Source organism: Camellia sinensis, chromosome 1 (assembly GCF_055761805.1).
Source record: "Camellia sinensis isolate YWXY chromosome 1, ASM5576180v1, whole genome shotgun sequence".
NCBI lineage: Eukaryota > Viridiplantae > Streptophyta > Magnoliopsida > Ericales > Theaceae > Camellia > Camellia sinensis.
The window spans coordinates 216,476,951-216,548,278 of record NC_138961.1 but is presented as its reverse complement, the minus strand read 5'-3'; the positions used below and the strand labels follow the sequence as shown (position 1 = coordinate 216,548,278).

General features: G+C 35.1%; 5 protein-coding genes across 12 annotated transcripts; 4 read left to right on the top strand and 1 right to left on the bottom strand.

Moving 5' to 3' along the window:
• The first annotated feature begins 19,295 nt into the window (after window positions 1-19,295).
• LOC114256725 (metal transporter Nramp3.2) lies at window positions 19,296-23,443 on the top strand. The gene is made up of 4 exons (XM_028196395.2): window positions 19,296-20,129; window positions 20,720-20,856; window positions 20,968-21,620; window positions 22,777-23,443. Exons 1-4 carry the CDS (start codon window positions 19,597-19,599, stop codon window positions 22,996-22,998), a joined length of 1,545 nt encoding a protein of 514 aa, XP_028052196.2. The 5' UTR covers window positions 19,296-19,596; the 3' UTR covers window positions 22,999-23,443.
• Window positions 23,444-26,095: 2,652 nt separating this feature from the next.
• On the top strand, window positions 26,096-31,486 carry LOC114256726 (FRIGIDA-like protein 3). Of its 3 annotated transcripts, none has more exons than XM_028196399.2 (4): window positions 26,096-26,339; window positions 29,145-30,245; window positions 30,485-30,660; window positions 30,740-31,486. In XM_028196399.2, exons 2-4 carry the CDS (start codon window positions 29,183-29,185, stop codon window positions 31,262-31,264), a joined length of 1,764 nt encoding a protein of 587 aa, XP_028052200.2. In that variant the 5' UTR covers window positions 26,096-26,339; window positions 29,145-29,182; the 3' UTR covers window positions 31,265-31,486. The 3 variants fall into 3 exon arrangements, with proteins under 3 accessions (XP_028052200.2, XP_028052198.2, XP_028052199.2); XM_028196397.2 differs by having other exon boundaries at window positions 26,111-26,339; window positions 29,130-30,245; XM_028196398.2 differs by having other exon boundaries at window positions 26,134-26,339; window positions 29,159-30,245.
• A 136-nt stretch (window positions 31,487-31,622) lies between these two features.
• LOC114256757 (aspartic proteinase 36) lies at window positions 31,623-42,794 on the top strand. Of its 3 annotated transcripts, none has more exons than XM_082895094.1 (13): window positions 31,623-31,816; window positions 32,093-32,693; window positions 32,779-32,899; window positions 35,116-35,543; window positions 35,649-35,805; window positions 36,581-36,663; window positions 36,740-36,836; window positions 37,001-37,073; window positions 38,498-38,698; window positions 40,396-40,520; window positions 41,052-41,153; window positions 41,233-41,330; window positions 42,350-42,794. In XM_082895094.1, the coding sequence occupies exons 2-13, from the start codon at window positions 32,404-32,406 to the stop codon at window positions 42,519-42,521; spliced, it is 1,947 nt and encodes a 648-aa protein (XP_082751220.1). In that variant the 5' UTR covers window positions 31,623-31,816; window positions 32,093-32,403; the 3' UTR covers window positions 42,522-42,794. The 3 variants fall into 3 exon arrangements, with proteins under 3 accessions (XP_082751220.1, XP_028052240.2, XP_082751223.1); XM_082895097.1 differs by lacking the exon at window positions 31,623-31,816 and having other exon boundaries at window positions 31,836-32,186; window positions 32,291-32,693; XM_028196439.2 differs by having other exon boundaries at window positions 31,623-32,693.
• Window positions 42,795-49,454: 6,660 nt separating this feature from the next.
• Window positions 49,455-63,211, top strand: LOC114256727 (U-box domain-containing protein 4). Of its 4 annotated transcripts, none has more exons than XM_082895083.1 (8): window positions 49,455-49,731; window positions 53,319-53,505; window positions 56,451-56,590; window positions 57,720-58,000; window positions 58,825-58,941; window positions 59,190-61,223; window positions 61,716-61,812; window positions 62,705-63,211. In XM_082895083.1, exons 4-7 carry the CDS (start codon window positions 57,725-57,727, stop codon window positions 61,773-61,775), a joined length of 2,487 nt encoding a protein of 828 aa, XP_082751209.1. In that variant the 5' UTR covers window positions 49,455-49,731; window positions 53,319-53,505; window positions 56,451-56,590; window positions 57,720-57,724; the 3' UTR covers window positions 61,776-61,812; window positions 62,705-63,211. The 4 variants fall into 4 exon arrangements, with proteins under 4 accessions (XP_082751209.1, XP_028052201.2, XP_028052202.2 ...); XM_028196401.2 differs by lacking the exon at window positions 62,705-63,211 and adding an exon at window positions 52,997-53,238 and having other exon boundaries at window positions 49,634-49,731; window positions 61,716-62,163; XM_028196400.2 differs by lacking the exon at window positions 62,705-63,211 and having other exon boundaries at window positions 61,716-62,163.
• A 478-nt stretch (window positions 63,212-63,689) lies between these two features.
• LOC114256729 (peamaclein) lies at window positions 63,690-64,719 on the bottom strand. The gene is made up of 2 exons (XM_028196402.2): window positions 64,404-64,719; window positions 63,690-64,262 (listed from the first exon to the last, which is right to left on the bottom strand). The coding sequence occupies exons 1-2, from the start codon at window positions 64,492-64,494 to the stop codon at window positions 64,072-64,074; spliced, it is 282 nt and encodes a 93-aa protein (XP_028052203.2). The 5' UTR covers window positions 64,495-64,719; the 3' UTR covers window positions 63,690-64,071.
• Window positions 64,720-71,328: the final 6,609 nt, after the last annotated feature.

Genomic DNA, 71,328 nt, shown 5'->3' with positions numbered 1-71,328 from the left:
ATTTGTACAAGTTAATAATAGAATTAAGTAATAATATAAATTGTTAAGAGTTCGTTTTTAGTTGATTGATTATTAAATAAATCAACAGCTAATAAGTTTAAGAGTAATGTTTTTAGGAGTGTCAAGCATTTTTTAAAATAAAAATATGTAGTCAAAATTTATTTTGAATGTGATCAAAAAAACATTAAATTTAAATTGGATTGGAGCGTGTTATTGGGCCTATGGGAGCTGACCTCGGGTCCTATTTTGACAATTTAAACATTCAATGTGTAAAACTCGTCGAGTATTTTATTCTTGCAAAAAATCACTTTAATCAGATATCGATACTACTTGATCGAATTAAATTTCTGTTAATAATTTATTTTGAAAATCATATTTACCGTTGACATAAACATGTTGGATAAAGTAGCTATCAATATCTGGTTAACATGATTTTTTATAAGAATAAAATACTCAATAAATTTTACATATTAAATGATTTGGATTATCAAAATAATCCTATGAGAGGCTCTCACAAGCCTAATAACACGTTCTAATTTGATAAAAGAGGTCTGGCCCATTTAAATTATAATATACCCTTTAGTCCTCGTTTGATAAATATTTTGAGTTAAAAAAACACAAAAAGAAAAAAAAAAGTTATATAAGCCAAAAAGATAAAATGTCACATCTAAACCATAATTATTACATTTTTTTTTTCACAAAAGTCAAAAAAACCCAAAAACAAAAACAAAACAAGATTAAAAAAGTCTTAACACAAAAAAATTGATTACCGTAACCAATATCAAACGAAACTTAGTTAACTTGTACGCAAATATCAAAGCCATACATCCCACAAAATAAAATAAAAAAAAAGAACTATAAATAGCACTAGTTTGAGTAGTTGGATTGGCGCTAAAAATAGTCTAAATAAATAAATAAATAAAATAGATTTTTTAATCTCAGACTAAAAAATGTTACATTTAAATTATAATTATTTATTTTTTTCTCATAAAAGTCAAAAAAATTAAAAAATATATATTTCCAATAAATTTTTTTAACCCAAATTAAAATAGTCAAAAAAATAAAAAATAAAAAAGTCAATTCATATCCCAACGAAGCCATAAAACGGTTTGAGGGGGAGACAATTGAAATAGGAAAAATGCTTGGGATCCTCACAAAAGAGGATCCCATGACTCCCATTAATGTATTGGCCATTAATGTGTTTGAATTTTTTTTTAGAGTTGTGTCTGACAATGACATGAATGACTCAGATCATTGTTGCGAGGTTGTGTTTTGTGAGAGTCTCTATCATTACTGTTGAAATAATTACCCTTTCATTTATAGTTTCTTTCACTGTGTGTATCCAATTTTTATTAGAGTCTTATTTTTTAAAATTATTATTATATTATGAGAGTATTGTTAAAAAGTGTATCAAAAGTATTCAGTGTGTTTTGTTTTAGTTTTCTAAATTTAATTTTTTTTAAATTAAGTTTTTTTTGTTTTTCGTGTTTTTTTTTGTCAATATTTAAAAATTTCAATTAATTTTTTTTATTTTGTTAGATACACTTTACTTAGATATATCTAAATAGTAAAATATTTGTGAAAAAATATTTTTAAAAATTAATAAATATATAAAAATACAAAAAATGTATCAAATTTTTGTACCAAATGTACCAATTTTTTGTACCAAATTTACCAACAAAAAAAAATGTACCAAATTTTTGTATTTTTAGTATTTAGTAGATTTTTAAAATATTTTTTCACAAATATTATACTTTTTAAGCTTATTTATATTAAGTATGTTTAAAAATTAAAAAAAATACTTAAAATATTAAAAAAAATCATTACAAATAAAAAAATACGGAAAAAGAAAAAGTAAATTTTTTTGAAAAAATAAATTTTGAAAACTGAAACTAAACAGAGTGGTTAGTTTTTTAAATTTATATATATATATATATATATATATATTACTTTTGATGTACTTTATAAAGAATATATAATTATTTTTTATTAATTTCCCTAAGCCACTTGTACAACATCCTTTTTATTAGGGCAAATTACCTTACACCCTTAAAGTTTGGTTAAATTACAAATTCTCTATGAGATTTCAAAAATTACATCTCGCAGTTTGCAATTAAAGCTGTTGACGGAGATAATAAATTGACTAAAATGCCCCTAACTGTGTTATGTAGAGAAATGATGGTATTTCGCTGCTACATCATGTCATGTCAGTAAATAGTTACTCAAGACTTGTTTTAGAATTTTTTAAAAAAATTAAAAATTAAGTTGGTTAAGAAATAAAAAAATAACAAATAATTATCATTTTTATATAATTTTATTTTTGAGAGGTTAGAAATAATTTTTACAAATTAAATATATTTTTATTAAAATTAGTTTTCATTCTTTCAAAAAAATATTATGAAATTTTTTTCTAAATAACAAATCAAATATGTATCGTTTGTTTTTGAACTAAAATCATGATTTGAATCAAAAAAATTTAAAACTCATAGCTAAATTCTTTTCAAAATTCTTTACATAATTCTATTTTTAAAATATAAAAAAATTCAAAAAAAATATTTTTTATTTGTTCTTTAAATTATTTTTTATTTATTATTTTTTCAGAAAATATTTTTTTTTATTTTTACAAAAAATATTTTTATATTTTTATTTTTTCAAATTTTATTATTATTATTTTTTAAGTATTGGCCAAATAATTTGTTATGATTTAGGTATATATGATTTTAAAAAATATTCAAAAAAAATTTAAAAATAAAATAAAATATTTAAAATATTAAAAAAAATACATTGCACAAATGTAGTAATTATAGCACACATTAAAAAAATATATATAGATATTTACAATAAACAAATATTTAGACTAAAAAATTAAAATTAAGAAATTTTTTAAATATTAGAAAATATAAACCAAAAAAAAAATTTAAATACAACTCAAAACCAAACAATTTTTCTCTTTTCAAAACTCAAATCATGATTTGAAAACTAAACAAAATGGAGCCTTAATTTCTTTTTCCATATAACATAGTTCTTTCGTAAATTTTGTTAGTTTATCGAAGGGATTTCAGGTTAAATCAAGTTGTTTAATGCTTTGGAAAGGTTCTAGCAGCAATATCGTCCATCAAGAATAATTCCGAATGTTTACTTAAAGGGCATGAGGTAAATTATTATGCCAATATAAATCTTAGAGGACGGGATGTAATTTATGAAATCTTAAAGAAAATTTATAATTTAATTAAACCTCAAGGGTGTGTAAGTAATTTATCCTTTTTATTAGGACAATTTTTTCTATTTCATTCACAATATTATGACAATTTTTAAAAGGTTCAACATCCACTAGGTCTAGTTCCGGCCTATGGTTCATCTCGTGCCCTATTTTCACAATTCACTTTTGTTGATCTTGTAGAGTGTATAAATCATAATAAAAAATTTAAATTAATTCAATAATTGTAAACATATGAATACATTATATTTATATTTAAAAAATAGATAATAAATATAATTCTAAAATCAAACTATTGCTTTTTTAAAATATATGTAATTAAATTATATAATTATAATTATGAGATTAATTCACTTTATTTTATAAATTGTTTACATAAAAATTTAAAAAATTAACTGATCAAATCAAATTATTAAAAAGGAGCTCAACTGGACCATCATGTCCTTTTAGAAAAGCTGCATTTTTTTTACAAGAGAAGTGGGAATGTTTCATTTTCGCTTCGACGTCAAGCTTGCCTAATATTGATGGGACCATTCAAGATCAAGACTTTCGGATTCATTGGAACTTTTGGAGTTTTTCATATAATAATGTACAAGGTTACAAAGGTTACAAAGGTTACATGATGTTGAGTGTGTGGAGTAAAACGTTCTTATCTAAAACTTTCGACTGTAGTTATTGTGCAGGTTACTTGATGTTGAGTGTGTGGAGTAAATGTTCTCATCTAAAACTTTCAACTGCAGTTATTGTTATGTTGTTGTTGTTGTTGTTTTTTTGGGGTGATAATTCAAGTGGCCGTGCGAGTTTTTGAAGCTGAGATTTAAAGATGAGTAAATTCCTAAGTCTCAAACTTATATCATTAGAGCAACCCTTGAGGTGTATGTTGTTGTTTGGCAAAAAAAAAATTAATTAACTTTTTTTAGTTTAATTTTTTTTTATCTTGGGTCATTTGGTTTGGCTTTTTTGATTTTTTTAATTTTTTATGAGAGAAAAAATAATAATTATAATTTAGATGTAATATTATATCTGTGTGTGTCAATTTTCGACCACACTTTCGACCACACTGCCAATCAAGCACTCAGCTGGAGAACATTGGCAGAATAGATTAAGCCCGAACGACCTGTCACAAAAAGAAGAGATTCCGGCGGTGGCTCGTCCACCTACGGGCACTCCGACGATCAAGTCAGTTATCTCTCAAAGATAGTAAAAGTGCTTAACTCACTATTCAAAACATAAAAAACATACCTTAGACCCATGAAGGTGCCTCTCTTTTATAGCCAATACAAACCTAGTCCCAATAGAAACATAGTTTCAATGGACTTAGAATTACTGCTAATCTTGGACTCTCAGTATGATTGGAATAAACTCTCTAAGATTCTTATTTTTACCCAAATTAAAGTCTTCTCCCATTCTAGGACTCTTGTCCCTTATCCGCTTATCCCGGATTCCGGTATCTTCGCAGATAACCTCAGCCTAGCCGAGATCATCTCGGCGTCATGACCAGGACACGTAGCACCTCGGCTGACACTTCAGTAACACCTCGGCCACGTGTTGTCATTCAAAAATTATGTCCCCACAATATCTTATTAATTAATTTAGTCTATTTTATTTTTCATATTTTTTAAATCCCAAATAGATAGCCAGACGAAACTATATAACATTCGTTTCAGATGTGGATTGATTTTTTAGTTTTTTAATTTTTTTACTATTTTAGCATAGGACTAAAAATCCTCATTTAAAATGAGCTTTTTGAATTTTTTGAGTTTTATAAGAAAAAAAAATGTAATAATTATAAATTAAATGTGATATTTTGTCTTATTAAATTAAAAAACCTATTTTACTTTTTTTTATGACTATTTAACCAAAAAGTCTGAGACTTTTTCTTTCCAAACAGGTTCAGAAGTAACAAAATCAAATTAGATATTTTAGTGAAAGTGGAGTAATTGAACAATGTGTTTGTTTGGGCGGATTAGATAAGGGGGATTGTAATCCATCGGACTATTAGTCCTGAGATACATTGTCCCCGGACTATTTGGTTGGACTAGATTTGTATCTTATGTTTGTTTAATCATAAGATTAGGTGTCCGGATTGGATTATTTTTAATTATCCAATGTTTGTTTGGGATATTATGGAGAAAGATAAATGCTCAAATGACTATTTTATCCTTTTCAATTATTTACTAAGTAATAGCAATATTAAATATAGCTTTAATATTTTAATTATTTTTAGCTAGATTAAATAAAAATTTATTTTATTTTATTTTTTGCACAATTAAATAAATTTATTTTTAAAAAATTAAATATCAATAAAAATATATGTTATTTTTTTAATTAAAATTTTAAATAAATTTATTTTAAATAATAATAATAATTAAATAATTAAATAGAATAAAACATCTATTAAAATTTAAATAATGTAATTAAATAAAATATAAAAAAAAATATTAAAATAAAACATCAATAAAATATCTATAAAAAAATATTTTAAAAAATTAAATAAATAAAACAAAAATAAAAATTAAATAAAATTATTTTATTTTTAAATTGAAACATTTAAATTTTATTAAATATAATACATAATTAAATACCAGTGGGCAAAAATATAATTTTAGTAGCTAATCTCATGGGATGAGTTATCTCATGGTTTCTATTCCACCCCCCATGGGATAGCAATGTCTCACAAATATGGGACTAATAGTCCGGGGGATTATTTATTTGGGCAAAAAAATTCATACCCAACAACGGACTATTATTAGTCCATCTGGACTAATAGTCCAATCCCATGGTGTTATCCTTCAAAACAAACAGGCTCTAAATGACACCCCCAACCACAACATAAACATATATATATATATATATATATATATATAATCATATCTATCTATATATTGTGAGTATTGGGAAAGCGGTTATTTTTTAAATTTTTTGACTATTTTAATAGTCTATTTTAATTTTTGTGTTTGAGAAGATATGATTGATTTTTATTTGAGTTATTGTATTAAAACATATATTTGAAATGATGTTTGAAACTGAAATAATAATTTTGTCCCTAACCTTATTTTTTTCAAGATTGGTCTGAAGGAACAAAATCGCCATTTACCAACAATGAGACAACTTGTCAATGTGACAACCTGTAACAACCCTCATACTGTTTACTGATTAATGACTGATTGATTACCGATAACCATCGATTATCGTTAAACTGAATTGATTATGACTGATAATTGAACTGATTAAAGTACTGAACTGACTGACTGAAATTGGAAACCGAATTGATTGAGTATATGTTAGTTAAATTGCATTCTATCTGTTTGACTGTATAATTATCTGTTCATGCTTATATGTTTAAACTGTTAATTGAAGGCCTTATCGGCGGCCGAATTAGAAACCGATTGATGTTCCATGACCCTCGAAATTAATGTGATTTTATGGTATAATTACCTGAAAACTGATTAGGTATGATTAAATTAGATTAAAATAAGCTAATTAAAGGGTTGGACTTAATTACCGTTTTGCCCTTGAGTGGGCCACTACCTCTATACCTTGAGCTCATTATACTTGAGCCAAAAACATTTTTCCTCAGCCCATTCCTTGTGCTCTAGCCGACCTTAGAGAGAGAGAGGAGCTAGAAGAGTTGAGTTCAACTTGCTTCATTGTGAATTGGCTAGAATTACTTGAAGAATTGAAGGTTGATTACTAATTTGAGCTCCCTCACTTCTAATTCTACACCTAAGGTAGATCCTTCATCATCTTAATGATGTCATTGAGCTAGTTCTTGCATGATTCATGCTTCATTGTAGAACTAAGTCATGAATTGGTTCATTGTTGTTGAATTGAAGCTTAATTGTTGCATGCATGTACATATATTGAGGTTTTGAGGTTGTAAGTCCATGTTTCCTCACATGCATGTCCATCTTTTGGTCATACTCCATGAATTCATCATGTTCTTGAAGAAATGAGTCCATTTGAACAAGCTTTGAAGGTTGAATTTGGTTTGAATCCATGCATGTTTGCATGTTCTTCATATTCTTGAAAATGGGTTTGAATATGGTTTTAATTGACTCACCTTTGGGGCTTGAATTCATAAATTGAGCTTTGAAACTTGTTATACATTGAATTTAGTTATGTTTTCCAGAATTTGGGCCCAAGAGGTCGAGTTTGGAGTGGTAGAATGCTTGGTTTGAGCTTGGGAGGCAGATCTGGAAATTCCAGATTTGGCTTCCTCGCTCGAGCGAAGGATTCCCCGCTCGAGCGAGAACCTTTGTCCAGGGCTCCGCTCGAGCGACCATCGAGCGACCATCGCGCGCAAAATCTCAGCATCCAGTATTTTCACTGTTTTGCAGACCGCTCGAGCGAAGGATTCCTCGCTCGAGCGAAGCCTTTGATTTTGGACTTACGCTCGAGCGGAGAAAGTCCCGCTCGAGCGAGGCTCCTAGTTTCAGCAAACTTTGCGAAATGCTTTTAAGTGTACATCTTTGCATCCTCATCCCATCCTAGGCATTCTTAGGCCTAGTTTAAGACATTTAGATGAGGATATCGTTGTAGAACACACCAAGGCAAATTAGGGATTAAGTTATGATATTTCCCAACTGTGTAGCTTAGTGTGTGTTCAACCTGTGAACTGTGTAGGGTTGGCAACTGGGGAGACACGCTCTAGCATACCGTAGCCCAAACTCTGTGAGTAACAATTGTGTAAAGATATGTTCAACTGATATCTTTTGAATACTGAACTGAACTGTTTACTGAACTGGTATTACTGAATGAATGTATGTCCTTTATTTCTGAACTGTACTGTGGCATCCTTAGTACTTACTGTTTACTGTTACTGTTACTGCGACAGAAATCTCTGTCGGTTCCCACGTGGAACCACTACTGTTTACTGACTGATGGCCATCATTACTGTTCGGTCTCTTAAGACCTACTGTTACTGTTATGCTAATGGATGTACCACATATGACTGTTTACTGTACTGAACAACTGAAATACTGATTGAATTGAACTGTTTTCATTACTGTAAGGACATTCATTCTAAACCTCTTTACGCATTATGTTATTCACTGGGCTTTAGCTCACTGTTTATATATATATGTAGGTGCTCAGCCACCAGATCGGAGCTAGGAGCGTGGGTTAGACTCCAGTTTTGTCAAGCCAGCCTATGCCTCACTGCGAGGTTCCAAGTTGCCATGCTATGGCTTTGGGGTGTTTTGTTTGTTTCCCCCGTCTGTCTCCATACTGTTTGGATTACTGTATAGACTGTCAGTTGCTAACTGTACTGTTATCAAGGGATTAGGTCCCTGTACTGTGTGACTGTAAATTTTGTATAGACTGTACTGTTTGTATATGTATGAATGCATGAAAAATCTTTTTGGCATACAGACTGTCACAACTCATTGGACATTGTTTAATTACTGTATTGGCTTCCGCCATGCCCTGCACTCTGTTTTACTGTATTACTGTTAAGCAGGCCTTCGGTAATCTCGGATTACTGGCCGGTTACGGTGCTAAACCCATAGGGCCGGGTTTGGGTCGTGACAGAGTGGTATCAGAGCGATACTTAACCACGAGTTATACCGCACACACGTGTCCAAATGAGCTATAGGGTGTCCTAGAAAAGTTATTAGGGCATCTCATGAGCATGATAAGTGTGTGGCTATGTTATGACTGAATACATGTTAATGTGATAACTGTTTAAATATGCAACTGTTTATGTTACAATTGTTATAACTGTTATAACTGCTTATAGTGAAATGGACAATGCAAATGAACCTGAATCCTAGTCTACCGAGGCAAGAATGGAAAGAATGGAAAGAATGATAGAACTGATAACTGCTAGACTGGAACAACAACAGAACCAACAGCCCCCACCTCCTCCTCCTCCGGTACAACCGGAACCTAATGTGAATGTGAATGATGGGGATATTATTGCTCTCACCCATAAATTCAGCAAGATGAAACCGCCATCCTTTCAGGGAGGCCTCGAACCGTTAAAGGCTGAAGCTTGGGTGCTTGAAACAGAAAAACTATTTGAAGTGTTTCCGTGCTCAGAAGCGAATAAAGTATTGTTAGCTACCTTCACCCTTCAAGAAGAAGCTAGAAGGTGGTGGATGTTGATCCGCGACACAAATACTGTTATGACTTGGGCTCAGTTCAAGGAGTCCTTTTTTGAAAAGTACTTCCCTCAGTGTGTCAGGGATAGAAAAGTGACTGAATTTGAACAGCTGAAGCAGGGCACAATGTCCGTTGCAGAGTATGAAACCAAATTTACTGAGCTTGCCCGTTATGCACCGCACATGGTGGATACTGAATATAAGAAGGCCAGAAAATTTGAAGGTGGCCTTAATGTGGCAATACTTGACCGGATAAATGTTTTGAAACTACCGACTTTTGTGGGTGTTCTCGACCGGGCATTGATGGCCGAGTCGAACATTGCAGCAGTGAAACAATCTGAAACACCAACAACTGAATGGCATGGAAAAAGGCAGGGTTTCAAATTCAAGAAAGGCAAGCACAACCCAGCCAATAAGAAACAGAACACGGGATCAATGACTAGCCCCAGCCAAGGGAGTGGGTTCATTCCACCCTGCTCTGTATGTGGTAACAAGCATAAAGGGATTTGTCACAAATTATCAGGAGCCTGTTACAAGTGTGGCAAGGTGGGCCACATGGTTAAAGATTGTCCTTCTGCTCCTCAGGGCAATAACAAAGCTGCAGCCAGCGGCGCAGCATCAAACGCTCCACCAAAACCGAACCCTAAAGCTACCGGGAAAGAGCCTGTGAGGCAAGGCCGAGTGTTCGCACTAGTACCGGGAGATGTGCAGAATACCGAGACCGTTGTGTCAGGTATTCTCTCTGTCTGTACTCAAAATGCATATGTACTGATTGATTCGAGGTCTACGCATTCATATGTGTCGCATGCCTTTTCACGAAAATTGAATAGACCCTTGGAACCCATGAACTATCTGTTAGCTGTATCATCACCCGAAGGAGGATCTATGACCTGTGCATATATGTATCCCGCATGTGAAATTATTGTTGAAGATGCACATCTGTTTATCGATTTACTGCCATTGAACATTGACCATTTTGATGTTATATTGGGGATGGACTGGTTAACGAAATATCATGCCACCATAGACTGTGTAACGAAACAAGTAGTTTTCCGTCCACCTGGTTTACCTGAATTCGTGTTTAATGGGGTTGGAGTAGTACCTCCCCCGTATCTGATTTCATCTGTGAAAGCTGGTAAACTGATTAGAAAGGGATGTAAAGGGTATCTGTGTTCTGTATTGACTGTGCCTATTGATGATAATATTAATGTGGACTGTATTCCTATAGTCAGAGAATTCCCAGATGTATTTCCAGATAATCTGCCAGGGGGTTTGATTGACAGGGAGATTGAATTTACTGTTGACGTGATTCCCGGAACACAACCAGTTTCTAAAGCTCCTTACAGAATGGCTCCAACTGAACTGAGGGAGTTGAAAGTGCAATTGCAAGAACTGTTAGACAAAAAGTTCATCAGACCTAGCACTTCGCCATGGGGTGCTCCTGTTTTGTTTGTCAAGAAGAAAGATGGCTCACTGAGACTGTGCATTGACTACCGTGAACTGAATAAGGTAACTGTAAAGAATAAATACCCATTACCGCGTATTGATGATTTATTTGATCAGTTACAGGGTGCACAAGTGTTTTCCAAAATCGATCTCAGATCGGGGTATCATCAACTGAAGGTTAAACCAGAAGACATTGATAAAACTGCTTTTAGAACGAGGTATGGCCATTACGAATTTTTAGTTATGCCATTCGGAGTCACGAATGCCCCTGTTGCTTTTATGGACCTCATGAACAGAATTTTTAAACCATACCTTGATGACTTTATTGTTGTATTTATCGATGACATATTGATTTACTCCAAAAGTATAGAACAGCATGAACATCATCTGAGACTTGCCCTACAAACCTTAAGAGAACAGAAACTGTATGCTAAACTGTCTAAATGTGAATTTTGGCTTGACCATGTTATGTTTCTGGGGCATGTTGTTAGCAAAAATGGAATTTCTGTTGATCCGCAGAAAATTGAAGCTGTAGTGAACTGGCCTAGACCGACAAATGTGACTGAAGTCCGAAGCTTTTTGGGACTGGCTGGATATTACAGAAGATTTGTCAAAAATTTCTCCAAAATTGCCCTACCATTGATTCAGTTAACTCAAAAGGGGACATCATTTGACTGGACTGACCAAAGAGAATCTGCTTTCCAGGAGTTGAAAACTCGACTTGTGACTGCACCAGTTTTGACCTTACCTACAGGTACGGATGGTTATACTGTATTTAGTGATGCTTCTCATAAGGGTTTGGGGTGTGTTTTAATGCAGAATGGGAGAGTTATTGCTTATGCTTCCCGACAACTGAGACCACATGAAAAGAACTACCCGACCCATGATCTGGAACTTGCTGCAGTAGTATTTGCACTGAAAATCTGGCGTCACTATCTGTACGGGGTGACATGTGAAGTATACACCGACCACAAGAGTTTAAAGTATTTCTTCACATAGAAAGAACTAAACATGAGACAACGGAGATGGCTGGAACTGATTAAAGACTATGACCTACAGATATTGTACCATCCGGGAAAAGCCAATACCGTTGCCGATGCATTGAGCCGGAAATCGATTGGAAACTTAGCCTGTTTGCTTACAGGACAGAAAGAGTTGCTTTGTGACCTTGAAAAATCTGAAATCGAAATTGTTTTACGGGAACAAGGTGGAATCTTAGCTGCTATTTCTGCTCAACCGGCACTGATTGAAGAGGTTAAAGAAAAACACCAACTGGATGATTTCTTGAAGAAGATCATCGAGGAAATAGGATCCAAAACGAGACCGGGATTCAAATTTGAGAACAATGTACTGAAATTTCATGAAAGACTGTGTGTACCGAATAACACTGAACTGAAAAGAAGAGTTCTGCAAGAGGGCCACAATTCAAAATTGTCTATCCACCCGGGGAGTACGAAAATGTACCAAGATCTAAAACAGAATTTCTGGTGGCCGGGAATGAAGAAAGAAATTGCCGACTTTGTGTCCAAATGTCTTCATTGCCAACAGGTCAAAGCGGAACATCAACGACCCACTGGGTTATTGCAACCCCTACCCATACCAGAATGGAAATGGGAGCATATCACGATGGATTTTATCGTTGGGTTACCTCGCTCCAGGAAAGGTATGGATTCAACTTGGGTTATTGTTGATAGACTAACTAAATCTGCTCACTTCTTACCTGTCAAGACAATTTATAATGCGGATAAATTGGCCGTGATTTATATTGATGAGATTGTGAGACTGCATGGAGTGCTTGTGTCTATTGTTTCTGACAGGGATTCGAAGTTTACATCGAGGTTTTGGCAAAGCCTACAGACTGCATTGGGTACTGAACTGAGACTGAGTAATGCCTATCATCCTCAGACAGATGGCCAGTCAGAAAGGACCATCCAAACTCTGGAGGATTTACTGAGAATGTGTGTCCTTGATTTTCAGGGAAACTGGGAAAGTCATTTACCATTGGCTGAATTCGCCTACAACAACAGCTACCATTCGAGTATTGGTATGGCGCCTTTCGAGGCATTGTATGGCAGAAAATGTAGATCTCCGATTTGCTGGGCAGAAGTCGGAGATGGGCCTTTGCTTGGGCCCGAGATTGTGTATGAAACAACTAAAAAAGTGAAACTGATACAACAGAGACTGAAAACTGCACAGAGTAGACAGAAAAACTATGCAGATGTTAGAAGACGAGACAGAGAGTATGAAGTGGGTGATCACGTGTTTGTGAAAGTGACACCGATGAAGGGCCAGACTCGTTTTGGAGTCAAAGGCAAGTTAGCGCCAAGATACGTCGGACCATATGAGATTATTGAGAAAATTAATCCGGTGGCGTATCAAGTCGCGCTCCCTCCTGAAATGGAACACATGCATAATGTTTTCCACATTTCTATGTTAAGAGATTATCTCCGGGACCCCTTCCATGTGATAGAGCCTACCCACGTAGTGTTGAGTGATGACTACACTTACGAGGAACGGCCTATACAGATTGTAAACAGACGAATCAAGAAACTGAGGAACAAAGAGATCCCGTTAGTGAAAGTTGACTGGCAGAACCACGGTGGCGTGTATGCCACTTGGGAAAGAGAAGATGACATGGCCAAAAGATATCCTGAACTGTTCCCACTGAACCCTGTTTTCTTCCAGAATGAAGGTAACTCGAGTTTAGAGGACTAAACTCTTTATAAGGAGGGGAGACTGTAACAACCCTCATACTGTTTACTGATTGATTACCGATAACCATCGATTATCGTTAAACTGAATTGATTATGACTGATAATTGAACTGATTAAAGTACTGAACTGACTGACTGAAATTGGAAACCGAATTGATTGAGTATATGTTAGTTAAATTGCATTCTATCTGTTTGACTGTATGATTATCTGTTCATGCTTATATGTTTAAACTGTTAATTGAAGGCCTTATCGGCGGCCGAATTAGAAACCGATTGATGTTCCATGACCCTCGAAATTAATGTGATTTTATGGTATAATTACCTGAAAACTGATTAGGTATGATTAAATTAGATTAAAATAAGCTAATTAAAGGGTTAGACTTAATTACCGTTTTGCCCTTGAGTGGGCCACTACCTCTATACCTTGAGCTCATTATACTTGAGCCAAAAACATTTTTCCTCAGCCCATTCCTTGTGCTCTAGCCGACCTTAGAGAGAGAGAAAGGAGCTAGAAGAGTTGAGTTCAACTTGCTTCATTGTGAATTGGCTAGAATTACTTGAAGAATTGAAGGTTGATTACTAATTTGAGCTCCCTCACTTCTAATTCTACACCTAAGGTAGATCCTTCATCATCTTAATGATGTCATTGAGCTAGTTCTTGCATGATTCATGCTTCATTGTAGAACTAAGTCATGAATTGGTTTATTGTTGTTGAATTGAAGCTTAATTGTTGCATGCATGTACATATATTGAGGTTTTGAGGTTGTAAGTCCATGTTTCCTCACATGCATGTCCATCTTTTGGTCATACTCCATGAATTCATCATGTTCTTGAAGAAATGAGTCCATTTGAACAAGCTTTGAAGGTTGAATTTGGTTTGAATCCATGCATGTTTGCATGTTCTTCATATTCTTGAAAATGGGTTTGAATATGGTTTTAATTGACTCACCTTTGGGGCTTGAATTCATAAATTGAGCTTTGAAACTTGTTATACATTGAATTTAGTTATGTTTTCCAGAATTTGGGCCCAAGAGGTCGAGTTTGGAGTGGTAGAATGCTTGGTTTGAGCTTGGGAGGCAGATCTGGAAATTCCAGATTTGGCTTCCTCGCTCGAGCGAAGGATTCCCCGCTCGAGCGAGAACCTTTGTCCAGGGCTCCGCTCGAGCGACCATCGAGCGACCATCGCGCGCAAAATCTCAGCATCCAGTATTTTCACTGTTTTGCAGACCGCTCGAGCGAAGGATTCCTCGCTCGAGCGAAGCCTTTGATTTTGGACTTACGCTCGAGCGGAGAAAGTCCCGCTCGAGCGAGGCTCCTAGTTTCAGCAAACTTTGCGAAATGCTTTTAAGTGTACATCTTTGCATCCTCATCCCATCCTAGGCATTCTTAGGCCTAGTTTAAGACATTTAGATGAGGATATCGTTGTAGAACACACCAAGGCAAATTAGGGATTAAGTTATGATATTTCCCAACTGTGTAGCTTAGTGTGTGTTCAACCTGTGAACTGTGTAGGGTTGGCAACTGGGGAGACACGCTCTAGCATACCGTAGCCCAAACTCTGTGAGTAACAATTGTGTAAAGATATGTTCAACTGATATCTTTTGAATACTGAACTGAACTGTTTACTGAACTGGTATTACTGAATGAATGTATGTCCTTTATTTCTGAACTGTACTGTGGCATCCTTAGTACTTACTGTTTACTGTTACTGTTACTGCGACAGAAATCTCTGTCGGTTCCCACGTGGAACCACTACTGTTTACTGACTGATGGCCATCATTACTGTTCGGTCTCTTAAGACCTACTGTTACTGTTATGCTAATGGATGTACCACATATGACTGTTTACTGTACTGAACAACTGAAATACTGATTGAATTGAACTGTTTTCATTACTGTAAGGACATTCATTCTAAACCTCTTTACGCATTATGTTATTCACTGGGCTTTAGCTCACTGTTTATATATATATGTAGGTGCTCAGCCACCAGATCGGAGCTAGGAGCGTGGGTTAGACTCCAGTTTTGTCAAGCCAGCCTATGCCTCACTGCGAGGTTCCAAGTTGCCATGCTATGGCTTTGGGGTGTTTTGTTTGTTTCCCCCGTCTGTCTCCATACTGTTTGGATTACTGTATAGACTGTCAGTTGCTAACTGTACTGTTATCAAGGGATTAGGTCCCTGTACTGTGTGACTGTAAATTTTGTATAGACTGTACTGTTTGTATATGTATGAATGCATGAAAAATCTTTTTGGCATACAGACTGTCACAGCTCATTGGACATTGTTTAATTACTGTATTGGCTTCCGCCAGGCCCTGCACTCTGTTTTACTGTATTACTGTTAAGCAGGCCTTCGGTAATCTCGGATTACTGGCCGGTTACGGTGCTAAACCCATAGGGTCGGGTTTGGGTCGTGACACAACCCCATTATCAAGTTATTATTTATTATTTTTTTTAAATCATTGGTTTAGGGGCTATTTAGTTAAGTTTTTTTTTAAAAAAAAAGGCTATTTTAGCCTCAAACTTAGCTTCCCCAAAATCCTCATTATATAAGAAAAATAATCAACTTGTTTGTTTTTATTTTTCAAAAAATACTTTTCAAAAAATTTTACTTTCTTATTTTTTGTATTTTTTTGTTTTTATTGAATTTTTTTAATATTTTAAGTAATTTTTTTTACTTTTTAGACACACCTAACATAAATACACTTAAAAAGTAAAAAAATTGTAAAAAAAATCTTTTAAAAATTCACTAAATACCAAAAATACAAAAAAAAAATACAAGAATTCAGTACATTTTTTTGTATTTCTATGTATTTATTAATTTTTTAAAATATTTTTTCACAAATTTTTTATTTTTTAGATACATCTAAGGTGTATCTAAAAAAGTAAAAAAAAAAAGTTTAAAATTTAAAAAATATTCACAAAAACAAAAGAATACGAAAATAAAAAAACTCAGTTTTTAAAAAACTTAATTCAGAAAACTCAAACCAAACACAGTGAATATTTTTAGTGAGGAGCCTTATGAGAGTTTTAATATCTCATACTATTTTTTTTGATTTTTTTAATTTTAAATAATTAAGAAAATCTCCATTGGCGAGCTTTTATTTGATAATCTCACATCGATAAAAGAATGAAAAAAATGAATTATTTTACTCATATAAAGGAAATCTCACACTCATTCCATTTAGAGAGGAGTCTTGTGAGAGTTTCAATATCTCATACTAATTTTCTTAATTTTAAATAATTAATAAAATCTCCATTGACTAACTTTTATTTTATAATCCCACATCGAGAAAGGAAGAAAAAAAGAAGTTATTTTACTCATATAAAGAGAATCTTATACTCCCATCCCATTAATAATGTAATGTTGTACATGTTTCAATTCAATATAGTTTAAATTTTAAAAGTTTTAATTAATTAATTATAACCTAGCCGATTAGGCTAAATCATTTCAGATTTGTTGGTTTAATTATGATTTTAGCGATTTTATCAAAATATATTGATTAGATTTGTTTAATTTGAAATAAACTAAAGATTGAAAGACTGAGATTGTTTGATTAGAAATAAATTTTTCGTCCAAATAATTGTTAACTTTTATTTTATAATCTCACATCGAAAAAAAAAACAAAAATATGAATTGTTTCACTTATATAAAGTGAATCTTAATAGCGTAGTATTGTGTATACTTCAACTCAAGATAGTTTAAATTTTGAAATTAAAATAATATTTAAAAGTTTTAATTAATTAATTTTTGTATAAGTTGGTTGGTCATTTGACCTAACCGATTAGGCTGAACCATTTTGGATTTGTTCGATTTGCCAGTTTAATTCTCATATTGATTTTATTAAATTTAAACAATTAAAAAAAAATTTCATTGTCTAACTTCCATTTAACCATATAAAAATAAAATTCTAATTAGTTTATGATTTATTTTTGAGAGACTTTAGAAAATTAGAAAATTTGTTTGGCTGTATATTTTGAAAATAGTTTTGGAGTTTTAGATTATTTGATATTTTTTTATAGTTGAATAGATAGGTGAAAGAAAAAGTGATTAAGAATGAGAGAAAAAATAAAAAAAAAAAAGTGATTGATTGATGTGTAATAAATAAATAAATAAGTGATTTTGAAATTTTTTTAAAAGAAATTTCAACCAAATATTTTTTAAAATTATTTTCTCTAAAACATGCCCGGCATAAGTAGCCTAGGTAATAGTAGTAGATGATTTAGGAATCAGTGGTGATACTGATCACTAAAATGGAAGCATTAATGTTAGTTCTAATAAGTTGACAGTGCAAAAAAAAAAAAAAATAATGCCAAATTATCACATCAATTGTAAAGTTTACACGATGCCACCTCATTAGTGCTCTCGAATTAGTGGGTCAAACATTTTTCTTTGGGAAATAGTTTTCTTAATGATTTTTAAATTTTTTAATGAGATGCAGAAAAGTTTGACAATGACTTTTTAGCAAGGAAAAAAGTGAAAAACTTATGTCATATTTTAAATTTTTGTTTGGTATTATTTTTCATCCTTATTTTAGTTGTATGAAACGAATTAATATAAGTGTATACTCTTTTAATAAAAGTCAACTTTTTAAAATACATGCTAATTTTTTTTATTTAAAAAATATTTTTTAAAAAATGTGAACTATTCAATCAACTATATTATAGAGTTTTTTAGTATAAGGTCATAATATTATGTTTTTATAAGATAAATGATATATAATATTTTTATAATAGTTGTAGTCTTTTAATATTTTTATAAAAACTTTCTCCAATAATATTATTGAAGGATCTTAACTAATAAGAAAAAACATATTAAATTTCTCCTATTATTTAAAGTTTAAGAGGGATGTTTCTCTAATTTTTTGTTATATTATCATATAATTGAAAACAATTTTTATGCAATTGGTATAGCCAAATTTTATAGAAAGAATTACCAAAATATAGAGAGGTTCTATTTGGTGAAGGTAGAGTTGCAACAAATAGAGATATTTAAAAACAACTTGAACTCAATTTATAGTTTGTTTGAACTCGACTTGTTTAATAATTGAGCAACTCAAGTAAGCTTAAACTCGTGAATATAATAATATATAAATTTGTATTTAACTTTAACAATACATCAAATAGTTTATTTTATTTTATTTATATTATTTTCTGGTTTATATTTGTGTATTATACAAGTTTTTTTTTTGAAGGAAAATTTTCAATGGATGTATTAAAAAAAAATTACAAATCAATGATAAACATTATTAATTTTAATAATTAAAATTTATGAGTTTATAAATATTTTATGAAGTGGTTTGTAATTTTTTAGAATGGTGTTACTTTTAAAATATATATATAAAATCAGTAGTCTTGTCAAAAAATAATTACTAATTAAAATAAATTTTATAAATATTAATAATTATAATTATTTTCTCTTATTATGTAATTATTTTTTGAAAAATTCACGGTGTGTACTGGTCTTAAAAATGTTTGGGACCAAGTTGGGACTTTTATGATATATTTTTATTTTTATTCATAGGTGAGTGGAGTTGTGGGTTTTTTTTTTTTTTTTTTTTTTGGAAGTATGTAATTGTTGGTACTTGCCCTACTTTTTGGGGTCTCTTCACCAATCACTGTACTCCACGGGTGTTTTTTTGAATTCTAGTAAGAGTAATGTCAGAGACCTTAAATATTCTATCAAAAATTTTACCAAATGTCTCACATGGGTGTGGGACCCACACAATGTGGGTCCCATGTGGGTCCCACACCCATGTGAAACATTTGGTAAAACTTTTGGTAGAATTTTTGGGACCTCTAGCATTTTTGTTCTAGTAAATACAATATGAAAGCATGTGATTAACTCAAACAACCTCAAGATAAATTCCAAACTCCACGTGGCCACACACACCCTCGCGAATCTTGAAGGCTCGGATAAATATCAATACAGAGAAAGAGAAGCTGGAGAAGGTTGAAAAAACGCAAAGCCCAGAAGAAGAAAGAGAAGAGATTGGGGGTTTTATCACTTTCAAAAGCTCCCTCTTCCCTTTATCTCACAGAGACTTATCTATCTCTCTCTCTCTCTCCCTCTCTCCCCAACATTGAATTATTATTGACTCTCTCTCTCTGTAGAACGATGCCACCTCACGACGAGCATCAACCATTACTAGCCAACCGGACATTCGATTCCGACGAGGAAGGGGCAGATTTCGACTCCACCGAGAAGGTCCACATCGTCGAAGTCGACGACGCCGACTCCGAAGACTGGACCAAAACGCCGCCTTTTTCATGGAAGAAGCTCTGGCTCTTCACTGGCCCTGGCTTCCTCATGAGCATCGCTTTCCTCGATCCGGGCAACCTCGAGGGCGATCTTCAAGCCGGCGCCATCGCCGGCTACTCTCTTCTCTGGCTACTTTTCTGGGCTACCGCCATGGGTCTCCTCATCCAACTCCTCTCGGCTCGGCTCGGCGTCGCCACTGGACGCCACTTGGCCGAGCTCTGCCGCGACGAGTACCCCAAATGGGCTCGGCTGTTGCTGTGGGTCATGGCGGAGCTTGCCCTGATTGGGTCCGATATTCAGGAAGTCATTGGAAGTGCGATTGCTATCAAGATTCTCAGCAATGGAGCTGTGCCTCTTTGGGGTGGTGTTGTTATAACTGCTTGTGATTGGTAATCTCTCTCAACACTTGTGTTTCTGTGCAATTAATCATGTTGTTGTGTTTTGATTGTTTTTTTTTTTTTTTGGAGGAAATTTTGTGCATATTGTGATTGTACAATTTGGGTTTGTGAGATTGAGGGCTGTCTAGTTTTTAACATTTATGCTTTTTTTCTGAACTCAATTTTTTGCCAACCCTATTCTGCTTATATTATAATTTGGAAATTTTACTCGAGAATGAGTTTCTTTATTATTCGATTAGCTTGAAATTAGAACGTAACCCTCTATATATTATTTTTTACTTTTTGACCAAATACCTAAACCTTTGTTTTGTAGATAAGATGTTAAAAATAAAAAAAACAACAAAAACAACGCCCAATTTAGTGCACATTAATGTGTTTGGTAGATAAGATACTGCAAATAAATATGCATATTTGTATAAATATGAGAAATCAACAATGAGGTTTAGTTGTTATGTTTTTTTCTGGGTTTGAAATGATTTGGTAGTTTAAGTTTCCTACATATTCTTTGGAATCAAATAGAAACTATTTAGTTGAAATGAATTATTGTACTAATATCTGTCTCTTTATTTATTTTATTACAGCTTTGTCTTTCTATTTCTTGAGAACTTTGGTGTAAGGAAACTAGAAGCAGTTTTTGCTGTTCTTATTGCAACGATGGCGATGTCATTTGCTTGGATGTTTGTAGACACAAAGCCGAATGGGGTAGAACTTCTTCTTGGTAAGAACATTTTCTTTTTTAAAATTATCATAGCCCTTCTATTGTTTTGAATTGACAAAACTATTATGCTTCTTTCACTCTAAAGCACTGACAATAGCATCTCCCATGTAGGTATTTTAATTCCAAAACTTGGCTCAAAAACAATACAGCAGGCTGTGGGTGTTGTGGGTTGTATTATTATGCCTCACAATGTGTTCTTGCACTCTGCCCTTGTACAATCAAGAGAGATTGATCGCCGCAAGATTGGCCGTGTTCAAGAAGCCTTCAACTACTACTCCATAGAGTCCACTGTTGCCCTTGCAATCTCCTTTGTAATCAATCTATTTGTTACGACTGTGTTTGCAGCGGCGTTTTATGGTACTGATATCGCCAGTAGCATTGGCCTTGCAAATGCAGGGCAGTATCTTGAAGAGAAATATGGGGGAGGGTTGTTGCCAATTCTATATATCTGGGCTATTGGATTATTAGCTGCTGGGCAAAGTAGCACCCTTACTGGCACTTATGCTGGGCAGTTTATTATGGGAGGTTTTCTGAACTTGCGGCTGAAGAAATGGGTCAGGGCATTGATAACTAGAAGCTTTGCTATTGTCCCAACTATGATAGTTGCTCTTGCTTTTGAGAGCTCTGACGACTCATTAGATGTTCTGAACGAATGGCTTAATGTGCTTCAGTCAGTTCAGATCCCTTTTGCGCTCATTCCCCTTCTCTGTTTGGTGTCCAATGAGGAGATCATGGGTGTTTTTAAAATTGGCACTGTCCTCAAGGTATACTATTGCTCTCTTCTTTTATTCTGCCGTCTTTGGTTCTTTGTTGCACTTATTTGTTCCCATTTTCTGAATCTTGGCTCTTCGTTCTGGGTGACCCGTTACTTTTTTGCTTGATTGATTGCTTAAATTGTCATTCTAGGTTTTTCAGATCTGGTAACCTGCAGCGTGTTTTACTCAATTCATACACTGAATAGTATTTTATTAGCTGAATGATCAAATTAACTGAATCTTGAACGCTTTTTTTTGAGGATCTAACAGAAGAACTTACATATTTTCCATCTACTACTTCCCTATAAAATATATATATATATATTTATATTTATGATCATTACAACATTGTGTTTGACATCAATTGTTATGAACTCTGATTTTTGAAAGTTGAGATGATTATTGGCCCTTGGAACTACGTTGTCTTTTTAAAATACTGGTTACTTCTAAATTCGGTGCACTATCAAGTACTCAAACCTTTGAGCTATTGCCTCCTCCTCTATGTTCTTTCCCAATATGCTTTTCAACACAGTGACTCCTACTATTACCCAAATCACAGTTAAAGATTTGTTTATTTGTTCCACCTCTTTGGTAATTCTACACCATGCTTTGTGATTTGGGTTCATCTGTACCTGTGCGAAGGTAAATACATGACTAATAATTGATATCGGGTGGAGACTTTTGAGTTTTATATTCTTGGATAAATACACTTTCTTGCCTTTTTCTTAAAACTTGTCTAGAAGGACGATCAAGGACAAATATTGATTAATATTACCAAGGATACTGTCATGGCAGCATTCTAGATGAAACCATAAATCATAGGTGAAGGACTGTTAACTTGTGTTTCAGAACACTACAAACACACACACACACACAATGTGATTAGCTGAAGCCTCGCACTGGGTTTCCCTTTGTAGCTGTCCTTTTTATGTACACAATTATGAACCTTTCTGTTGCACTATTGTTCCTTGATTGTTTCTCTTTTGTTGCTATGCTGTTGCTATTCATAGCTCTCGTAAAGCTCAAAAGAGAATGGTAAATGGAAATAATTCGGTTCGTTATCTCCTTTGGCATGCTTTGCATACAGCTTAGGTTGTTGAAAATGACTTTATGGATTCACATTATTATTGTTATTTGTTATTTATTTATTTGTTTTGGTTTTTAGATGGTTTCATGGCTTGTCGCTGCCTTGCTGATGCTGATCAATGGGTATCTTTTGCTGGAATTTTTCTCTTCTGAAGTAAACGGATGGTTGTTTGTCTCTTTGGTATCCGTGTTTACAGCTGCGTATGTTGCATTTATCATCTACCTTATATCACGCGGCATTACCTTCTCCAATTGCCTTGGTTTCTTACATCCTAAGGGGTCCACAAACTCAGGGAATTGACCAATCGTTTCCAACACCAGTGACAAATGTAAATTATAGAACCATGCTGTATAACCAGCTGTGGGCTGCTGAACCTCTTTTGCATGGCTAATGATTGGTTCGGGACAAAGCACATTCTTCTGGCATTTATGCATATCTTTAGGGATTAAATGTATATAAAAGTCTGAAGCATTGGCTTACTTTTTTTATCATGATCATTACCTTGTTTTTTACATGAAGGATGTGAGAAAAGGCTGCTGAGCAAGGCTGCTATGTGAACATTCTTAACTTTCCCTGCGAAGGATAGAACCAGTTTCTCATGTATTTGTCATAAATTTCAGAAAAATTTGTACCTGTAGCTGTAGTACCATGTACTTGCTTTAAACAAGATTTAGTGAAGTGAGTTATTCATGCCATTGGCTTCTTCACCTTCTGGTTTTAGTGAAATATTTTCTATTTATCTGTCTCTCTTGTTCTCTCTATTTATCTTTCTATACCTATTTTTGGTGCACAATTCATATTTCATTTTGTATTTCCATGGCTGCTGCTCAATTTGTTTGATCCTCTTATGCATTCGGCGGTAGATGGCGTGAAAGAATTTTTGTTTTATTTGGAAAACATTCTTGAATCTACTTACCTGATGCATGTTCATTTGCTGGCATCCTCGAGTTATTTGTTTTGGTCTGATTAATTTATAAATATTAAACACTTATTTTATATAGACATGTAGATATTAAACATTACTGTTGTTTGCATTAACATTCCCTGATATGGCAAAGTTGACTAGTATCTTGGCATATTAATTAGGGGTGCAACTCGGGCGGGTTCGGTCGGGTTGGGGGTCTGCCCAAGCCCGACCCGAATTGTATTTGGCACTGCCCAAGCCCGCCCAAGCCCGACCATGAACCCGAACATTGTTGCCCAAGCCCGGCCCAAGCTTTGTATTTTGAACTCGGGTTGCCCGAATTGCCCGAATTGCCCGAGTTCAGAAAACTATAGGTAGATCTAAGGGTAGACATAAAAGATGCTAATCTAATGGTAGAAAACTAACCAAAAAAAAAAATAAAAAATAAAAATTACGACTAACTCTTTTACTTAATAGAAGACTAACCAAAAAATAAAAATAAAAATAAAAATAAAAATTAAGACTAACTCTTTTAATTAATTTATATATATTACATAATTTATTAAATTATATATTTATTATATATTATATAATTTATATAATATATTAAATTGAATTCGGGTTCGGGTTGCTCGGGTTGGCCATTGGTTCTGCCCAAGCCCGGCCCGAATTGCAATTCGGGCATCAAAAATCTGCCCAAGCCCGTCCAGATTACAAGATATAGTTGCCCAAGCCCTAAAAAAACTCGGGCTGGGCTCGGGTTGCTCGGGTTGAGCCCGCCCGAGTTGCACCCCTAATATTAATGGGAATCTTTCTTGGAGCCATACATAAATCATTTTTTTTTATTTAGAAAAATTACAAATTAGTGGTATTTTCACAAAATATTTGTAAATTCATAAAATTATTTGTAATTTTAATTATTAAAGTTTATAAATATCACTGATTTGCAATTATTTTTGAAAATATGCACTAATGTGCAATTTTCCCTTTTTATTTCAAAATTTCTTCTCAGTAATCATGTAATTTAATCACTTTGATATTTGTAATGTTTTCGTTTTTTGTTTTCTATTTTCACTTTACTTTTTGTAGAAGCTAGAAATGAAAACTTGTTTAATATGTTTTTGTTTTCAAAACAGTATAATTGATTTTAAAATGTTCAAAATTTTTGAAAACAGAAAAAAGAAACTGTGATATTATTGTATAAAGAGATTTTAGTCGGAAATTGATCTTATCTGATTGTATTGCTTTGTGCATATATTCAATTTATAGTACCAACAATGATTGAGACCCTCATTTTTTTTAGACTCTCATAACCTCCTTTGGATCTCTATTATTGATGTATATGTGGGCTCCACACATATATGGTTGAGATCCAAAAGAAATTGTGGGGATCTCCATAAAATGAGAGTCTCAAACATTTTTTTTACAGTAATATTACTAAGAAACTGTGAAGAAAAATAATTTTAATTTTTTGCGTTTAATTAAGATGGTGTTGTTAGCCCTCTCTTTTTCTTGAAAAGGATTCCACATTCATTATTATGACGTAATTTTTGTGTAAATGTGAAAGTTGTCTCTCTTAAGTGGTGAAGAAAAAAAAAATCGTAAACAATTGTATAAATGATAAGAATGTGAAGGACTTTATTATAATTTTATAAAATTAACAAAGTGTGGAGCGTTTGTAGCAAAAATGTGAATGTGAAATAAAGTTGTTAGCCACATATGTTGGAGTTATATTTCTCCAAAACTTTGGATAAGGGAGTAAATGAATTCTTTAATAATTTAGCAATATACCCGCACACAAGTACACAAAAATGTACCTAGGTATTGTTTCGCATCCAACTAGAAAATTACGTTTTATTTTAACTGCTTTGTCTTTGGTGTTTTTTTTTTAAATTTATGTCAAAATTAAATGCTTTTCACATCCATTTGAAGAATCAAAAAAGTGTAAGAAAATTTAATTTTGAAAATATTAAAAAAATTTATTAAAAACTAAAAAATATAATTTTTGAGTTTTTTTTGGTGTTAAGTAATTTTTTTTCCCAAATTATTATTTTAATTTTAATTTTTAAATTAGTCTAGTCGAGTAAATGCTATTTTATTTAAATTTACTATAAAAAAAAAATACTAAAACGTTAATCCCAAACAACCCTTTATACATAAGATAGCCATTACAACGTGATTTTTTTTTCCCGCAAATTGGGAGCCTTTTTTATTTCATTTTATTGGGGGCCCATGGGCTCAGATCATGGTAGTTTCAATTTTACAAGCAGACAAATATTCACGGTGTTTGGGTAGTTAAATTTGATTTTTTTTTTAATAAGTAAAATTTATAAAAAAATAAAATAAGTTAAAATATTTAATAGAATAAAATATAACATTAAATTTATAATTATTATTTTTTTTTTTTTTACAAATGTCCTTATTTAAGTGAAAAAAAAAAAAAAATTCTGCTCTTAATTATAAAAATTTTAACTTGCTAAATTAGTAAAAACCGTCTAACCATAAAATAACTTATTAATAACCATCTTCCCAAAAGGAGAAAAATATCTCAGCGTAGCAACAACAAAGAAAGCTTGCCTGCGTCGCAGACCTTCACAACATATACATACATCGCGTATGTATATATAGGTTCCACAGATGTTCTTCATCACTATTATCACATCGCTCATTGTGAATACAGAATCTAGGGTTTTCGTCCCTTTCTTCTACTCCTGAAAGATTGTTTGCACATTTCGAGGTACGCCAAATATACTTAATACAATTTTTTATTTTTTTATTTTGTGTGTTTTCTCCTTGCTTTGTATGTGTTAGGGTTTTAGCTCCCTCTGCGACCCTGGTTTCTTTGTTGCTGTTTATGCGCGATGTTTTGATTGTTAGAATGAGAAAAATTCAACATTTTGGTTCAAGTGATTGTTCTTAGCTCGATATTAGGGCTGACTGTATGCTTCAGTGCAAGAAAGAATAACCCATAGTTGCACGAAGCGGGAGCGAGGTTTGGGAGCCAGGAGTGAGGCTCCATAGGTGTTTCATGCTACTAAGGAATAATCTATGTTTATATATATATGGGTTTTGTAGGGAAATTATCTAAATTGAAAAATTCATATAATAACAAATCTTATCCCTTAAATGTTCAACCTTATGGTAAAAAATTATTGCATTACTTTCTGTCCAAATAACCCGAAGCACAGCACAAATGACACTATTCCAAAGAACTCGTGCTCTCTTAGTGGAACTAAAATCTCTATAATCAATAATTAGCATATGGAAACAAGAAGCCAGGACTAACCAATCAACCTCTGCCAATTGAAAAGGACGAAACCCATAATGCCAAAGCCGCAGTATAATGTAAAAATAAATTATCAATGCATTTCGAGCTCTTACACATTATGATGCACCGTTGTGGAAGCAAGTAGCAAATAGGTCTCCTCTTTTGAAACGTGTCATTGGTAATGAGCTTCCAATTAGCCAAAGACCATGCAAAGATTTTAACTCTTAGGGGCACATGTGCATTCGATATCATCAATAGAGAAAAAGAAGAAACATTAGGATAATCAATAATCATATCAAAGTATGACTTACAAGCAAACAATCTCGATGAATGAATAAACCACGATTTACGATTCACATAATCAAGATGCCAAGAGAATCCCTGAAGAATGAACAATGATTTCATGATCACTGAGATTTTGAAATAAATTAAAATTCCAAGAGATCGGAGTTACAAAAGAAGATGCCATGGTTGTAGTAGAAGCATTATGAGATTGAGAAAGACGATACAAACAAGGGAATATGCACTCAAAAGACTCCTTCCCTAACCACACACTTCCCAAAACTGAATTTTTTCCTGGTTCCCTACCTTAAATCGGATGAATCGAGAAAAGGAATGAATACCGTGAGAAATGGATCTCCACGGAGATCGAGAGTTCTCCCCAGTAGCCACTTGAGAATCCCACTCAATATTGAGATAGATGTCTTGTCTATATATATGTATTAAAGATTACCCTTGTTCTTCGTCTTTGCATACTTACTTTCTCTTTATTCCTCTTCTCTTTTCTTCTTTGGTTCTACATCACCCTAGCAGTTTACATATTTTTCCATGGAAAAATCACACTCCTATTCCCCACCAAAGCCGCATGGAAGGACTTCTCGTCAAATCTGTCATTTTTAGTGACTACCCAATGTTGTTGGTGGCAATAATAATAGTGATGGGGTGGCTGTTGTGGTGAATAGTGGTTTTGGAGGCAGTGGTTGTAGAAGAGATGTAGTGGAGAAGATTTTTGAGGATAATTGTGATTGGTTACGAACATTAATATTGGTGGTGGTTAGGGTACCTTCAGAACAATATAGGTTGTGCGGTAATATGCTTTTTGGTGGCATGGTGGTAGTGGTGGTGCTAGTGATGCCTTCAGTGGCAGAGTGTGATTATAGTGGGGGTGGTTGCTTAGTGTATTGTTAGAATAGACAATTGATTTTGATGGCAGTGATAAGTAAGGATCCAATTCCACTCTTTTATGCTATAGTCGTTTGCTTCAAGTAGGTAACCTTCTCATTTAAAAGTCCTTATAAAAGTCCATTGGCCAATGTGATTAGATTATTTATTTATGTTATCTCCTTTTCTTTTTCTTGACTTTCCAATGCAACAGGGTATTATAACCATCTGTTTGATCTCATTTGATGTTGTGCCATTGAATGTAGTTGATTTGAGTCCCATTTGGTTGGTCTATTCTGGTCTTCTTCATATAATTTCTGAGCATTGTATATGATAGTTTTGCAACTTTTGCCGATTAGGATCTTTTATATCTTTATGTTTTGCTGCTTGTGCTTGTGGTTGGGGCTGGAGTGTCATATGATGTGTTTGTTGAAAATATTATATGATATAAAGCACTTTAGGAGTAGAAAGTGTAGTTTCAAAGCATAGTTACCATGAAACATTCTTTGAAAGGGAAAACTCATTTAACAAACATAGATGAAACTTTCATGAAATTTTCATTGAAACTTCTAGTAACATTTCCTGGACTTACAGAAACACTAGCATAATTTAAAGAATCTCGTCAAAAGCTCTTGAAAAATGTTGTGGAATCTATTTTGAAACGTGCTTCTCATAACTTGTGCTTGTTTTTCATGCTCTCAGATTTGTCTTTCAATGAGAATGTATAATTGTTTTAATAAGTTTCCATAGATGGTGTGTAGCGTTAGTATTTTAATTGATCGTTACAATATGCTAATACTTTATATTTCCATTTTCTATTCAATCTTATATCACATAGCATCTCTTTTTTCGTAATAGTTTTGGATTATGTTTCATGTTTTTGTTTCCTGCTTCCATTTCCTGTATTGGTGACTATTTGTTTCCAGATGTGGATGTCTTAGAATGTTGAGTCTGGCTTAATTCATTTAGTCAATAACATCCAATGTATGCTGTATATACATGATATAACAAGTAGTAATTCTGTCATCATATGCTTACATTCCCATGCTCATGCTGTAGAGATTCTTTGACTTGGTATTTTGTTATTTGTTTGTCTAGTAATGCTTTTGGCAGAATCTCTTGTGCAGCTCATTCCAACAGTTCGCGTAACCATGGCTGACAAGGATCAAGTTGTGGGAATTGATGCAACGATTTCTCTCATAGAACAGCTCGGCAAATCATTCCTTGAACTTAAAGCTCACAAAGATGCTGCTGAGGATAATGTTCAGTGGTCAGAAATTGAAGAATACTTTCAACACCTTGAGACAATGACAAAGAAAAAAATCGAAGAATTAGCACTTAGGGAGAAGGATTTTAAAGAAAAGGAATCCGAGACTTGCACATTGCTTGCAGAGAGAGAGGCTGCTGTTGCTGCTAAAGAGCAAGATTTGTTGGATCGGATTCAGGAGCTAAAAGATGCTGCTGTTGCTGCCATTGCAGAAGCACGGACAAAACATGAGCCAGAGCCTTTGAAGCCAATTGATGGTGGGGACGGCAAAGAAACCAAGGTAAGTAGCTCTCTTGGTGATACAAATGCCCTCCTTGACGTCCCAGAAGAGAATTCTCCAAATAAAACAGGTGAAAATGCTGAAGGTGTGGCTGCTGAGGTTAAGCCTCGTCCAGAGCTGACACAATTTTGTGAGCAGATGGATGCAAAAGGGCTTCTGAATTATACAATGGAGCATCAAAAAAATATATCCGCCATTCGTGTGGAACTTTCTGTTGCACTAGAAAGTGCAACCGAACCAGGCCATTTAGTGCTGGCATCACTGGAAGGGTTCTACCCTCCTGATGACACTACCACCCAAGAAGGGGATAAAAGGGATGCTGCCCTTCGGGGTTTGCATCTATCCTGTATTATGTTTATGGAAGCCATGGCCACCTTATTGGCAAGGGCTGACCCAGGTGCCGATCACCTTTTGAACCCTGAAATTAAGCAGCAAGCAAAGGCCATTGCTGATGAGTGGAAGCCTAAGTTGGCTGGTGCAGCAGGCACTGATGCTGCCAATGCAAAAAATTCATTGGAAGCTGAGGCATTCTTGCAGCTCCTTGCAACTTTTAGTATTGCATTAGAGTTTGATGAAGAAGAACTCTGCAAGCATGTTCTTGTAGTTGCTCACAAGAGGCGGGCTCCTGAGCTCTGCCGTTCTCTTGGGTTAGCACACAAAATGCCAGGTTGGTTTTCTTTTAATCAACTGACCCGATGAGATCTAGAGACTCAGGACCATTTTTTCCTTAAGGTTTCCATTCAACTGATCCAATTAGGTTTGGTAGTATCGGAGATATAGAGTGCAAATATCAAATGGTAGCAGAAGGCTACTTGTGATCTACTTGTCACAACTTGAAAGGTCCCTGTTTACTCATGTCTCTCTCTAATTTGATTTGGAATTTGCTCATGTCCCTGTTTTTTGCAGGTGTTGTTGAAGCATTGGTCAACAGTGGGAGACAAATTGATGCCGTACATTTTATCCATGCCTTTGAGCTTACCGAAAGGTTCCCAGCTGTGCCTCTCCTAAAGACATATTTGAAGGATTTGAGGAGGAACTCACAAGGAAAACCTAGTAACTCGGGAGGTGCTGCTGGTGCACAGGTACTTTCCCAGTCCTAGTTAAAGCTTCCTTGGCATGCACTTTGTTTTATAACCCATTTTCTCACACTTTCCTATGTAGAACGATGCAAATGCTCAAGAACTTGCAGCGCTTAGGGCTGTTATCCGTTGCGTTAAAGAATACAAGCTTGGGGCTGACTACCCACTCGATCCACTTCAGAAAAGGGTTACGCAGCTAGAGAGGTCAAAGCCTGATAAGAAGAGGTCTGGGGAATCTGGTAAACACCAGAAATTCAAGAAGCCGCGAAACGGAGGATTCCATGGGTTCCGATCACCTGCTTCTGCACCTGTTCCTGCTCCTACTGGTGGTGGCGACAGACAGGGGGCCCCAGCAGTTTTTGCTAAGAGAGCTATGTATGCAGCAGGGATAGCAGAGAGGTATCCCCCACATGCTGTCCCGAGCACCTATGATTACCAAACTCCAAGCCAGCCTACATATGCTCAGCAACCACCTTATGATCAAAGATCATATTACTATACCCAGGATGACAGGGTCAGTGCTGCTTCTACATATAATGCTGCTCCACCTAGTTATGGAAGTTATGTGGGTAGTGGAATGCAGTCTTCACACCAACAGTACATGTAATTCACTGTTATTCGAGGTTAACTCTTAAGAAATTTACTTTGTAGGTGACCAGCTGATTGGATAATTTCTTCCTGGTGCAAAGCATGTGATGTTTTTTTTCTTCTCAAGTCCTCTTTCTTTGAAGCCCTTTCCAGATGCCTTATAAGAGTATCTTGCTATATGGAACCTAATGTATGATTTTATTGCAAAATATAGCGGGGTTTTGTTGAATTGAGGTCAAAATCTACGAAGGAAAGGCAAAATCATTCTACTGTTGTATATGTAATTATCATGCTCTGCCAGTTTTTACCCTTTTTTTGTTGTTGTGGCGGTGGGTATATTGAAGAACTTATGTTGGCATTGTTTGGCTGTGATGAAGATGTGCATTTATGGAGGTGGGAAGGTTAAGGTTCAAACTTTAGCAACTCTTGCAGCATGGAAACAAAATTGGACAGGATTTAAATGTGGAAAGACCATCTCTATTTCATTTGCTGTCCAATGTTTTGATCAGTGATTTGATGAGAAATAATGAGAAATGAGGAGAAAGATGACTATGTTTATATTACAAATTAGGTGAGTAATGATAAGAAATGAAGATAGATTTTTTAAGTTTATTTTGTAAGTTTTTTTTCCTCACAAAAAATATGAGACTTGTAAGTTGTGTAGATTTCACAATATTGAGATTGTCTATTAAAATACAAAAAATTTCTTCATTCCTATGTTAGCTACTTTGTTTTTCTTCTAAAAGTAACCATTTATTAGTATCATTATTATTGCTATTATTCCACTTAGACCACAATCATTTCCTCACACCAAACAGAGCCTTGGTTTTATAACATCCTTGTCCAGGATCCAGATTTTCTCCTTCCATTGTTATGACTCCCAAGGTTAGCAAGAAGATCAGCACATCAACTTCCATAACATGAGGAGAAAGAATGATCGGGTAGCTTCTTTGCCGAGATTATTTTGGAGTGTGATTTTATTTAGTTTTAGTTATTTAGATAAATTTTTTCCCCTAATTAATTAAATTTATTTCTGTGGATAAAGTTACCTACCTATATAGATAGATTAATCATCAAGTCAGGGGGAGGGTTGCAAAGTCTATTCCTTTCGCCCCCGGAGAGTCTCTCTCTCTCTCTCTCTCTCTCTCTCCTGATCCAATGGCATTGCCCTGGTCACATTTCGCCACCGTCTTGATCCTATTTGTCACCTTACTCAGCTGGTCGGAGGTCGTTTCCTCCTCCTCCTCCTCCGGCGAAGGCAGCGTCCTCGTCGTCCGACCACCACACGGCGGCGGTGACCGCCACACCATGTTTCTCCCTCTCTTTCCCTCTTCTTCCCGGAACTCCGCTGGAAAATCGCATCGGCAGCTTGAGGGATCAGAATCAGACTCAGACTCTCTCCACCCCAACGCCCGCATGGGTCTCTACGACGATCTCCTTCGCAACGGGTATATCCTTCGTCCCTCTTCTCATCTTCTCTGTTCGCTTCCATTGAAATTGTGTTAATTGAATTGAATTGAATTGATGTTGCAGTTACTATACAACTAGGCTTTGGATCGGAACTCCTCCACAGAAATTCGCTCTTATCGTTGATACAGGGAGTACTGTTACTTATGTTCCGTGCTCTACCTGTGAACAGTGTGGTAGGCACCAGGTGTGATCATCTAATCCTTGTGTGTTAAAAATATTTGATCCACAGATTGCACATTGTTCACTTGCTCTGTTTGTTAGTACAGATTCTGTATGGCCACATTTGTTTGCCAGAATTGGATTAGGGGAACAGGATCTTGGGATTGGGCGTAAAGGGACTCCCAGTATACAGTAGCCTAGGGCTATGAAGCATGGTACTGCAAAAACACATGCCATTCCGGCGTATGGTACCTCATATGCTAACCAAGTTTTTTCTTTTTAATTTTTAACCTACTTAGATGTAGCTAGTATATAGCCAAGTCCTACCGTACTGCAGTTGAAATAATATTTTCTTCTACTACAGTTATAATATTTTCTTCTATTACATAAATAAAGTTCCTTTCATTAGGCTTCTTTTTTTTTTTTTTTTATACTTAGTATGATTTTAAAATTAACTATGATTTGTAAGGTATTTAATATATTGTCATTTAATTTTGATTTGTACCTTTACTTTTGACATTGAATGTTAATTGTAGATTGAACGTTAACAAATTAAGCCATTTAATTAATTTTTACATTACTGTAAATTAAAAATAAATATTTTTTTACAAGCATACCAAGCTGTATCCGTACCCAAATTTTTTTTAATTTAACTGTACCGCCGTACCCGTACTCATACCCGTGCTTCATAGGTATTGGGATAATTAGCTCGTGTTTGGTGTGTGGTTAGATTAAGTACACTCCGTTTTGTTAGCCACTTTATTTAGGACTAGAAGGGTGGCACACTGTATATGTGTATATCAAGTTCGGAAAGTTTGGAAAAAATATAATTTCATGATATGTTCATAATATATATGAAATGAAACACAAAAATCAAATTCCATATATACTTACATTATTGCATATATCCGTGTGTGTGTGTGTTATACAGAGAGAGATGAGCAATTCACATTTGGTGGCCATCACTGAACACCAATTATAGATGTGTAGAGTTTTATACAACGGTTTTTATGTTTGAAAATTAGAGTGTTTGATGCTTGGTGGTGTTGGCGCCGATGGGTTCTGTTGGGCACTGGTGAGTTTGAGGAAGAAAAGAACTGGGTATGGTATGCATATCATAGCTTTGAAAGGGAAGTTAATGGTTGGTGGGCAATGGTGGTGGGCTGTTGTTGTAGGCAGCAAAGGTCTGGTGACGTGGTGTTGTTTGCAGCGGAAGAAGACAAGACATGAGGAAGAAAGAAAGGGAGGAAAAAAATTAAGGGCTTAAATGTAATGCACTGAGAATATAATTATAATTATTACAATAAAAATTTGAATTTAATGCCAGTGCCACTTATGCACTGTTAACTTTAAAAAATTAAAAAAACAAAAAAGGTAATGGTTTCACGTTGCACTTGACCATGGGGGTTTCCTACTTTGAAATGGAGGGGTGTTCTGTGTTTTCTAGTCTCATTGGAGGAGCTAAGGTAAAGTGTGATGTACCCTGAATTATTTTTTTGAATGAAATTTTTTTGTAGATACATACTTATTTTTGTGTGTAATTGGATCAGTGTTAATGGTGCTTTTATTTTTGATCCATGCACTTCAATACATCTAACGACATACTGCAAAGGGTATCAAGAGGCAACTGTTATATCAATCAATTTTGACTCAAGAGAATGTTGTATTCTCAATTTCATTTCCGAACAGTGGATGAACATGACTGCTTGCTTTAATTTTGATTTTGCTTGTTTTCTTTTCTTTTCATAGAATTGCATGATGAAAGATTTCTTTCTTGTTTGTTTCTTTACATTTTGATATCATCAGCTTCCTTTCAAGAAAATATGTTTTCAACAAAGAGAGACATGTGTTGGTAAGTAAAGAAGTTTTATTAACAAGTAAGAAGGAAGCAACCCAAATACAAAAGGTGGCAAAATTTTCAAGAGAAGGCAAAACTCTCCTAGATGTCCAACTAACAAAATGGACAAAAAACGGCTTTTAAGCCTACAAAAGGCTCCTTCATTAACTGGAAAGTTCTCCTATTACTCCCCAACCAAATATCTACGTGCAACATTTTTAGTTACATAATTGGTCTTATGTGTGATTCAATCAAGGTTATGAAACTAGGACAATTTCTTACACTGCAGTTGCTTGATTCATAATTTGAAAGTGTTTCATTTATATGGACACATATTTTGCCTCATTTTTTTTCTTCTTCTTGTTCTTAATGGTTTGGGTCATACTGTACAATGTGTTCACCAGGATCCAAAGTTCCAACCAGAATTGTCCAGCACCTACCAACCTGTGAAGTGCAATATTGATTGTACCTGTGACAATGATGGGGTGCAATGTGTTTATGAGAGACAGTATGCTGAAATGAGTTCAAGCAGTGGTGTTCTTGGTGAGGACATTATATCCTTTGGCAATGAAAGTGCACTTGCACCCCAGCGTGCTGTTTTTGGTTGTGAGAATGTGGAAACTGGTGACCTTTATAGTCAACATGCTGATGGCATAATGGGTTTGGGTCGTGGTGATCTAAGTGTTGTGGATCAACTTGTTGACAGAGGTCTGATTAGTGATTCATTCTCCTTATGTTATGGTGGGATGGATGTTGGTGGTGGTGCAATGGTTCTTGGTGGCATTTCCCCACCTTCTGACATGGCGTTCACCTATTCAGATCCTGTACGCAGGTATGTTTCGTGTAATTCTTCTTATAGATACTAAACATAGTTGTTTTTCTAACAAATACACTTGATACATCTCACACATTTACTTTAGTCTTGGGATGGCAACAGTCCATATTACAATATTGAGCTGAAGGGAATAAATGTTGCTGGGAAGCCGCTGTCTGTAAACCCTAGTGTTTTTGATGGAAAACATGGAACCATCCTGGATAGTGGTACTACATATGCTTACCTGCCAGAAACGGCATTTCTAGCATTTAAGGATGCTGTAAGATTCACCTTTCTCTATGCTCTACCTCTTCCCTTTATTATTTGTTTTTTGTTAAAATTTAAAAAAAAATAAAATTTGATTTTTAACTAATACTTCTGGGTTCTATTTGTGTTTGAGCTCCTAATGAGTCTCTGAAACATATCCTTTCTTATTTTTCTGGATAAGTAAAGAGGCTATCAAACGAATTCTAGACTGACTCAATTCTTTCCCTTTGAGGGATGTGATGGAATTAAAATAGACTAATACTGTGCCATTATTGTGTAATAAATAAGATAATATAGGGACTTGAAGGTTTAACATTTGAGATCTGATATAGAGCAGTAATCTCTAATTATAGTTGCATAGAACAGATACCCTGAGAGAAAGACAAAATTTGTTATTGACTATAAGGATGTGTTGACACTCTCTTCTCCTTCCTCCCTCCTTCCCTGTTCTCTCTCTGTATGTGGCATGTCAAAAATACCTCGAACTTCTTGATGGAGAACAACAACGAATTGGATGAAGAATAATTGAAGATTAAAAATTTTAGCTTGTTAATGAATTTTAGTTTAAATAGGATTTTGTTTCTTATTCACCTTACTAGCGTAATACGTAGAACCAAGGCCCAGCAAGGAGTGAGGAGATGATGTAGTGCCAATCATGCTTTGCCACCTGTGCCCCATGTATCAACATATCATCAATTTTTAGATCTTATGGTTTACATTTTCAGCCAAATTGAAGTATACTTTTGGCCTCTTTTGGCTCATTTATTTTTATTTTTTTAATCTTGCAGATTACTAGAGAACTCCATTTGCTTAAACGGATTCCTGGTCCTGATCCAAATTATAATGATATTTGCTTCTCTGGTGCTGGAAGGTTGTGTGAACACTACGTTAGTTTGATTACTTATCTTTGTGTTGCATGCAATGCTTAATCTTCTTCTATGCTTCAGTGATGTCGCGCAACTGTCAAAAATCTTTCCAGTTGTTGACATGGTATTTGGCAATGGAGAGAAGCTGTCACTATCTCCTGAAAACTACTTGTTTCGGGTAAGCACCTGAGTTCTTCTTATTCTTCTTTATTCTCCTTTTTAAAACTTGCACTTCTGAAACGACATGTTTGGGGGGCTTTTATTGTCCTCACAACTGTTTAGTTGATATGTAGTGACTGATTGTTCTTACTTTGCTTTATCTTGTTGCATGTCTGTATATAGCATTCGAAGGTGCATGGTGCATATTGCTTGGGAGTTTTCCAAAATGGAAAGGATCCAACCACCTTGTTAGGAGGTATATTATGCTATGCCAAATGCCTGCTGACTAATTTTTCACCATTATACACCCGTGTGTGTGAACATTTTTTGCTTCCTCCCTATTAGACGTCTTGTTATATTTCGATTGATTGATAGAAGTAAAATATAGCAAAAAAACATACAGCACATTAAACACAATGCTCTAATGTGATTAACCCCCACTAGCCCTAAGTTTGGAAAGTTCAGGCTAAGACCATTCGAACATCATCAATTACAACTACCAAACTCTTTTCCAAAAACTCGTTGAAATGTATTGAACCCAATGTAGAAACTCAAATGCAAAACTTCACAAGTTGGAACATCAATGACATTGAAGCAAAATTCTAGCACAGCACAACAGCGTGTCTTCTGAAGTATCTCTAGAAAGCATTCTTCTCTCGTGGTGGACCCCTCATTTTTATCACACTTGAAACTTTCACTAAAAGATCTATTTGGTTAAGTTTTCAGAATTTTTTTTGAATTTTTTCAAAAGCTAGTTTGGTGAAAAAAAATTAAAAATTAAAAACTCATATTTTCATATGGTCTTCCCTTTTTTGGGATGAAAATAATTTTTAAAATTCAAAAAAAAAAAAATGGTGTTTATTTTTATCAAATAGTTACTAATTTTTCAAACAAAAATTCAAAAAACAAATTCTTGAAACTCAACTAAACAAGCATCTTTTCCCAATTATTTTTCTAAGTTTATTAATATGGCAATATGAGATCTGGGAGTGGAGTTGACCAAAAATTGTTCTAATCCAGCTTCTCTACTTTGAAGCACATGAATGAACATTTTATACTATCATGAAAACCAATCCATTCTGTCAAATTTTTTTATAAGTGCCATGGACACCTCATGGTGGAGACATGAGCTGTGATGCTACTCGTGAAAATATAATATAAATGTGGGCTTATAGAAAGTGAAAATTAAGTAGAAAATATTGCAAAATGAACATGGCATTAAGCACGCTAGGATTAATGAGGTTCTCCTAAAATAGAGCTAGGTAACAGATGAAGATGGTCAATAAACTTCACTAAAATAAAAAGATTACAAGATCCTAATAATATCTAAATGCCACCAGAAATAATCCGACCAAACCTCTCTAAATTGGATTAGATAACGATACCCAGATTGAATCCTAACAGACTTTTTCCATAGAACGCACTCTGTTTGCATAGCTCGGCCCCCTGATGACACCGATTCCTGTGTTGACCAAATTTCTTCTATAGAGCTTAGAGGTAAATCCTTGTTGGGCAAGGGGTAGGAAATCCTTTTACCAAACAAAACAGAACCCTAAAGAGGAAATCCCTAGAATCAGGAAGTCAAACAAAATCCTTATGACATTTTAAAAATATAACTAACATTTCTTTTTCATTTTTTAGGCCTTCTATGATTTTTTATTGCAAACAATTTTTTTACAGGAATCCTTGTCCGCAATACTCTTGTAGCGTATGATCGTGAGAATGAAAAAATTGGTTTCTGGAAAACTAATTGTTCTGAGTTATGGGGAAGACTTAACATTACTGGTGCTCCTCCACCTATGCCTTCAGCTTCTGATAGAACAAACTCAACTGCAGAAGTGTCACCTACAGTGGCTCCTACTGCACCTGTACAGCAAATGGGTATGATGAGCTTTTATTTTTTGGCTGACCTTGTTCTAGCCATTTTATTTGAATCTGCAGCATTGGTTAATTTTTTTTTCGTGCTAAAGTTGGAACTGAATGCTTTTTTATTACTTGTATGTCAATAGAAATTGCCTACTTTGGTGCTGGATGGAAGAAGCATTCATGCATTCTAATTAAGCATTCATGCATTTTAAATCTATTTTACCCTGAAAAATTAGACAACTTGCGTCTGTTTTATTATAAATACACCTCCCCCAGGGGTCGGGTTGGGAAGCGGCATCGGAAGGCTTGGGCCTTGGGCCCTGGCACCTCTGTGCTTAATGTGGCTGATTTGGCTAGAGTGGAATCAGCTTATCTTTCGCGAGGTGGTTCATTTTGCTTTGTGGTTAGAGAAGAGGTTGTTAGTAATTGTGTATAGCTCCGGGTATGTTTCTCTTTTTGGATTTTATGGATGACTTGATTTGGTAGGGGTGGTGTTTTCCCCTTTTGTGGGCCTTTTTCTTTGTATTCTTTGGCATCAACTTGATGCTGCATTCAATAATAAACCAAACCAAACCAAACTAAGCCGTAAGTCTCATCAAATGGGATCGGCTACATAAGTCCTTCTCCACGTGGCCCTATCAGAAGCTATTTCGTTAGTCAAATTAAGTAGATCCATATCTCTATTTACAACGCTAACCAACGTTAATTTAGGCCTATCCCGTCCCCTAACACTTCCATCTACCGTTACAGTACCGCATCTCTTCACTACTGCCTCTGTTGGTCTCCATTGAATATGACCAAACTATCTTAATCGATTCTCTCTCAACTTAGCTTTTATCGGTGCTACTCCTACCCATTCCCAAATACACTCATTTCTAATTCTGTCTTGTCTAGTTTTGCCACATATCCACTTTAGCATTCTCATCTCAGCCACACTCATTATATCTATATGTTGTTTCTTAGTTGCCTAACACTCCATCTCATACAACATCGCCGGTCTAATAGCCGTTCTATAGAACTTACCTTTAAGTCTAGTGGGTATTCGTTTATCGCATAGTACCCCAGACATACTTCTCCACTTACACTATCCCGCCTTAATCCTATGGGCCACATCCGCATCAATCTCCTCTGCTATTGTGATAATTGACCGAAAATGTTCACTCCTAGGCAGTCATTGATTCTCAATCTTCACTTCTCCTCTGTTTTTATTGTTAATATTACTAAATTTACACTTCATGTACTCTGTCTTAGTTTTGCTTATCCAGAATCCTTGAGATTCAAGAGTTTTTCTCCAAATTTTCAATAATATTGCTTATTATCAACAACCAAAAAGCTACCCCTCCCCTCTATCTGCCACTGATGGTATTGATTCTCAATTTAAAAGTTCAAATAAAAAGTGTGTATATAATACCACTTGGGTAACTTAGGATGCATAGCTACTATTTGCTGACTTACCTGAACATGTGGAGGCTTCCATTTAGTCTCTTTTGCATTTTCATTTTCATTTTCATTTTCTTGAACTTTTAAACCCTAAACCAATGTGTTAGATTGCTAGTTTTATCCCAACTGAGCTCAAACTGGCTCTTGCATTTCAGACATCATGCAGGCAGTTCTTTGATATGTGCTATGTAACTTTATACATTTCTGATGTCATAATTTTTTTCTTGAATTGAGTGCCTGATGTATATTTCCATGTGAACTTTGATGTGCAGGGGAACTTCAAGATGGACTCATAACATTTTACATGTTGTTGAGTGTGAAGTATGCAGATTTGAAGCCCCACATCACTACGCTAGCTCATTTTATTGCACATGAGTTAGATGTTAATACTTCACAGGTAGCTTTATTTGGAAAAATAAAAAAACTGAAAACAAATTATGACCATTTTAATGACAGGTTCTTGTTGCAGCATTGATTTGAAATTTCTGCATTTCACTTGTTGATGTCCAGTTTATGTCACCTACTGTAACCAAACCAAACCAAACCAAGCCTTATGTCCCATCAAAGGGGGTTGGCTACATGAATCTTTTCTCTCTGCTCTACTCTATCAAAGGCTATTTGGTTAGTTAAATTAAGGATATTCATATATCTATTTACTATACTGGCCCACGTCAATCTAGGTCTGCCCCTTCCTCTAATACTTTCCTCTACCGTCACTGTATCACATCTATCACTACTCATTGTATCGCATCTATTCACTACTATTTCTGTTGGTCTCCGTTGTATTATTATATATGACTAAACCATTTCAATCTATTCTCTCTCAGCTTATCTTCTATCAGTGTTACTTCTGCCCATTCATCTACTATCTTGCACATTAATTCCATCTTAACTCAGGGTGCCCATTATTTGGGATGAGTGGTTGCAGGTCCACTTACTGAATTTTACTGCCAAAGGAAACGATTCTCTAATAAGATGGGCCATTCTACCAGCAAGATCTGCCAAGTACTTTTCCAATGCCACTGCAGTGGTGAGTTTGCATTTCAGAATTGCAAGGATTTTTGTAAAGAAAACTGGAACAATTTGCTTATAACCATGCTAATTGGCAGAGTATTATTGCACCGTTAGCTGAACATCGTGTCCGGCTTCCTCCTAACTTTGGAAGTTATCAATTGGTTGAATGGAATATTGAGCCTCCACCAAAACAGTAAGCTATTATTTATATGCTGCAGTTCTCTTTACATTTTTCTGCTTCATATATTTATCAATTGGTTGAATGGAATATTGAGCCTCCACCACAACAGTAAGCTACTATTTATATGCTGCAGTTCTCTTTACATTTTCTGCTTCATATATATATGATTGCTTCAATGACTTATTGCCCTAGTCTGCTTCTTGAAGCCCGATGCATGCTATAAAAGTGTGGTTAATGTGTCTTCTCAACCTACATTTTGAAAGAAAAAGTAGGGATTTGGGACTCCTTAATTATGTCAGTAATGCTCCCTTGGTTGTCAGGAAGACAAAAAAGGACTAAGATATGGAATAATCTGAAAGGTTACCGTTCCAGTGGCTGTTTTTAAGATTTAAGCCTTTTCCCTACAACTTCCGAGGGGTCACTTCATTCTATTGAATCCATTGCAGAACCCACACACACATAAAAAAGCCAAGGAATGGCAAATTTTAATAAAAATGATGAAATTTAAATTTATTTATATATCGTAGCGGTAAAGCTACCCCTTGGTGACCTGGAGGTCATGGGTTTGAGTCGGGGAAACAGCCTCTCTGCTTGTGGGGTTAAAGCTGCGTACATCAACCTATTCTCAGACCTCACTTAAGCAGGAGTTTCATGCACTAGGTACGCCTTTTTATTGTAGAGGAATTAGATCTCACACATCAAACCAGTACTTGTTAATGCTAGAGTGATCCAATGTCTGTTTTTGGATGTAGGAGCATCAAAAGTGGAATTGTTTATCCCCTGTTGTATTTTATCTTCCAGTTACTAAGAGTCGTTACATTTTTTGATTGTGGACATTGGTTGTTTCACATTTTCTTTTTAACCACTCATCTGGTGTCTATCATGCTGCTTACGTCACGTTTGCCTGTTTTGGCTACCCTTACCATTTGCTTCTTGAAATGTATAGAGAGATGGTATCATATGATTCACATCTTCAGGTTTTCTTATATTGGGCTTGTTTTTTTCTTTTTTCTTTTTTTAAAATGATGCAGGACGTGGTGGCAGCAGCATTACATGGTTGTAGCTCTATCAATTATTGTCACACTAGTTCTTGGATTATCAGCAACTGGGGTATGGATTGTTTGGAGACGGAGGCAGCAAACACTTGTTTCATACCAGCCCGTTGATGCTGCTATTCCTGAGCAAGAACTCCAGCCGCTATGAACACACAAATCATCTTGGCCCTGTGATTTAAATATTATGGTGCAGCATTTTTGGCCCTAGAGTCATAATTGATTTCTGCAAGCACAGCTACCAAACTGATCGAAATTTTGTTTTAAGGACATATACTAACCTTTCAGGGCTTTCTATGATGTTTGATTAAACTGGGATAGAACTGTTCAGTATGTCACATATATAGAAATTTGTATATGAATATTGTTAAGACCTCACTGAATCAGAGGTCTGATCAATAAGTGGATTTGTGATTTGATTTGATTTTCTTTCTTGTACTATCATTTCCAATGTTTAACCTTATACAGCTGTAGCAGATTTGTACTACGGTGAAGAAATATGTTGAATGTCATATCAAGGTTTTGTATTTGTCGATCTACCAACCCTGACGGTCCATTTGGGCAGAGCCGCTATTTACTGCAGTTGAAGCAAAATAGATTAATCGCTACACGGATGGCGGTAGATCCATTTGCGGCAATGTCACACACTACTGTTTCATTCAAATTAATGTTTTAAAAACTGGACCGTGAGTGAATCGGAAAAGAGATCGGGTGGGTGGACAGGTCACTGGTTCAATCGTCGAGTTGAACCGAAATTAAACCGTGATGTCATAATCATTTTAGAAATATTTTTATGATTTAAAAATAAATAAAATACATTCATTAAAAATATTTTTATAATTTAATAAATATATATTCATCAAACATATATGTTTATATTAATATTATTTGTAAGAATACTAATTATACATGTGTGTAAGTGAAATTAGTTTGAATACAATTAATATTATATATTTCTTACATATTAACAAGTAGGGATGGCAATATGAACCCGGCCCGACGGGGACCCGTCCCGATAAATAGGGTTTTCTCGAAAAATTATTCCCTATAGGGTTGGGGCTGGTATTGAAAAATACATCTCCGATGATTTTCAGGCCGGGGACGGTGATAGATTCTCTGGCCCCGGCCCCGGCCCGCCCCTCCCCTCCCCTCCCCTCCCCTCCCCTCCCCTAAATTTCCCCGAGAAATCCCTGCCTGTGTGTTTAGTTGTATTATATATATATATATATATATCTCGCTCATTCTTTGACTCTCTCAACTCTCTCACTGACTCACTCTCTCAACTCTCATTCTCTCTCTAACTCTCTCAACTCTTTCGTCTCTCTCACTCTCTCATTCTTCTCTCTCTCACTCTCACCGACATGGCGACACAGTCACCAACTCGTCTCTCTCTCACTCTCAGTCACGGACACGGCGACACCACCACCACTCTCTCTCTCTCTCACACCTCGTTTGCTCTCTCATCTCTCCTCTTCAGCCGCTGATCGCACACCACCACCACCGCTGGTCCAGACTTCGATCTACAGATGACGACATCGACTTAGGACAAAAACCTCAGATCTCATTTTCTCCATCGTCGATCTCAAGTCTCTCCATTGCCGATCTCATTTTCTAGATCAGTGTTGCTTGAATCTGTTTAGTGGATGATGATGATTCTAGATCTGTCTTGTTTGAATCTGTTTAATGGATGATGATGATTATACATCTGTGTTGTTTGAATCTGTTTAGTTGATGATGATGAATGGTTGTATTTTTTGATTTTTTTTTTTTAAGCCGGGAAATGTTTGGGGTCGAGGAAACCCGATCCCCGTTAGGGGACGGGGATGGGGGCTGTGATACGTTCCCCGTCGGGGATCGGGGCCGGGGCCGGGGTCGGGGCCGGAGAAAATTTGACCATCGGGGATCGAGGATGGGGAAGGTGATCCCCGGCCCCGCCCCATCCCGTTGTCATTCCTATTAACAAGGAATTGTGGTGGCAGAGTGGAAATTTATGTTCTTCGGAGCTTGAGGTGTTGGGTTTAAGTCCCTTTAGTATTAACTTTTTCAATATTGAACCAAACATAACAAACCGGTGCGATTCACTTCAACTTGGACCAGGTAGACCGGTTTAACCGCGGTTTCCACCGGTTTTGTTTAAAATGATCGATTTTCAAGAGGAGATCGGGCTAGAGAGTATATTCGAACCGGACTATAGATCGGTCTACGGTCGAACCAGCCGGTCCAGTCCAGTTTTCAAAATATTGATTCAAATTGTGTAACTGTGTTTTTTGTGGTTAAATTTGAGTCTCTAGACTTTTTTTTTTTTTTTTAGGCAGCATTATATCAAATGAAAATTTTAAAAATTGATGTGACAAAGGGGAACCAAGGATAGATAGGGTGGGGTAGGAGGGTATCCCACTTGAAGTCCAAAGAAAACGTTGAAACACGGAGAGGAGAGGGAGAACCAAGCCAAAGCAGGGGAAGGTGGAACAAAAAAGATTGCGATAATTTCAACGTCGATGCTAGGGCCTTGAATTGTCGAGGCATTCGACAATTCCTCTCTTTCCCCATCATTATTTATTATTTATTTATTTTTTTTGATTTGGTTTGGTTTTTTTTTATTTTTTTTGGGAAGGGTGATTATGTATAAAGACGTGTTAAAAAATTAGACATCGTGGATCAATTCAGCCTAAGTTAGACTGGTTGGATGATAAAATTAACTAATTAGTTAAGTTATTGATTAAAATTTGTTAATTTCATATAATTTTATAAGAGTCTCTGCTAATTGAAATAAAAATATAGTTAGGACCAATACTAAATTATATATAATTAACAAATTTTAATTAGTAACCTAATTGATCAGTCAATTTTATCATCTAATCAGTCTAACTCAACTCACTCACATTATCAAACCACACAGGCTGAGTTAGTACAAAATGTCTAATTTTTTGACACACCTTACACATTACCACCCTTAAAAAAAAAAAAAAAAAAAATCAATCGAGACATTCGTGCCTCACCCAAACATTTTCCTAATTTTAATGTCTATTCTGTTCTGTTCTACTTTGGCCGACACGTCATCAACTATAGACACACATCAATAAGGTTGGTTGCAGTCTGGGTCAATGATATGAAAAGGGGTAAGAGGAGAGAGGGGGTTGAGGTTGGAATATCCAAAAGTGGGTGGACGATACGTGTTATTGTTTAGTCTTTTAAATAACATGAGCACCTCTTTTGAGACTCTACTCCTATTTCTAGAACCATTCTACTCTTCCATGACTTGGCCTGCCCCAATCTAGAGTCATTTGAGATGATTTAAAGAAATATATATTTTTTTATTTTTTATAAAAAATTTATATAAAAAAATAAAGAAAGTGAATAGAAAAATAAAAAAAATATATTAATAGACATTAATTAATATGATCTAAATAAATGTATATATATTAAAAAAATATATTTTTTTTTAATATATGCCATACATCTACTAATATGGTCTAAGCAACAAACAATATTAAACCAAACTACTGTGTTCAGTAAAAATATGGCAAATGTACTTTGCCACAAAAAAAAAAAAAAAAAAAAAAAATTATCTTCTTCGGATATATATATATATTATTTAGAGTAAATTGTATTTGTTATCTTTGTAATTTGTTTATTTTGTCAATTTAATCATTTTACTTCTAATTACACTAATTTTATCGTTAAAATTTCGTATTATATCAATTCAGTTAATTTGATAGCTTCACTTAAAAATATTAGACTGAAATCAAATAGCAAACTAATCTATTAATTCTCCACGGGTAAGTAATTGGTGTAAAATTTGAAATTATAAATTTTCTTTTGAATTAACTATTTTACCTTGACTACTATATCAGTAGTTATTAATTGAACTTAATTGACATAGGCTTCATTTGGGAAGTGAGTTGGTTTTTTAACTTTTTGACTTTTTTAACTATTTTAGAGCATCTCCAACGGTAATAGGCATTTTACATATCTAAACATTACTATAAAGTATACATTTTATTTTGCCTATCAACTGTTTCATGTTTCTGCTCCAACCATGCTCTTTATTTTAGCTATTCGTCCAAATACTATTAATTTTATAAAATGCCACATCAGCAACTAAGATGGAGGGAAATAATCCTAATGATTAAATACACTTTGCCTAGCCTTAAAGGCTAGCTACATGTAGCTAGTGAATTTGAGTTGAGCTAAAATGCCTAATCACATGCCTAGTGTATTGGAGTTGAAAAAAGTGAGTCATACTAGGCATTTTACCTAACAAGCATTATATGCCTAGTGCGTTGGAGATGCTCTTAGCCTAGGCTAAAATGCTTTGTTTGGGAAGGGTATTTTGGCTTTTTGACTTTTTTGTGAGAGAATAGTGTAATGATTATGAGTTGAATGTGATATTTTGTTTTTTGTGTGTAAAATAGCCTATTTTGTCTTTTGTGACTAAAATAGCCAAAAAAACCTAAAAACCAACTTGCCAAACAGAGGCATAGTATGAAAAATTAAATAACAAAATTAATATAATTGAAACTATAAATCAAATTCACACAAAATAAATCACGAGAACCATGTGCATAATTTGTTAGGTTAATTATTGTACTTATATATAACCTTTAAATCCAAATTTAGGTGGTGGTTATAATAGGATAACGGTGGCGGCGGCTATGCACGATAATTGTAACATAATAGGATGATAGTTATGATGGTGGTAGTAACATTAGTAATTGATGGATGGCAATAAGGATAGCGGTGACAATGGGATATTTTGAAAAGATGGTTAAAAGTTATTTTTTAATTTTTTGACTTTCTTGTGAGAGAGAGAAGTAAGTTAAAAGATGAGAAGTGACTTTTAACTCACTTTTCAAAATAGGCCAATGTTGCTAGTGGTGATAATAGAAAGGAATGATGATGGCATTCAATGGAATACTACCGTATATTATTTTAAAAAAATTATTGAAATGGAATGTCAATTTTTTAATTTAAAAAAATGAATGAGTATTTTATTTTTTATTTGAGTGATACTATATTTTTAATTTTGTTCTTTCAATTTTACCTTTAATGTTGTGATTCACTTCTACGTGAAGTGATCCAATACTCTTCTATCTCTTATCATTAGTCTTTCTAATTCTACGTCATTATGATAAAATTAGGGGAGCAAAATTAAAGGAATGAATCATTATTCTTTTATTTTTATTTTTTTAAATAACCATCCTAAATAGAGTAACTACTATCATTATATAAAACATGCGAAATAAGAGAATACAAAATTAGAATAAATACCACAGGTGGTGGTGGTAGAGTGAAAAGGCGCTGGCCTTCCACACAAGTGAGTAGGGTTCGATTTCTGGGAGCACAACTAGCGTTTCCATTTATGGTTGAAGCTGATCACGTTGTATTCTGCTTGTGACTCTACCTCTTAGATTGGAGGTTGGTGCGTTCTTCTCTTACTCCGATGATGAATCCCTTCCTAGGGGTTACGGTAAATCTAATCTAAACACTCTAGCCTAGGGGTTGTAATGAAAAGGCGTTGGCCTTCCACACAGGTGAGTAGGGTTCGATTTCTGGAAGCACAACTAGCGTTTCCATTTATGGTTGAAGCTGATCACGCTGTATTCTGCTTGTGACTCTACCTCTTAGATTGGAGGTTGGTGCGTTCTTCTCTTACTCCGATGATGAATCCCTTCCTAGGGGTTACGATAAATCTAATCTAAACACTCTAGCCTAGGGGTTATAATAAAAAGGCGCTTGTCTTCCACACAGGTGAGTAAGGTTCTATTTCTAGGAGCACAACTAGCGTTTCCATTTATGGTTGAAGCTGATTATGCTGTACTCTGCTTGTGACTCTACCTCTTAGATTGGAGGTTGATGCGTTCTTCTCTTACTCCGATGATGAATCCCTTCCTAGGGGTTACGGTAAATCTAATCTAAACACTGCAGCTTAGGAGTTATAATGATGTCACCAAAAAACACCATTTTTTTGAGTTAAAAAAATAAAAAAATAAAAAAATATTCTAGTTCCATCCTATATTTTAGTGTGTACCAAAGGTTCCAGGAGGGTAATTAAGCTAGTATTTTACGTTTATTGCGACTAAACCTCTTTACAATGATAACTGTCTCACTCTAACCCCATCACCTGCACCAACGTCTAGTGTGTATGCACACGAACACTTTTTTTATTTTTATTTTCATTGTTTATTACTAAAATTATTGAAAATACTTTTTTTCTTTTTTTTAAAAAACAAATATATATTTTTTCTTAGAAAGAAGAAGATGCATTAAACTTATTTTGAAACAAATTTTCATTTCTTTATCACTCTCGTCACATTTAACCACCCTCATTGATTAATCATCAATTATGATAATTTTGATATTATGATCTCTTACCTCTCCAAACACACATTCTAATCACTAAAGCTCACTAAACTTATATATATATATATATATAATATTATATTTCTTATTAGCCAAATTAAAAATAGCAGCAACAATTCCATGAATAAGACATGTCAATTACTTTTCTTTTATTTTTCTTTACCTTTAATTTTTTTTATTTTTTTTTTCAAATGGCCCGATTAATATTTCTGAAGTAGTCATAGATTTGAAAAGTACAGAAAATGGGGGAGAAGGGGACTTCTATGTTTCTTTTTCTTCCGCCTGACTTGGCAGGTAATTAGAAGAAAATGCAAAGCTGTCTATAATTGAAGCTCAACTAACAATGAAAAAATAATGGGATAATTACAAAAAATAGTTTCAGAATTTGAGTTTTGTAACAAAATAAATTTTTAATTTTTAATTTTATCAATTTAAATCTCAATCTTTTAATTTGTTTTTAATGTAAACTATTCATCTATTTTTGTTAAATAAAATTAACTTACATAAAAAGAGTATTTTAATCATTAAACTCAATTTAATATATATAAAATATCTAAAATATTCATTTTTATTGAGTCTAATAAATAAAATATTATTTTTTTTACTGATTTTATTTTATAAAAATAAACAAATGGTTTAAATTAAAAATAAAATAAAAAATTTAGGATTTAACTTGACAAAATTAAAAATTCAGGATTTAATTTGTTATAAGAGTCTAATGTTATTTATTTATTTTTTTTAATTTCTCCAAAAATTTGAATAAATTATATAAATGAAATTGAAGCTCAATTAACAAACAATACTTATAATAATACAGTATAGTTTTTCTTGTAATATAATACGTACATCATAGTAATAGCAATAATAAATAAAAAGATGAGATAAAAAAACCGTCATAGAACAAAGAAAGGGGAATTTCAGAAATCTGTGGGGGTTGGAGAGGGGGTTGCGAAGAGGGTAAAACGACCAACTTTAGCTCTTGTCTTCTCTCCTCTCAGGTAATGATACTCTCTCTCTATATTCTTCTCTTGCTCTGATCCATCTAGGGTTTCATTTTTCTGGTCTGATTGCTCATCTCCTGCTCATTCTTCGAGATTGATCGTTTTGGGTTCTCTTCAATGTTCAATTAACGTGATTCAAATTTAGTCACATAAACATAGACCCATCTGGTTTATACATCAAGAATTATAGTTCTCCATGCCCATCGTTTTGCGAATTCAAACATTGGACCTACTGAAATTACAGATTGTAATTTTATATATGTCTTCAATTATGCTGTACATGTTTCTGTGTCGAATTATATATATGAAAAGTCTTCTTTTTTTTAAAAAAAAAAAAAATTATTTGTGAGATTATAGGATTCTGAATTAACATCTGGATCATGGTTTATGGCATGGTCAGGTAGATGGGTTAGTGGGTTTTGGCACCTCTTGTCTTTTTAACTGGAGCTTGGCATAATGATCTATTTTGACGTGATTTAGATGATTCAATTCCTAAAAAGGACCGTAACTGGAAAGGAGAAAGGGAAAAAATATTTGTTTACTCAGTTTGAAAATTTGTTATCCTTCAGGTTTAAGTTGGTTTATCCTTATCTATATTTTCCTTTAAAGATTTCACTACAATACTTGTTTGACAAGTGGGTCTTTTTATTGGATAACTATGTCCTTGCGCTCAAGCTTTTAATTTCTTCAGAGTAGTACCCTTGTTGACTTTGGCTTTATTGATTATTAAATTAGATTTGTTTGGAACCCACATCTATAAATTGGTGTAATTCCTTTATTGTTCCATTAATAAATAATTGAAGATTTGAGCATCTTGATTAGTTTTCAGGATAATCTTTTGAATCCAACTAAGGCAACATGTCACTAGGTTCTTTCAACAGTAGTATAATCTTTTTAATTTTTTGAAGTAAACCTTTTCTAAGTTTGTCTTTCAACCTAACATACTCTTAGTATCTTAAACACGAACAATAGAGTTACTACTTAAGTTCTACCATCCTGCTTTATTTTATTTTTATTTATTTTTTGTTTGGGAGTATGTTGAAGGCCTCCTCGATCTCTCTTTTTTACATATAGTTTCAAGATATTGGAAGTGGTCATTTTAGGTATCTCTCAGTCGTTAAGTTTTATTATGTCCTCGTTTGTTCCTCTTGTAGATAAGAACTATATTCCATTTGTCTTTGTTTAGTTCTGTGTGTCCTAAACAGTTTAAATTTTAAAAGTAACAGTCTACATTTGAACTTAGAGTAGAACCCTAGTCTGGTTTTATCAGTTACCTATATACCATTAATATCCATATCGTCAAATATTTTCTTGAATATGCTGAACATGTTCACTTGTCATCAATGTGAAATTGTTGTTTTGTGGAGAAGAATCTTTATTGTATAACATGATTTTGAAATTTTATTTGTTAAGTATATTTTTTCTTAAAGTTAGATGACAATTGTTATGTTCAGTTTTCTTTTCCTTGTTTATCTGGAACATATGTCTTTCTCACTTATGCTTGGTGTCATTTCAATGTGTGGTGCTCATGCTTGTTAGATTGATGACTACGAAAAACAGAACTTATGTGCTCTTGATCTATGATATTAGGCTCTTCCTTGGAGATACTTGATTGATATGTGCGAATTAAAACTCTTGGTTGGCATTTAGATAAGTATGTCTTCCAAACATGTGCCAGCTGGACATAAATACAAGTAATCACTAAGTTCTTTTATATGTAGTGCCTTGGCCCCAGTGGTAAGTTGGGGCTAGTATAGAGTGGATGACACGGATTGATCCCACTTTTTATTAAGAAAAGAAATTACTGATCGCTTTAATTCTGAAACCCACATTAGGGGAACTACTGATCTATTGTTTTGGGGTTTCTCATTTATTAGCATACTAGTAAAATGCATGTGCTAACCATTGGTAGAAACATAAATTTAAAAAAAAAGAAAAAGAAAAAAGAAAAAGAAAAGAAGGATAAGTTGGGAATGGATTAACTCAAAAAGCTAATAAGATGATAATTGTATTTATTCTAAATTGACATTGGTAAAGACAAGTGAAACTGATGTTGACCGAGATTGAATCAAGAAATGCACGTCTGAACAGTGTACATACTTAACATAATATATTCGAATCACCATATAAGGCATGAAAAATTTCATTATTGTCTATTACAGTTATGTACATATTTAACTCATGATTGGCAATTACAATTATGTATAGATTTATGACATAATACTTGAACAAAAATGAATTTCCCTTTTCCATGTAACTCTTGAATGTTATCATGGAAACAAGTTCATGCAACCACATGTGAAATTTGCTCCTATCTCCATGTATATATGTATTTTTTTTGTGTGGTAAACACATCATCATAATTTCAAAGGTACGTAGCATATACAATAAGTACAACCAATAAGCTTTTCAAAATCAATTGGAATTTCCAATAATTCTTAGTAGCGTATACAAAGAAAAGACAAATAGAACTAGTAAATTTACATTTATGTGCAAAAGTTAAAAAGAACAACCTGGAGAGGAACCCAAATATCAACTTCATATGAGAAAAATAGCAATATAAAGATAATTTTAAGATCTCTAATTATATGAGGAACTTGCATGCACATTGTACAAATTTAGAGCAATGTAGAATGAAGACAAGTTCGTTTATGAGAAACGATTGAGGAAAGATAATAAAATAATTTTAATTAGGGTTTTTAAAGGTGCTGGTAAAGTAGTGCTGAATGATGTGCTTCTTTCTATTCCCAAAAAGAAACTCAGTAGTTTTAGATTTCTAAACAATTTGCAACAAATTACTTGAATAGTTATTGTAATTATTTCTACATAGGAAACATGTTACAAATAAAAAGGGTAAATCAAGACATCAGGGCTTACTTTGTCAGTATCTTGAGGTCATGCTTGCAAGTCAAATTCTGCTTGTCATCACCACTGTCTAATCGGATCTTAGCCTTGATGTGATGATCTTTTGTTTGGGGTAACAGCCTTGATGTCGTCCTCATTGATATCAACATCAGTCCATTTGAGGCAGCTCTTGAGGTTAGCATGGCCCGTCTTGCCACGCTTATCTCTGTTCATATCCCCAGACACCTCCTCTATCACAACCCAACCCTTATTTGTCCCTTTATTAGCACTCAAAACCTGCTAGAATTCATTTATCAAAAAAAAAAAAAAAAAAAATCCTCCTGCTACAATTCAGTATGCTTTGTGTACTACTTCCTGTTTAAATCTGCCATTCACCAGACTATGCCCTCATCTTAAGGTCTGCTGCTGGAAAATCTGGTGTAGGACGTAGAGATGCTGTGATTTTGTGGTCAACATTGATCACACAACTGCTTTTCTAGGTTTCAATGTTGGATCTGGTGCCAGATTTATGCATGTATATATGTGGAGGGCATTCGTTTATGGGAGTTTCAGTGTCTAAGTTGAGGAAACATGATATGTTATAGGAATGACAATCATTGCATAATGTTCCTTCAGCAAACTTGATTTGTTGGCGACTGGGTATAGATGCTGTCATTACATGATGTTGCTTTTGGTGACTTACCTGGTCATAATATTATTTATTTATTTTTTTTTTACAGGGCATTGCTGGACAGAGAATTTAAAATTTGGAGATCCTCCAGTATGAGTTTAATCTTTTGAACCTCTAGGGCATGCGTCCTTCTTGAGAGTGTTGGAAAAAAATGTTTTCTCCTGTTTATATTTTAATTTATCAAGGAATGTGAGGATAATCACTGGAGCTATTAAGTTGCTTGTGTCAAATAAAAGGTTTGTGTCTTTCTTCTCTTTGATTAATAATGTGGTTATTACTTGCGTCAAGATTTGATGAATTTCTATGCTTAAGCATCTGTCTTTTATTTTGTGTTCAATACTTTGATTCATTTTTATTACTCTTTTTAGGGCTGATACTTTGTTTACATTTCAATGCTCAGAGTTGTTTATGACATGCATGTTTGCTTTCATGGTTCAATGCATTTGCAATTTTACAGTAGCCTTTTATATAGTGTTGGAGGTGCCACATTCATCAACAATTATTGCTTTTGATTTTGTTTCGGTCTTTTTCATATTATTCTAGGAAATTACCTTGACTTTCAAAAGTGCACTTACTACCTCTATAGTTCTAGTAATTTCACTGAACCCTATTGTCGGTTTGTTGGGTAGGTTATTGGAGACAGTGAAATGATAAATGACAGTTCTATCTGGCTTTATTTGAACATATTTTAATTCAAAAATAAGATGATTGAGTCAAAAAGTCAACAAAACACAAAAATATTTACTCTCTCTTTGTGTGAACAGAAACTAGTTACCACCACCACCACCACCTTTTCCCACCTCCATTCCAAGGTGGCTGGTGTCTTCTTCATCACAGTGGCCATCCTCCATGATTTTCTTGGGCATCTTTGCACCATGTACAATATATATATTTTTTTCTTTTGGAAATTAAGAAAAAAAAATCATAACCAAGAAATACAGAACATTGCAGACCCAATTTTGGTCTCTTACTGTCTCTGCCATTAAAATCAAAGAAAATTTTTGAGTATGAGATTGAAGAGATTACTCTCTCTCTCTCTCTCTAAACGTGTGTGTTCATGGACAGTGGATTTGGAAAAGACTATGCTCTCATCCATAATCATTTCGCCTCAAATCACCATCATTGAATAATTTGAATGTCCACCAACATAACACACTAAATATATTATTTTTGTCTCCAAACATACATGTTTGAGAGAGAGAGAGAGAGAGAGAGAGAGGGGCTGATAATCTCAACAATTGCCAAATGCCACTGACCATCGCTCCTAACCAAGTTTAAACCCCCCATTTTTGAACCCTGGTTTGGACCCCACTGCCAATAATAACCATAAAGCTTCCCTTACTGCCAACTACCATTAAATTGACAATTTAGAAAAGTGGCTTTGGCTGTTATGACAAAGACTTGCTTACATTGGTATTGGGTATAGAAGAAGAGGGGCTGATAATCTCAACAATTGCCAAATGCCACTGACCATCGCTCCTAACCAAGTTTAAACCCCCCATTTTTGAACCCTGGTTTGGACCCCACTGCCAATAATAACCATAAAGCTTCCCTTACTGCCAACTACCATTAAATTGACAATTTAGAAAAGTGGCTTTGAATGGCCAACCCTAGAGCACCTTTTGATTGACATTCAACACGGCTGCTTAGAATGAAAAATAATGGGGGAAAAAAATTGGAGATGGAGGTAGAGAACTCAAAGATTTGTTTAAAGTAAAATCATAATAAACTAATTGATTCTTTGTACTAGAGTGCCAATGATGAATTAGGTTGGAGTTTTTTTAATTATTTGCATCAGAGAGAAAATTTGGTTGTTTTGGGTGCAACCTTGGTGTGCCAAACCATCATCAAGCTACTGAAGAAATTGTTGAGAGAGAGAGAATAAAAACTTTTGAGAGTTGCAGAAGTTTTAGAGATGAGAGAAAATTTACAGAATTAAAGAGAAAATGTGGAAATATTTAAAGAGGACAGACATTCTAGAGGGAGAAGGGAATTTAGAGTAGTTACAATCATCCACTCATGACCACCTTCCCATCACAACCATCACCACTGACCTTCCTTTGTCTCCAAATCAATTCAAAACTACCACACGAATCTCGAAGTTCATCAATGAGGGAGCATTCTTGCCACCAAGAAATCCAAATCACTCTTATCTTAAGAAGCACGAACATGGACGCACCAAATTTTCAAACGTGTAAGACATGACAAGTGGGGGATGTGTAAAATAAATAGTTTCAATATTTTTATTATATGGCATATATATGGGTATTTCATTCAAAAACAATTAAAAAAATACAATATAATACTAATTGATGAAGTTTAAAGTATGTATTTATCTATAGGTGTTTTTCTTATATCATTAGATCCTAAATTATTTTGTTCAAACTTGTAATGCATTTCACTTGTGTCTGAACGATGGGTGCGCATGTTCCCTAATTGTCTAAAGCGTGTCTGGTTCTAATTTTTTTTTAAAAAAAATAATAGGACACATTTGGAGGTGTGTCTGACACATGTGGAGAAGTGTTTGATGGCTGTTAGTGTTTGAAGTGTTTGACACAAACACACCAAATTCTGATAAGTGTCCATGCTTCGTAGCTCATATTATTGTAATAGGACACATTTGGAGGTGTGTCTGATACATGTGGAGAAGTGTCTGATGGCTGTTAGTGTTTGAAGTGTTTGACATGAACACACCACATTCTGATAAATGTCCATGCTTCTTAGGTCATATTATTGTAATTTAAAACAAACTAAATTTATTTACACAAAGCAATAATTTTGTGCACGAGGTGATCTATATCAAAAACACCTAAAAGTGTATGTTAGGCTATGGCTTTGACGGTGGACACAAGGGAGTTATAATGGTGTTCATGGTGAGTGATGGAGTGGGCAAGGAACTGGAACTGGGGATTTTGATGTGCCATGAGGTTGATGAATGATGGAGGTGATGGTATGGTTGCTAGAAGAATGTGATTGATTGGGTTTGATGATTATGATTTATGAATATGAGAGAGAGAGTTGGGCATGATGATTGGTTTAGATGCACCCTTGTTAACAACATACCAATGGTTCACTGATTAGTGATATTTTTACACCTGGGTGATGGCAATAATTATTGTTGACTGAACTTAATAGTATGCATTATCAATTAGCATTGTTCTCATTAATGGCTTGTTAACAGGAGACGAGTATCTGTTGCAGACAAATAAAAAAGAACAGAAATCGCCAATCAAAAAACTGAAACAGAACAGAAACCAGTGTAACTTCCAGGACGACAGGAGCACCAAGTGTATTTTTTGACAAACCTCAGGAGAGGTCAAGGTGATTCACCCAATTCTTTTTTTCTCTTGTGCTCCATTGCCGTATATGCTGAGGTGGTCATGCTTTTAGTTTGATAACTGGGTATGGAATCTATCTTATACATGGGGTGTGTCTGCTGGTTGTGCCTCCTCTTGGTGGATTTTGATTGATACATATTCAAACTCAGCACCAGAGTTTACAACTCATAGACTGGTGTTTTATCTTAAATAAATTGCTTCCATCTCTCTCCCCTCTTTATTGCTGGTTGGACTTGCGATTGGTGGTGTTCCTTCTGTCCATGGAGCATCTAAGCAGATGTTGCGCACATATATTTTGGTTTACTATTATCTTTGCCACCCTGAAATCATGGTTTAAACTTTCTAGACTTGCATATCAATTCTATTTTATATTTTTTTGATAAATTGCATATCAATTCTAATTAACCTCGGCAGGGATTTGTCTCCAGCTTAATCTTATGTGTGAAGTCCCAAATATATTTATTGCCTCCTCCTCCCTGCTCTTAGAATCAATGGCTTCATTGTTGGAGTTTGTAACTCATGGATGTCACTCATGTTAATAGCAAGTGTGGTTTCACTTTAGAATGGTTCTCATTGTTTTTGTTAAAGATTTCATAAATTTTGTATGTTATTTCCATTTTCACTAGTGAATGGAGCTTTGACCTTCAGTCGCAAAACCTTGATTGTGAAAAGCCTATAACAGCTTAGGCTACATGGCCAATTTTGGATTGCTATGGTTTATGACAATTTTTCTGGTGAAAGTTAATTTAAAATCCTTTTTCCTTTTTCTTTTTTGAAGTCCGAGCTGTTCCTAGAATTATGAACAAATGTGCTCTCTTTGATTGAAATTTAATAATAACATTGTCACATTTCCATTTTTTCATTGAAGAGGATTTCTCGTCCTCTTTTTGTTTCTCTTTTATTTTTCTAATCAATGAAATCTATTTCCTGCTGATAATATATATATGTATATATATATATGTGCTTGCTTTTTTATTTTATTGCAGTAGATTGCCGTGTAATTTGTACATCATATTTGCAGTTTCATTGTAGTTTTTGAGTCAATGTTGGTGCTAAAATTTATCACTGATGATCAATAACTAATTAGTTGTTCTGTTCTGTTCTTGAAACAGGCGTGATGGAGATATCATTGTTAAAAGTACTTCTTAACCATATCTCTTCTTTCTTTCATTTATCATCTCATGAAAGCATAAATCATGAACCGGCTCAGAAATATTACCAAAAGATTGAAGAGATATTGAAGCTGTTAAGGCCTGTGCTTGATGCAATTTTTGATGCTGACATAATGTCTGAAGAATCCCTTCAAAAGGCTTTTGCAGAAATAGGTCATTCTGTCAACGAACTGAGGGAGCTATTTGAAAATTGGCATCCATTAAGGAGTAAAATTTATTTTGTACGTTTCAGGCTTTATATATGCAGTTTTTGTTTTCTGAATGTTAGAAAAGTAGATATACCTTACTTTATAATTTAATAGAGGTAAAATACTGCGAGTCCTTTCCTTGTAAGATCAACATTCTTAGAATGTGTAGAATGTTGATCAGTGCAAGATTGAATATGCCCTTAATTTGTAGTAGCGATTGTACTTTTGAGCAACACATTTATCAAGGGGTGGAATTGTCTTTTAGTTTCCAAATACAAGTGATATGGATACTTTTGTTTAACAACCTTGTTCCATAAGCAAAACAGCATCTTGTTGTGATGATTCACTTTCATGCACTATATTTGTTCTATTGTCATCCTTTCTCCCGAATCAGTACCCATTTTTATCCTGGTTTTAAACCTGTTTAATGTAGTATGAAGAGTTGGTTTTAGCAAATGGCTGTTAAAACTCCTCTTTCTCACCTGGAACCAAAAGAGTTGGGTTTTTGGTTTTAACCGAGTATATAAGAAAGCATCTCGTTGGATGGTTAGGATTCATTTTTGGTTAGTCGTGTTACACGGTCTTGGGTAGAACACACCCCAAAAGCTAGCTATTAAGGTGAGGGTGCCCTCATACTTATATGCTTAATATTACTTTAGTACTTAGGTGATGTGGGACTTGACTTCACAAGTCGTTCCTAGGTTTAAGGAAGAATTCTTATTTTATGTGGCCTGTTGTGACATATATAATTGGACATACATGAATTAATTGTTTTCACTAGACTTCTTTATGTCTGGAGCCTTTTTTGTACTGAAAGCTCAATTTCTTCTAACTAGCATGTTTTGGATGATCTCTAGGTTCTGCAAGTTGAATCATTAATATCAAAGACTCGGGCTTCTGGTGTGGAAATTTTCGAGCTGCTGAAATCTTCTGATCAACATCTCCCTGTTGAATTGAATGCATCGTCGCTTGAGGTATCAATTAAAGATGAGTTATTTTTATGTTTACCTTCTTGGGCTGGTTTTTAAGCACACTTTACAATTCATCAGTGCCTAGTAAGTAGCGTTCTTTAGATGAAAACTCATCTTCGAGCATTGCACGCATTTGAAAATCTGGATCTTTGCTAAATTAAATGCTAGCACTTTTTCTTGTTTCTTGGATAAGAAAGATCTACAAGGTATTTCATTTTATGATGTCTAATTCTTGGCACAACTGGTTGCAGATTTTTGTACAGAAAATTAAGCAAATTGGTTTGGAGCAGACAACAGCTATTATTAATAAAGCCATCAGGGAGCAAGCGGATGGCTCTGTACCCAGCTCAGAGAGCCTGGCAAAATTCGCAGATTGTCTGTTCTTAAGGTCAAACCAGGAGCTTCTGATTGAGGCTGTGGCTCTTGAGAAGCTGAAGGAGATCGCTGAACAAGCTGAAAATAATGGTGAAGCGGAGTACTTTGATCAAATGACTGCTCTTGTTAGCCACATGAATGAGCGGCTTGTTTTGATGAAACAATCTGAGAGCTCTAACCCTGTTCTGGTACCTGCTGATTTCTGTTGCCCCCTTTCACTTGAGCTGATGACAGATCCAGTAATTGTGGCTTCGGGGCAAACGTATGAGCGGGCTTTTATCAGGAAATGGATTGATCTTGGGCTTACTGTATGCCCCAAGACACGACAAACTTTGGCCCATACCAATCTTATTCCTAATTACACTGTAAAGGCACTGATTGCAAATTGGTGTGAAGTGAACAATGTGAAGCTGCCCATGAAGTGTATGAGCTTGAACCAGGCAGAGAATATCACCCTTAGGGACCCACATATCCTTCCTCATGCAAGAAGCAACCAACCCCTGTCACCTGATTCAACTCAATCTACGGGTTCACTTGGAAACAACCTAATTTCATCTAGTGGTATCCATCGAGAGGGAACTTCTCCGTCACATCCTCGTTCCTTTTCAGAGGGTTCCCTTCCTGCTGTATCTGGAAATGGGCACGGGTTAGATACTGCGAGATTATCACTAAACAGTTCTGAAGACAGTCCGTCTCACTCAGTAGAGCGAAGTTTGGAGTCAGCTAACCAAGCCATCTCTTCAGCGTCAACAATAGAGCAATCTAGTGCTAGTGGGGTCGATGAACAGTTGGCTCAGGGACATAATCGAACTGTCTCGGCCTCCAGCACACTTTCTAATGTGAATATTGCACAAGGGATTTCGGCTGATGGCAACGAGGTGTCTTCTTCGCAGGCGACAGCCTACAATAGTGATGCTTCTGGGGAGCTGACATCAGAACCACAAGCTGCTACTACCTTGACTACCCCACTGAGAGAAAATGATTTCCCTCAAAGATTGGAGATAAGATCTCGAAGCCAAGCAATGTGGCGCCGTCCTTCTGATAGGTTTGTCCCGAGGATAGTTTCTTCTCCTGCCATTGAAACAAGGGCTGATCTTTCTGGAGTTGAAACCCAAGTCAAGAAGCTTGTTGAGGACTTGAAGACAAATTCACTCGATGCACAAAGAGATGCCACAGCTGAACTTAGGCTACTTGCCAAGCATAACATGGATAACAGAATTGTAATTGCAAGCTGTGGAGCCATTGGGTTGTTGGTTAATCTACTTCATTCAAACGACACAAAGATTCAGGAAAATGCCGTTACTGCACTTCTCAATTTATCAATTAATGATAATAACAAAGCTGCAATTGCCAATGCTGAAGCAATTGAACCTCTGATTCATGTTCTTGAGACAGGTAGCCCTGAAGCTAAGGAGAACTCAGCAGCCACTCTCTTTAGCCTCTCCGTTATTGAGGATAACAAGGTTAGGATCGGAAGGTCTGGGGCAATTCAACCACTGGTTGATTTATTGGGAAATGGGACTCCTAGGGGGAAGAAAGACGCGGCTACGGCTTTGTTTAATTTGTCAATATTTCATGAAAACAAGACTCGGATTGTGCAGGCTGGAGCTGTGAAATACCTTGTAGAGTTGATGGAACCGGCTGCTGGGATGGTTGATAAAGCGGTTGCTGTTTTGGCAAATCTTGCTACAATTCAGGAGGGAAGGATTGCTATTGGTCAGGAGGGAGGGATCCCTGTTCTGGTTGAGGTTGTTGAGTTGGGTTCTGCAAGGGGGAAGGAGAATGCAGCTGCTGCTCTTCTACAGCTTTGCACACACAGCAATCGATTTTGTAGCATGGTGCTTCAGGAAGGAGCTGTTCCCCCATTAGTGGCATTGTCACAATCTGGCACTCCGCGAGCCAAAGAAAAGGTATACTTCATAAATTGCTGCTCAATGGTTTTTCAAAAAAATTATATTTTGGGAAACTATTTAATCATGTCTGTTAAAATCTTACGATGCACGATTTGCTTTATAAGATTTGATTCACCTTACAAGTTTCAAGCAAAACAATTTGATTCGTGCAGTTGAATTTTAGATTGAGTGAATCTTATGATGTATTTGTGATTCACTTTGATTCATAATTCATTATGATTCAAGCGATTCAGTTGTGTTGGCATGATGGATGAAACGATGTCATTTTCACACACACAAAAAAAGAGAACTAATTATATTGATATTTATTTCAGTTTAAACGTGTGTATTTTTATATGTATATACATATATAAAATTATATATTATGCTAAATAATATGAATCTTATGATTTATAATTCGATATATGATTCACTATTTTAATAAAATGATTCACGATTCAATTCACGATTGGACAACAATGATTGTAATGAGTTTTTGGTTGGTTGCAGGCTCAGGCACTTCTTAGCCACTTTAGGAACCAACGGCACGGTGGTGCTGGGAGGGGCTGACCAAAAAGGGACCTTTGGATGTATCCAATGCTTTGTGGTAAGATATATAGTGTGTAAATCTATCATATTGCAAATAATGCTTAAGAAGGTCCTATTTCTTGAATGTTTTCTTGATTTGTGAAGAGAAATGAAAATGAAATTGAAAATGAAAAATGGAAAAATGATTTGTGGGGGGTTGATTGATTGCCCTCTCATGAATGACTTTCTTGTGAATGTGGGAAAAAATTGTATACCTGTAAGTTTAGTCTCTCTTTTTTTTTTTCTTTTTTTTTTTTTTTTTTTGATAAGTACTGAGCTTAGTCTTCAAGCGTCGTGTAATGTGATTTTTGGCAAAACAATTGAGATGAATACTCATTTTATTTTATTGATGTCATGCATTTTTCTTTTTCCTCCCTTTCGTTTATCGGGATTGTTATTGTTATTCTTATTGTATTTCCTTTTTATTTGTTAGTGATATAATCATAGTTGCTAGAGTAGAGGAGAAGACTTCAATTGACATGAGATTTTGTAGTAAAAAAACTATATGAATTAAAAGAAAGAAGATGTATAGCCAAACTTAATTTATTGGACACAAGTCCTTGGTTTGATTGTGTTTGGTTTAATCTGTGCTCTACATATTTTGTTCCATTGTTGGTGTGCTTTGTGATATGTGCTCTCTACAAATGAATATATTTTCAATAGAGCAGTGATATATAAATAAATAAAAATTTATTCATTTATTTAGAATGATGTAGCTTCTTGCCGCCCCTATATTTAAAATATAATCTTCATCATTATGAACAAAATTTACAAATTAAAGTATGTAGTTATCATATCATTCTGAAAGTAAATTCTGTATAGAAGTTACTGGTGATTTGGCTGTTTCCATGTTGATATGTATCATTTTTATCATGATTTGGGAGTTTCAATATATTTCTACTTGTTTTCAGTTTTCAAAAACACCAGATGCTGTCCTGTTAGAGTCTGATCCCGATAGCCCTACCAACCAAATCCAATAGGTAGATTCCTTTGTGGCCATGGATACCCTTCCTATTTGCGGAACACAGTGGTTTGTTGCTTGATTTATAGTGCATATATATATATATATATATATATATATTTGTGTGTTGAGTTGAATCTCTTGTGGGAGCTATGAGAACATTAAGTTTTGAACTATACGAATCTTTTGCCATCATGTGAACCATTGCCTGCAAAACCTGTAACGATTCCTTCTGGATTCATCAAGGAATTTGATACAGCTGTGCTAATTCCCATGACCTAAAAACTTAGAATTTGACATCATCGTTGTTCTGATTGGAGAGGCCATCATTTGAATCTTCTCGTTCTCTTTTGATGTCATTTACACATGAGAGGTTGACATGGGGACAATTTTGTTCAGCTTTCCCTCCTCATTTGGTTGTTCAGATCAGATTGACTAAAATATGCTGTTTTCTTCCTGCTTCATGACTATTATGTTGTTGATGTTGCAAATTGATTCATGTTAATTGTCCTTAGTTTAGGATATATGAGATGGAGAGGATCAAAATCCAAAAGTTTGGAACACAATAGGAACATAATTTATTTGTTGATCAGGAAAGGAATGGAATCAGTGGATAGGCTAGGAGGCATGTATTGTTCACTGGAATGAAGTTTGAAATAGAATTGTCATTTTATCGAAATATTCAATAAAGAGAAAAGTATTTCAAATGGAATCATTATTCACCAATTCAGAAGAAAGGTTAGTCTATTGTAAGGTCAAAGAATTGCCATCCCTTCATGTTCAAAATTATTCCAGCAATCCAAACACTACCTACAATATAAGACTACAAATGAAAACAATTTTAGACTATCCACACAACATCCGAAAATTGCAATGACTCCCAAACCTTTAGGCAAGTTTGACTAAAAAGAATCACAATGCAATGTACCCCTTCATTAACACCATAATACGAAAAAGTTTTATTACGTCCACAGAAAAAATACACAGAATCAGCAATGACTCCCAGATTTAATTACCAGCCACATAAGCTTGAGACGAACATAAATCATATACCTACACTGGCATTCTTTCGGTTAGCTTTTAGGATACACTTTTTTCTCAATTTTGACAGTAAAATTTCTCATATTCAATTTTTTTTTTTTTGTGGATAAATAAATAATTTATCATATTCATTTTTGCTCTCAAAAGAGAGAAAAAGCACTTCCTTATTACTAACCAAAACTTATTAAACAATCAATCAATAGCTAGCTAGAACTAAGATGAAAGTAAGAGACAAAAGTGGGGAAATGGGGGGAGTGAACAAGTATCTCTCTCTCTTTAAGGGCACTTGGATGTGCCCTTGGAGTTGAGCATGTCTCTGTAACAAGGGCACTCTGACTTGTTTCCGAAAGTCCCTGATGGAACACATTCGCACTTCTTGCAGCAGATCCCGCAGTCTGTCAGGCAACGTTTCTTTTCTCCCGCCTTGGAGCACCTGTCTGTGCACTTGGAATCGCAGGGATAACCACCTTCAAAATAATCAACAAAGCAAGACCAGTCAGATAATTATGGAATGTATGTATGTATGTGTGTGTGTGTATATATATATATATATAGAGAGAGAGAGAGAGAGAGAGAGAGAGAGAGAGAGAGAGAGAGAGAGAGATTACTTGGTGGGGTAGCCTGAGCCATGGTGGCTTGGAAGAAAGAGGAGCTCAGAAGCAGTGAAACAATAAGCAAAGCTGCGAAAACAAGCTTCATTTTTGCTTGTATGAAAGAGAGTTTTAAGAGAGGAGAAACTGAGAAAGACTGGAATGGCAATATAGGCTGTGAACTAAACCACTGGGATGTGTGTTGTATTGTAGATGTGATGGATCTTATGGGACTTTAGGTGGGGGTATTTATAGTGATCATGTACGGGTTTACCTATGAAATACATTAACATAATAGTATCTATATAAAATACACTTATTTAGTGCGTCGGTTCTTTAAATTTTTATACTGTCAATTTCATCTTTAAAATTTTTAATTTTAGTCAAATTGATCTAATTTTAGATTGTCATTTGAATCATTAATTGAATAATAATAAAATTCAACCAGTCCCTAGAATATGTGTTCTATGTCATTCATGTCTTCTTAAATTTAATTTTATCAATTTTGACATTATAAAATTACGTTTCGTCTTCTTCATTACTGTTTAGGGGTGAAATTTAAAATATTAAAAATTCTGAAGATCAAATTTACACTGAAGGCATATTTTAGGGACTAAATGATCATTCAGTTAAAATTTAATTCATATTTAAAATTTTATAGATAAAATTAAGATAATTAAAACTTTGAGAATCAAAGTGTCACGAAACACATATTTTAAAACCATAAATTCTATTTTATGAATAATACTACACATATAAGATAGTTGTACAAAATTTTATTACAAACTAAAATGACATGCAATAATAAAAGGAACCTATAGAACAAAAGGAACTCAACCAACCGAAGAGAATCCTTTTCGGCTCCAGTCATCATTTGACACTTGACACCGAAGAGAATCCTTTTTAGCTCCAGTCACCATTCAACACTTGACACAGATGAAGTGTTCGATGTTAGTTGTAATTGGAGAGGATCTAGATCCTCAATTAACAAAACTGACTCGGACACTCAGTTATCAAAAACAAAAAAAGGAGAAAAAAAAAAAGAAAGTGACAAAAAAGAGTTAATAAGCGATAAGGCATTCTCACTCAAACTCAAGCCTTTACTTTTATAGTATTAGACATTAGTCATATTAATTTATGCATTTTATTTGTTTGTATAACATTACTCATATTTTATTATCAAACATGGACAGAGAGAAAGAGGTGGGTCTTGGGGAGGAGGAGAATCTAGGAAGAAACCCATGATAGAAAAAAGAAATAATATATATATATATAGTTACAGCTTCATTACAGACTGTTTTGAAGCATGAAGTTGTGGGGATGATAGTGGGTGTGGTGGTAGTGGGAAATGGTGTACCAGTGGTCTTTGTTGACTCTTTGGGTTACAATCGCTGTTTGCGAAGCTTACAACGCAGCTTCTAATCTAAAACTCATATTTGCAAAAATAAAATTTCAAGAATCTTAATAAATTAGTTCAGTCAGTTGTTGTCTATATGTCTTTAAATAATGTTGTTTTATTTTATAATAATAGGGGGGATTAATTCATTCTTGCAAGATTACAAGCTGTTTAGCAAACCCCCTCTTGCAATTCTTTGAAGTCAACCACTCAGCAGACACACCGAAGCTTCTACTTCACTGGTTTGATATACATGGGTGTAACTTGTAAGTTTAAAGTGAGATTTTTAATCAGATGCTAATACAAGCAAAGCGAGATTTGACCGAAAACCCACGTGATAAATAATCTAAATTTATGTAGTTCCAACCATAGAAAGAAACTCACCTCCCCCACCATATTCTGGTGGACCATTCCCAACTGTGTGTCTTTCCTATATGCTTTTTAAAAAAACTAATCTTTGGATGGTTTAGACATCAGGGAGTGCGTGGCCTTGTGTCTCAGTGTAGTGACCTCTTGTCACGAGGAGATAATGCTCTTTGGTTATTTGAGGAACACTGAACTTGACCACAGAAATTAAAGAAGAGTTTAAAGTGGGAATAATCTTTGGTGTGAAGAAGGGAATGGCCAATGGATACAGAACTCGGCCACAAAATAACACAGAACACTCGCAACAGTTGTGCTTGACAACTGTGGCGCCACAACACCCCTATGAGAGGGCCAAACAATACTTCAGTGTTCTATGTCACTTTCTTTCTCTGTCCAATCCTGTGTCCCAAACATTGTTAGGAAGGAAAAACACAAATCCAACTCGAGATTAAACCTACATTGACATGCTGGATACATATGAAACAGTCACTTTCCAAGCAATTTGGCAAAAGTAATCGAGTTTTGAATATGATATACGAACGATAAAACCTCTAGGAAGCAAAAGCCTCTCTATTGGTAAGGGCTTAAGTTGAAAGTTGAATTCTGTCACAACCTAAACCATCTCTATTCACACAACAGTCATTAAAGGAGCATGGCTATATAATTTTTCACCTTTCTCTCTCTAAAAACTCTCTTTCTAAAAAACCTCCATCTCCGGCCTCACCTCTGACCAGCCGGCCGCCACCTTTGGCCATGGCGGTTGGCTAGCCTATCTTTTCTTCTTGTGTACATGGTTTTTCTCCTAATAAACTTGAGCCCCCATTAGTTTTCCACTATCTCCTTTTCAGATCTAATCTCTAGATTTGCTTAGGATGTTGTTTTGGTTCTATCGTTTTTGTGTAGGATGCTTGTTTTCACAGGCGTTCTTCGGGGTTTTTAGCTAAATATTCCTTGGGTGGCTTTAGAACTATCATATCCGGCAGTCTGAAAACTTGTTGGGTCTACACTCTGTGGGTTTTGATGCTCATGGAAGCTTTGATGGGTTTTTTTCTCGAATGGAAAGGTTCGGTGGAAGTGGTGCCTCGGCCATGGTGCTCAGCTTCAGCCATGGATTTCGGTTTAGGATGGGTGTGTTGAACATGGGTGGGTTGGTTCAGGAATTTCATTCGGGCACTTCCTTGCGAGCGGGAGTTTGAGGGGTGGAGGATCCAGAGTTGTTTAGGATCTCCATTCGGGTGCTCCTGTGCAAGTGGGAGTTTGAGGGGTGAATTCTGTTCCATTCTATGGTGGTCGGTGCTTGTGTTCGGTTAAGAGGAGATTGGCGCTGGGTCAACAAAGAGGGGACTTCTCAGCGTTGTTGGTGAGGATCAATCGAGAGAGTTGTTTGGGCGAGGAAAACCATGGGAGAAGTTTAAGAAGGAAAACCGGGTTTTGCAGGTTACAAGCGTGGTAACAGCACCAGCAGCCCTAGTCCTAGAGGCAGAGCCAGTGGCTGCTGAAGAAGAATCAAAGGAGGAGGCTGCAGCAGCAATAGAAGAGGCACCAGCAGCAGTCCTGGTGGAGGTTGAAGTCGAGAGCAAGGAATTTGTTAAGGAGAAACCAGCAGAAAAAGTGGTTCCAGAGGTGAAGCAAGAAGAGGCTGTCGATGTTGCTCGGCGTCGAAGGTATTGCAGACACAGGTGGTTCTCGACGGCAATGGAGCCTGAGTGTCCGGCAATTGTGGAGGTTGAGGGTGTTGCGGGACAGGAGTGGGGTTTTCGAGACAAGCGTGGGGTTTTTGTGTTGTCGAGTCAAACGTGGGGTTTACCAGTGTAACTGTGTTTTAGGTGTGGGGCTCAAGAGTTTGGTTTGTTTTTTTAATTGTCTTTTAAAATATAAAATCGTGAGGCTAAGAGGTTGGTTGTAAGAACGCGAGTAGCAGTAGTAGGAGAGAGAGTCTTTATTCTTCGAATCTCTCTCAATGCGTTTTATTTCCTTGTACCTTTAAATTTCATGTTTTTAATGGAATTTTTCTTTGCCGATCAAAAAAAAAAAAAAAGGAAAAAAAAGGAGCATGGCTATACCAATATCCATATATTGACCCCTCATTTGCACCATTTTTGGAGGAGTCTTGAGATAAACCAGTACAGGACACAACTATATAACTACCAAAAAGAATAAAAATTATATACTAATTTAATACAACAAATGTACACTTCTCTTAATAAATAGACAAGAGATATCTGTCAACCTCCCAGACCAGATGAAGGGCTAAAATGACAAATCACATGAATATTCTTTTGTGTCGTGGCTGGATGCAAGCAAATTGACCTGTGTAGAGGCCTATTGATATTAATTGTTCTAAAGGAGAGCTTCCACAGATAACAACACAAAGGATGAGAATGCATAAAAGTTACCTTGATGATATCCGACTTTGAGCTGGGATGCGTAAGGGTTGCTAAGATAGACATTTGAAAATCCTGGTTTTATGTACCCAAAGAAACAAAAAGAGCAGAAATATATGTGCTCAGATTCTTATCTTAACAAGGAAAGAACACGCATATTTTTAACGCCTAGAAATATTCATGATGCTTATGGAGGGATTACTCTTCAAACAACAGGGGTTAAACAGCTTTTGCAGAACTTCCAAGTTCAAAAGAACTATAATGATATTATGATAACGCCAAGAGAGCTTACTCTAAAAGGATCACCCCTTAAGGATTGCACAAACATCGAGTTTCCCGAGCCCCTACCCTGCAATGAACAAAATGCACTCGACATCTTCAGAATAGTAGTCATTAACAAGTAGTGAAGAGCACAGAGGTGGTTATGTTTATGTGAGAAATATACCTCCAAATAAACTTCCCTAGTTCACCTTCCAGTTTGAGCACAGCTAACTTGAACAACAGGATCATCACAATTCCCACTGATGATAATAGTCCCTTCCATTCATGTAATATGACCGAGAGTATAATTGTGGGCACTTCCTGTTGAAGGCAGCTCAAACTTTGTGTGAAGCCTCCCATCTACCGCCATAAGCTGTTTAACCTGGTACCTTAACAGCTGTTAGTCCCAATCTTGTATAATCAAGGAACACCATTTATGGTAACTCACTGCGTATGCAGCAGAACTTAGCTGAGTCCCAATATCTTCAGTTTTAAGAGGTTGAAAAAGTCAGAAGTATACTAAAATTGTGAAAGGATTAAATGGTTGCTATTATGATCAATCTATTTGTGTGCCATTATTATACTCTACCTACCCAGAAATGTAAAAAGGTGGGAGAGCGTATTATTCTACACTAGAAAACTATAGCGCATATCTAATTTCAAGAGCAATACCTCATTATCCACAACTGGCACAAGCAGATAGTGGTCATCAGGTGAGAAGCAAACCATTACATTTCCTTTTGAGCTTGAAACTGTATAGCAAGGTTGTAGAGGTTGCTGCCAAAGGTCCCACATCTTGTCATCTTGGTCAAAGGACGAAGTAAAAAATACGGAAGGAGAGTGGTGAGCAAATTTAGCAACATTAATGGGTCCTCGATGCATATCATTGAATAACTGTAAACACTTTCCACTGTCAATGTCATACAGCGCAACATGTTTCGAGTAACCACATGTAAGAAACTGATCATTCGTTGAATTGACATGAACAGATGTCAGCTGCTCAAAGTTACCAAAGGTAACATTACTGGAAGAAGCATAGCCATCCGCAATATTCGGCAGCATATGATTAACGTCAAATAATCTCAAGGAACCATTATCTGAACCAGTAAGGAACTGATTATCCAATGCAAAAAAAACAACAAATATTAGCAATTCCCATCTGACAAAGGTCACTTTTGAATGCTGTAATAGTAAAAATTAAAGTGCTCTTGTTCAGAACTAGTGGAGACTGAATCTTCAAATAATGAAGCTCAATGATTTTAAGAGAATGGAGAGTTTTGTTCAAGGATAATTACATCAAAATGCTCCTCTGAAGCATATGTTCATAAGCCTATCTCCACAGACCAGAGTTTTCTGACTGCGTTGCTCTCCTTTATTATATTCAACAGCATTTTTTCAGAGAGAGAGAGAGAGAGACTTTGCGTCAAACACACCTGATGCATATAAAGAATTATTGCCGTAATTTGATTAACAAAAATTTGATAAAAGATGGTTAACATGGTGATCCATATTGGGTTTTGATTCTTAGATCTTAGGCATGTATCCTACAGGAAACAGAAAGCCTTTCAAGTGCATTCTGCATCATAGCATTTGGCTTTAAATATATATATATATTTTGTGGTGCTAGAAAACATAAATACCCTTAAAAAAATTTCGGCAACAACCTAAAAAAGTCAAAAAGTCACTATCAAAAAAACTATTCTCTACTTTTCTATGCGTCTTTTCGTAAAAAGTCAAAAAAACCAACTAAAATCACTTCCCAAAACAAAATGGAAAGTGAGATTCTAATATAATACAAAACAAAGTTAGAAATATGCATCTAAAGATTGTTATTTATTGGAAAGCAAACTGAATTCTCCATCATATAATTTATTAAAGTTAAACTGCATACCTTGGATGGATACTTCTTAAGCCAACAGAGGCCCAGAACACTGTTCATAACTCCAAGGGATGGGGAGATAACCAATAATATGCCCATTCTCATGGTTGATAACGACTATTTCCCCATCTAGAGTTCCGAAAACCATAAGACTAGAGTTTGATGGATGATATTCAAACTGCCTTGGCCGAAGGCTCTTAACTTCTTCTTTGATAATGTGGCAAATGTTAGACACTGGATGTAAGAGCGGCCATGCAGAAGACCCAAGTTTGGCAGCACAAAGAGACCTAGAGTAGAAATGTTGGCTTTTTCTATAAGACAGTGGCTGCCTTGGCCGGGATGAGTTATGGTGGTGAATTCTACTCACTCCAGTTTCACGCATATGTAAAATGCTGACAACACTCTCTTTGTGCTGTCGTTTATATGGTAAGAACTCATAATATTCCAAAAAGATAATCTTGGCCATTTCCCTTTCCACCTTTCTGATTGGCAGATTATCTAAAACGGTCAAGTGAGGCAATGAGACAATCATGTACTCCCTATAATATTTCTCAAAGCAGATAGGCGAAGGGTGATGTGAAACATAATTCTTGAATGTGGTAGAGGCATCCTCTAACTCGAAGTTGTAGTTAAGTGCACTAATAGGAGATTTATCTC

Bases quoted from the DNA above. Each gene is read 5' to 3' on its own strand.
- LOC114256726 (XM_028196397.2), top strand. From the start codon at position 29,132: ATGCTTTTGGCAGAATCTCTTGTGCAGCTCATTCCAACAGTTCGCGTA. The intron at 30,246-30,484 runs GTTGGTTTTCTT...TGTTTTTTGCAG, and splicing joins GTTAGCACACAAAATGCCAG to GTGTTGTTGAAGCATTGGTC. The intron at 30,661-30,739 runs GTACTTTCCCAG...TTTCCTATGTAG, and splicing joins GAGGTGCTGCTGGTGCACAG to AACGATGCAAATGCTCAAGA.
- LOC114256725 (XM_028196395.2), top strand. From the start codon at position 19,597: ATGCCACCTCACGACGAGCATCAACCATTACTAGCCAACCGGACATTC. The intron at 20,130-20,719 runs GTAATCTCTCTC...ATTTTATTACAG, and splicing joins GTTATAACTGCTTGTGATTG to CTTTGTCTTTCTATTTCTTG. The intron at 21,621-22,776 runs GTATACTATTGC...TTTGGTTTTTAG, and splicing joins AAATTGGCACTGTCCTCAAG to ATGGTTTCATGGCTTGTCGC.
- LOC114256729 (XM_028196402.2), bottom strand. From the start codon at position 64,494: ATGAAGCTTGTTTTCGCAGCTTTGCTTATTGTTTCACTGCTTCTGAGC. The intron at 64,263-64,403 runs GTAATCTCTCTC...ATTATTTTGAAG, and splicing joins GGCTCAGGCTACCCCACCAA to GTGGTTATCCCTGCGATTCC.
- LOC114256727 (XM_082895083.1), top strand. From the start codon at position 57,725: ATGGAGATATCATTGTTAAAAGTACTTCTTAACCATATCTCTTCTTTC. The intron at 58,001-58,824 runs GTACGTTTCAGG...GATGATCTCTAG, and splicing joins TAAGGAGTAAAATTTATTTT to GTTCTGCAAGTTGAATCATT. The intron at 58,942-59,189 runs GTATCAATTAAA...AACTGGTTGCAG, and splicing joins TGAATGCATCGTCGCTTGAG to ATTTTTGTACAGAAAATTAA.
- LOC114256757 (XM_082895094.1), top strand. From the start codon at position 32,404: ATGGCATTGCCCTGGTCACATTTCGCCACCGTCTTGATCCTATTTGTC. The intron at 32,900-35,115 runs GTGTGATCATCT...TGTGTTCACCAG, and splicing joins AACAGTGTGGTAGGCACCAG to GATCCAAAGTTCCAACCAGA. The intron at 41,154-41,232 runs GTGAGTTTGCAT...GCTAATTGGCAG, and splicing joins TTTCCAATGCCACTGCAGTG to AGTATTATTGCACCGTTAGC.